General features: G+C 42.1%; 2 protein-coding genes across 3 annotated transcripts in view; both read right to left on the reverse strand.

Moving 5' to 3' along the window:
- Positions 1–2,490: 2,490 nt before the first annotated feature.
- Positions 2,491–45,372, reverse strand: CLPX (caseinolytic mitochondrial matrix peptidase chaperone subunit X). 2 transcript variants are annotated; one of them, XM_054450194.2, is made up of 14 exons: positions 44,580–45,372; positions 39,298–39,458; positions 38,186–38,303; positions 25,451–25,605; positions 22,858–23,017; positions 20,941–20,982; positions 16,866–17,042; positions 16,037–16,201; positions 15,135–15,223; positions 13,979–14,143; positions 8,999–9,298; positions 7,758–7,850; positions 6,468–6,574; positions 2,491–4,961 (listed from the first exon to the last, which is right to left on the reverse strand). In XM_054450194.2, exons 1-14 carry the CDS (start codon positions 44,656–44,658, stop codon positions 4,871–4,873), a joined length of 1,902 nt encoding a protein of 633 aa, XP_054306169.1. In that variant the 5' UTR covers positions 44,659–45,372; the 3' UTR covers positions 2,491–4,870. The 2 variants fall into 2 exon arrangements, with proteins under 2 accessions (XP_054306169.1, XP_054306170.1); XM_054450195.2 differs by lacking the exon at positions 20,941–20,982 and having other exon boundaries at positions 44,580–45,371.
- Positions 45,373–63,658: 18,286 nt separating this feature from the next.
- CILP (cartilage intermediate layer protein) overlaps positions 63,659–72,089 on the reverse strand; it is a 16,913-nt gene continuing 8,482 nt past the window's right edge. The window contains exons 8-9 of the mRNA XM_054450196.2: positions 70,757–70,914; positions 63,659–67,977 (exon numbers count right to left, since the gene is read on the reverse strand). Of these exons, the coding sequence (XP_054306171.1) occupies positions 65,648–67,977; positions 70,757–70,914 (2,488 nt within the window). The 3' untranslated portion in view covers positions 63,659–65,647. The remainder of the gene's footprint in view (positions 67,978–70,756; positions 70,915–72,089) is intronic.

A 72,089-nucleotide genomic window follows, 5' to 3' on the forward strand; every position in this document is an offset into this window, starting at 1 on the left:
TATATATTATTTATAAAATAATTTATAATTTTATTATTTATAATTTATAAAAAGTATATATTACTTGCCGGGCATGGTGGCTCACGCCTGTAATCCCAATACTTTGGGAGGCCGAGGTGGGTGGATCACGAGGTCAGGAGATCAAGACCATCCTGGCTAACATGGTGAAACCCCGTCTCTACTAAAAATACAAAAAAAAAAATTATACGGATGTGGTGGCAGGTGCCTGTAGTCCCAGCTACTCAGGAGGCTGAGGCAGGAGAATGGTGTGAACCCGGGAGGTGGAGCTTGCAGTGAGCTGAGATCGCGCCACTGCACTCCAGCCTGGGCAACAGAGCAAGACTCTGTCTCAAAAAAAAAAAAAAAAAAAAAAAAAAATATATATATATATATATATATAAAAAACATAAAATATTGGCATTTTATTGGACTATTAAATTTAGAAATTTAAGGATAGTAGACATTTTTATAATAATGAGTTTCCCCACAGAACACAGGATAACACTTTTAATCAGATTTGCAAAAATACCTACCCATTCACTTCTTCCACTTCCACTACTTTAGCCCAAGCCATCATCTTTTCCTTGTCCTCTTAGTCTGTTCTCTCACACTGTAACCAAGTATCACTTCTTTGTGCAAAACCTTCTGACAGCTTCTCATTTATGAGTCAAAGCCTGGAGCCAGGTACGGTGGCTCATGCCTGTAATCCCAACACTTTGGGAGGCCAATGTGGGAGGATGGCTTGAGCCCAGGAGTTTGAGCATGTTGTGATCCATGATAGTGCCAACTGCACTCCAGCCTGTGCGAGAGTGAGACCACACCCTCCCCCCTCCCATCTCTTAAAAAGAAGAGTCAAATCCCGGAAGGGAATTGGAAAAATCCAAGACCAACTTTTAGTTGTGCTGCAGAAGAGAAGCAGCTGGGCAACAGGTGGAGAGGATGTGGGTTCAAGGAAGTTGTTTTGTTTGTATGCTGATGAGAACTAACCTGAAAAACTGGAGGAAATCGTTGAACTAGGAGATAGAAGGGCAAGTGCTGGAGAAATGTTTTTAAGTAGGCCTCCAGTCACGTTTCCTTCCATTCATTTTCCTGAGCCTGCCCCCAACAATTTAAAACGCACATCTGATCATGTTCAACTCCCCTGCTAAAACTTTCAATAACCCCCCACTACCTCCTGTAAAAACTTACAATTTAACCTGGCATACAAGACATTCCATTCTTTTTTGTTTTTTTGAAACAGAGTCTCGCTCTTGTCACCCAGGCTGGAGTGCAGTAGCGTGATCTCAGCTCACTGCAACCTCCACCTCCCAGACTCAAGTGATCCTCTGTCCTCAGCTTCCTGAGTAGCTAGGATTACAGGTGCCCCCCACCATGCCCGGCTAATTTTTGTACTTTTAGTAGAGACGGGGTTTCATCACATTTGGCCAGGCTGGTCTCGAACTCCTGACCTCAGGTGATCCACCCGCCTCGTCCTCCCAAAGTGCTGGGATTACAGGAATGAGCCACCATGCCTGGCCATTCCATTATTTCTTTAAAAATGTATGGGGTACCAGAGGTATGTAGCACTATGGTAGGTGCTGGTTATAGTTAACAAAACAGGCTGGGTCACCATCTTTGTGGAACTTAACGGTGTAGTTGGAAAGATACGTGAATAAGCTTGGGAGATTTGCTATAGGACAGGAGATACTAAGCAGTGTTTGGATGCCACTGGGAATAATTCAGAAGGAAGGATACAGATTCTATAGTAGAGACATGATCAAAAGAATTAAAGGCCTTGAGAAATGAGAGGGAATGATGAGACCCAGAGCATGTGTGGAGTGACTGAGTTTTGTAGAAGGGATACTTCAGTTGTAACTAGAGAGAAAGGTTGAGTGATGGAGTAGATAGATTTATAGATGGTGGGATGATGAATTCCATCAATGGTTTTTCAATGAAATGTGAAGCAAGGTCCTTAGCTAGATGGAGAGGAGAATATTAAATGGTCATTTCAGAGTATTAACAAGAAGTTACAGTTGTTGCTTATTTCTTACCTCCTACAGCTTCCTAGCTGTTTTACACTTCTGAGATTTTGATTTAGTTCTCATTATTCTTTTCTGGCAAATTTCTACTTGTTCTTCCAGACTTATCTGAGCCATCACTTTCTATGTCACCACACCTGGTACCTATCTCACTTCCACTATTAAAATACACTTTAGTTTGTATTTGTTTCGCCTACAAGACTAGTAAGATTCCTGAAAAGCTTGGTCTGTGTCCCTAGTGTCAAGCAGGACATTTAAGAAAGGATTTTTGATAAATGTTTAACAGACATTGTCTGTGGAATCCACAGCTAGAATTTATCTGATATGGAAGTGCCAAGGATTAACCAATCCCTAGAATGAAGCAGCTCATATGATATCTGTGCCCTTTTAAAAATGGCACTGTTTGGCTGTGCTTGTTGTCAATGCAGAGTGATCCTGCACCATTGCAGTATGGACACACCACCACGTTGGCTTTCATTTAGTCTTTTTGTTTTATTCAAATGTCAAAATGTAAGTTCCAAGATACAAATTATGTTTGATTTAAAAACATCAATTATGCTTTGTTAACAACTTCCAAAGCCAAATGTAAGTTGTTGTGACTAAAATGCCTCCCAGTCCATTTCTGGAGGATTACCCTTAATATGTTTAGCAGCTAGTCTGATTTCCACTCTACAAAAAGGAAAATGATGCTATAAGGGAAAGATAATGAACAAAGTTATAATATGTAAGACTTCCTGGGGAGAACCTGAACCATTACTAGGGAGACCAAGGAGAGGTGTTTCTGTTCCATACTATAGCAACCAGCCTTAACACTCTGTATACAAAGTGCATTTCTGATCCTACCCAGCCATAAATACCATACATCCCTTTTATTAATTATATCATAGAAAGCCCAACTCTTCATCAACAAGATTTAGAATTTCCTAATAGCTTCAGTTTTTCCCTAAAAAAAACTGTGTAAAAGGAAAGCTCAAGAGTCTATAAACCAAAAAAAAAGAACAAATATTTACATATGCTCTGATTTAAACAATTTCAAATGAGATTAAACTGAATGAATATAGAACTTGTACCACCATTATAGAAGGAAAGAAAAAAAAGCTTAAAAGTTACCCAAATATTTTAATATTTATGGAATTAAATGATACAATTTTCATTAAGACCCCAAATAGCCCACCACTTTTTAGCTTTGCTGTATAATGAAGGTTAGTAACTTATATGTTAGTGTGAACACATTTACTTTGGCTGACAGCAAAACATAGATTTTTCTTTAATGTTCTAAGAAGCCAAAGAATTAGACCAAAATGTTCAGCATCAAAAAACAAAAAAACTAGCTCAATACTTCAGGTTAAATACACAATATCAAGAAATTTTATTTAGGTAGCACATGGCTGTTACTATGACTGATACTGCATGCTATTTCTAGAATTAGATATGTATCTTTCTGGCTGGATGCGGCGGCTCATGCCTGTAATCTTAGCACTTTCAGAGGCCAAGGTGGCCGGATTGCCTGAGCTCAGGAGAGACCCAGCCTGGGCAACATGGCGAAACCCCGTCTCTACTAAAAATACAAAAAATTAGCCAGGTGTGGTGGTGCACGCCTGTAGTCCCAGCTACTCAGGAGGCTGAGGCATGAGAATCGCTTGAACCCGGGAGTCAGAGGTTGCAGTGAGCCAAGATTGTGCCACTGCACTCCAGCCTGGGTGACACAGCAAGACTCTGTCTCAAAAAAATAAAATAAAATAGATATATAACTTTCTGAAGATTTAAGCTAGACTTCAATTCCATGTACTCACCCATAGTAATAAAATGGATTAAAGATGGTAAATAAGGCCGGGTGTGGTGGCTTACGCCTGCAATCCCAGCACTTTGAGAGGCCGAGGCCAGCAGATCACAAGGTCAGGAGTTAGAGACTAGCCTGGCCAACAGGGTGAAACCCTGTCTCTACTAAAAATACAAAAATTAGCCAGGTGTGGTGGTGCGTGCCTATAATCCCAGCTACTCAGAAGGCTGAGGCAGGAAAATTGCTTGAACCTGGGAGGCGCAGGTTGCAGTGAGCCAAGATCGTACCACTGCACTCCAGCTTGGGACAGCATGAGACACCGCTCAAAAAAAAAAAAAAAAAAAGATTCGCCCAGGCGGGAGTGCAGTGGCACGATCTCAGCTCACTGTAACCTTTGCCCTCCGAGTTCAAGCGATTCTCCTGCCTCAGCCTCCCGAGTAGCTGGGATTACAGGTGCCTGTCACAGCGCCCAGCTAATTTTTCATATTTTTAGTAGAGCTGGGGTTTCACCATCTTGGCCAGGCTGGTCTTGAACTCCTGACCTCGTGATCCACCCGCCTCGGCCTCCCAAAGTGCTGGGATTACAGGCGTGAGCCACCATGCCCGGCCTACCTGGTCCAATTTTTAAGATGAATAAAATTCCAATATTTTCAGAAACATATGTGGGTAAAAAAGGTAACACTAAAGAATGGTATCTCAATATTCAATTTTAAAGAATTTATTTTCCCATTTGTAGAGTAACATTATTGTAAAATCTACGTTATCGCAATACCTGCATTGCTTAAAAGAATTCCTAAGAATTTTGTTAAAGCATATTTTTTTTTAAAACTGAACCAAAATAATGTACATTTTATCTCTAAACATTGTGTCATTTAAAGTCCATATAACATCCTCTGTAAAATCAATGTGATGTTACAATAATATACATGATCTGATTCTTATCCTAAAGGCTTCTCTGACCATGTATGATATCCAAGATAGATCCAATGCCTTTAATATCAGACTGTAGAGACAATTATGATCCTAAACAAAAGAAGGAAAAGCTGTATATACAGGACAGCAATATGACAGTTTAGCTGTTTGCAGCATCTGCTTGGCGGGGCCATCCTTCTTCTTCAACTCCAGAGTCATACTCCTCTTCAGAGGATTCTTTTGTTGGAGCTCTACAATGAAAAGCCATGTTTGTTTTTTTAAAATAAAAAATGGAGGTAAACATGATCTTTAAAATCAAAACAGCAAAGTAACCTCCCCTAGCTAAGAAAGCCACGATAATAGAAAATATTAGGAGCACTTTTAATATTAAGACTGCTTAGGCCAGACACAGTGGCTCACATCTGTAATCCCAGCACTTTGGAAGGCCGAGGAGGGCTGATCACTTGAGGTCAGGAGTTCAAGACCTGCCTGGCCAACATGTTGAAACCCCATCTCTACTAAAAATACAAAAATTAGCCGGGTGTGGTGGCACACGCCTGTAGTCCCAGCTACTCAGGAGGCTGAGGCAAGGGAATCGCTTGAACCCAGGAGGTGGAGGTTGCAGTAAGCCGAAATCATACCACTGCACTCCAGCCTGGGCGACAGAGCGAGACTTCGTCTCAAAAAAAAAAAAAAAAAAAAAAAGGAATTGCTTAGTAATATGGGAAACAGACTATACAACCAAGAGTTGCAAATAAACTTCCCAGCATTTTCCCTGACAAATTTATTACTGGGGGGGAGAAAAAAAAAGGACAATATGGCTTCAATTGTGAAGGCTTAAAAAATCCTCTTCTCCAAGAAAGTATCATCTGTTATTTCAACTCAAATGCTGGAATTTAGCATATGTATATGGTAAAGAAGCTATTTCTGATCAAATCCGTCTTGTCTCAAACTAGTAAAAATGATAATTCAGATCACCACAATTCCTTTAAAAGTCATACATCAACGTCATTAAACAATAAAAATAAAAGATTATATCTCTCTGGATAACTAAGGTTGTTCAAAACAAATCAACTGCTTCTAAAGTTATCTTGGAACATAAGCAAACATAAAACATAACATACCTTATGATTGAGTTAAACAGAAACCTAGCTTTTGTGTAGGTAACATTAATGTCAAGCATTGCATAGTAAACATTTATTGAATAAATCAGGGGTTAGGAAACTATAGCTTGCTAGCCAAATCCAGCCCATTGCCTTTTTTTATATATTTTTTGAGACCGAGTCTCACTTTGTCACCCAGGCTGGAGTGCAGTGGTGCGATCTTGGCTCATTGCAACCTCTACCTCCCAGGTTCAAGTGATTCTCCTGCCTCAGCCTCCCGAGTAGCTGGGACTACAGACACACACCACCACGCACAGCTAATTTTTGTATTTTTAGTAGAGACAGAGTTTCACCATGTTGGCCAGGATGGTCTCTATCTCTTGACCTCGTGATCCGCCCACCTCGGCCTCCTGAAGTGCTGGGATTACAGGTGTGAGCCACCACACCCGGCCTGAAGATCAACTTTCAAAGACTCACAAAATACTATTATTTTATAATACCCAAATTAGATTTTTCTACATAAAACTTGAGATTACTGCTTCCCTTAGAAATATAATAATTTTTATGTAATTTTAAAATGACAAACCAATAAACATAGCAATGAGGAGCTCATCTTAAATTTTCTATCTGTTCTGGCTTGAAAATACATTTTACCGGATGTATCCTGGTTCCTTTTTTCCTTCTACTACTTCTTTGTCAACCTCCACACATACGATATCAGAATTAGGGACTTCAAACATTGGTTCTAGTAACAGCTTTTCCTAAAGAAATAAAAAGTAATGAATCACATTGAAAACAGATTACATACAAGTGCTTTTATTCTATAAATCACAAATTGGTGGGGGGAGGGGAGAGGAATAGCATTAGGAGATATACCTAATGCTAAATGGCGAATTAATGGGTGCAGCACACCAGCATGGCACATGTATACATATGTAACTAACCTGCACATTGTGCACATGTACCCTAAAACTTAAAGTATAATAATAAAAAAAAAAAAATCACAAATTGGAATCCATTCACTCAAGGAAAAAGAAACAAACAAAACAAATATATATATTTGGGATTATATAAATAAACATATGTGTGTGTGTGTGTGTGTGTATATATATATATTTGGGATTATAGCTGTGATTACAGGCATAAGCCACCACATCTGGCCAATTTTTTGTATTTTTAGTAAAGATGGGGTTTTGCCATGTTGTCCAGGCTGGTCTTGAACTCCTGAGCTCAGGCAATCCATACCTGCCTCAGCCTCCCAAAGTGCTAGGATTATGGGCATAAGCCACCATGCCCGGCCTCTTCTTTTTTTTTTATTTTTTGTTTGTTTTGAGAGATGAGGGTCTATGTTGCCCAGGCTGGTCTCAACCTCCTGGGCTCAAGCAATCCTCCTCCCTTGGCCTTCCAAAGTGTTGGGATTTATAGGTGTGAGTTACCAGACCCAATCTCGATTTTCTGTGTCATTAATCATATTATGTCTATGTCCTTTGTTGCAAACACCTTGAAGTTCCTTTTTGAGAAAAAGCAAAATATAATCTACTGTGATTAAAAAAAAAAAAAATTCAGGCCAGGCGTGGTGGCTCACGCCTGTAATCCCAGCACTTTGGGAGGCTGAGGCAAGCAGATCACCTGAGGTCAGGAGTTTGAGACCAGACTGGCCAACATGGTGAAACCCCGTCTCCACTAAAAATACAAAAATTAGCCAGGTGTGGTGGTTCTTGCCTATAGTTCCAGCTACTTGGGAGGCTAAGGTGGGAAGACTGCTTGAGCCTCAGCCTGGGAGATGGAGATTGCAGTGAGCCAAGATCGCACCACTGCACTCCTTTATTTGAGACTCTGTCTCAAAATATATATATATATTTTCCAAAAGGAAAACAGGGAAGCTTAATATACTCAAAACTCAGACTAAGAAATAATTGTTTTTATAGAATAATGCCAACTCACCATTATGGACCGAAGGCCTCGTGCACCTGTTTTTCGTTCTAGTGCCAATCTGGCTATAGCTTTCAAAGCATCCTCAGTAACATTCAGTTCACACTACAAATACATTAAAAATAAATTGTAACTTTTATTGTTAATTTCTACCTCTAGAAAATGTACCATTAAGTAAGGGCACAATTTCTCATGGTGTTTTGGAACCTTGCCTTCAAGAAGCAATTGCTTCTATCAATTAATCCATGACAGTATCAGTATTATGAATTGCAAGTTTGTTCTGAAGCTTGAAGATGTTTTCTAGATTAACATGGACTCCCTAGGATTTTTTTCAACATTTACTAAACCTCTGTGTGTTACATACTAGGGATTTAATGATGAACAGACATCATCTTTGCCAAGCAACTTACAGTCTATTGTGTGATGACAGATGACAGATTAGCAAACTAGCATTTATAGTCCAGTGTATGTACATGGAGCTAAGGGAGCAGCAAAGCGGGAGACATCTAAATAAGACTAGGGAACCACTGGAGGATTTTAAGCAAGGGAGTAAAAACATTAGCCTTATCTTTAATCATTCAATAAATATTTAAGAACTTAGTATCCATTTGTTGGGCACTGTTCTCAATGATCCATTCCAGAAGTAAAGAGGAAGATAATGATATTTTGGTGGTGATAGTCACAGACAGACATGAGACAGGCAGACCAATTAAGAACTAAATGCATGGGTCAAGGTGAATAATATCAAAGGGGCTTGACTTGAGGCAGTGGCAATGGAGAAGAAGAGACTGATATTTAGAGACACAAAGTTCACAAAACCCAAACCATTTGTTATCCAATTGGGTATGTGGGCTAGGTGTTTGGCTACAGAGATGTATATGTGGGATTAATAAAACTATTTTGGCAAAATAATATAAAAATATACACAGTATGTCACAACAAAAGCATTTAGAATATCAAGACTGAAAGGACAATCCTGTACGCCTGGCTTGGAGGTGTTGAGGTAGGCTAATGGCATTATTTTTCTTGGGCTTTAGGCTATAATGATGGTTTTAATTCAGAAAAAATAAAGACAACTCCTAAATTCTAACATAATACAATTATGCCTTCCTTGATTCCTAGATCCATATTTAGTAAGGAATAGGCTGGTATTCTAGATGAGCAGAATTTGTTTTTGTTGTTAGGTTAATTTATATAGAATTTCAATAGCAAGAAAATAAAAAATAACTAAGTAAAAAAAATAAAAATCTAACCTTATCCATGCTGAATAAGGCCTGGTACTGAGGAATAACAGCATTTCGTGGCTCAGTTAGTATTTGTACAAGTGTTTTCTCATCTAGACTATGCAATGGAACCACCACAGGCAACCGTCCCACAAACTCAGGAATCATGCCAAACTCAATCAGATCTCTGGCTTCCACATGACGCAATAACCGATCTTTTTCTTCAATGTCTTGGTGAGTATTTGATTCCCCACTTCGATTAGCAAGGTCTGCAGCAGCTGCAGCCCTTCTGCCTTTTCCCAGATTAGATGGTGTTCCAAATCCAAGATACTGCCAAAGAAATGATGCATATTTATAATTAGTAGAATCAAATGATAGTGTATTAAGTACTTTTCATACATATTTCATATGATCTTTGTAACAACTCTATGAAGAAGGTTTTATTATCATTTACATTTTACAAAGAAAAAAAACAGGCTTAGAGAGTTTAATATCTTGACCAAAATCTTATTGCTGTAAGTGGCAAAGCCAGAATTTGAACTCAGGTCTGTCTGCCTTCAGAATTGAGAACCTAACCACTATGTAATAACCAACACACAAAGAATGAATTCTAATAAAAGCCGGTAAGAACTACAAAGGGAGTTCCTTGGAACTCAGATAATAAGGTTGCAGGGTTTATTCAAAACTTCTAGATGAGTGTGGTTTCCAAAAGGTAAAAAACTATAAATACGGAGCTACAAGCAGCCTAACGAGAAAATTATCTGTTAGTGTCTTAAGTCATGATTCTTCTAAAATCATGATTTTGGTCTGCATACAGTTAGAATAATTTAGATTTTATAAAAACCATGTAAGAATGACATCAAACAAGAATGTTAACTCTTGCAAAGCTAGAGTCCTCAAAAACATAAAAAAATAAAACGAATGCTAACTTTGCTGAACAAGGTTGGGTGTATAAAGGCATATGGATCTTGCTTCAGTCAACATAAATGAACTGTACTCCAGGCAATTCCCAAAAAGTTTAATTTTGACATGTCATATAGCTTTTGTCAAAAGAACAAGAGAAGTACATGATAATGTGCAAACATAGCCTAAGCTAAAAATCTGTTTGCAGGCTGGACCTGGTGGCTCATGCCTGTAATCTCAGCACTTTGGGAGGCTGAGGCGGGTGAATCAGTTGAGGTTAGGAGTTCGACACCAGCCTGGCCAACATGGTGAAACCCTGTCTCTACTAAAAATACAAAAAGTAGCTGGGCATGGTGGTGTGCACCTATAATCCCAGCTGCTCGGGAGGCCAAGGCAGGAGGATTGCTTGAACCTCAGAGTCGCGGAGGTTGCAGGGAGCTGAGATCATGCCACTGCACTCCAGCCTGGGCGACAAAGCAAGACTGTCTCAAAAAATCTGTCTGCAATGGACTGAATATTTAAGTGTCCCCAAATTTGTATATTGAAATCCTAACCCTGTATTATTAGGAGGTGGGGCCAGGTAATAAGAACTAGAGCATATGGAAGGCATATAGAGCTTGCTTCAGTCAAGGTTAATAAGAACTAGAGCCCATGATTGCTCCCCTAATTTTCATTAATAAAGTTCACAGCTAAATGGAGTGACCTAATTCTCAACAAATCAGAATAACAACTGAAACCTTCCTTCTGTGTACTTCTGATTCCTTTTCTGACATTACTTTCAAATCTTCTGTCCTACATGTTTCTAGCTTCAAATCCTTTTTGGAAGTATGAAGTATTAATTATAAATAAATATTAGAACATGGTCTTTGCTTTTAGTTACAGAGTTTCAAATACGAGGTTCTCTCTCTCACACACACACCCCCAAAGAAATAATTTCTTCTTTCTAATTTGTTAGGCTAATTTATGCAGTATTTCAATGACACAAAAAACAAATTTTCATATTAAGTTATGTTTTGGCTGCTATTGAAATTTTGCATAAATTAGCAGAAAAATAAAAATCTAACCATATCCATGCTGAATAAGGCCTGGTACTGAGGAATAACAATAATTACATGACACGGTTAGTATTTTTAAAAGTGTTTCCTCACCTAGGTCAGGCAAAGGAACTACCATGGACAACCACATCATTATGTGGTTATTATTATGATTATTATTTTTTACTACTATTAAACTATTACTTAAACTAGTACACTCAAGACCAAGAAGACTTAACAGCAAGCAATATAGCACACAGCTGATCTATGACATAAAGATTTCAAATAGAATGTTATGTAATATAAAAGTGATCACTCGTGGCTATTATGCAAACTACAAAACCATGGAAAATACAGGTGTTTTCTGGGCTTCCTGCCGCTATGCTGACATTACATTTTGTTGTACTCAATCAAAAAATAAGTACTGGGCATGTACTATGAGGATATGAAGAAACAAGTCCCAGTCCCAATTAAAAGCAGGGGTTATAAGAAGAAACACCTATAAAACTAGGTGGGACCACAACCCTTCCCGGATCTGCCAAAATGCTCCCCTCCATTGGTGAATGTCAGCAGTGATCTATGGCAGACTCTATGAGCAAGGGCAATGGAGATAAACTTTATTGGGCACCAGTAAATTGGGCAGGAGGAATGAATAGAAATTGTACTGATGCAGCAACTACCTCCAATAATGAACTCCCTAGATAAAATATTAAGTTGAACTCATCAAGTTACACTTTTAAAATGCCCATAGAGGCCGGGCGCGGTGGCTCATGCCTGTAATCCCAGAATTTTGAGAGGCCGAGGTGGGCGGATCACGAGGTCAGGAGATCAAGACCATCCTGGCCAACATGGTGAAACCGCGTCTCTACTAAAAATACAAAAATTAGCTGGGTGTGGTGGCGCGTGCCTGTAATCCCAGCTACTCACGAAGCGGAGGCACAAGAATCACTTGAACCCAGGAGACGGAGGTTGCAGTAAGCCTAGATCGCTCCACTGCACTCCAACCTGGTGACAGAGCAAGACTCCATCTCCAAAAAAATAAAATAAAAGCCCATGTATGGATGATATTTAGAAATCTTTCAATTTACTACTCTGAAGTTGGCTTTTGTTTTTTTTGTTTTTTGTGGGGAAAAGCGAGATCAGATTGTTACTATGTCTGTGTAGAAAGAAGTAGACATAAGAGACTCCATTTTGTTCTGTACTAAGAAAAATTCTTCTGCCTCGAGATGCGGTTAATCTGTGACCTTACCCCCAACCCCGTGCTCTCTGAAACATGTGCTGTGTCAAACTCAGGGTTAAATGGATTAAGGGTTGTGCAAGATGTGCTTTGTTAAACAAATGCTTGAAGGCAGTATGCTCCTTAAGAGTCATCACCACTCCCTAATTTCAAGTACCCAGGGACACAAAACACTGCGGAAGGCCGCAGGGACCTCTGCCTAGGAAAGCCAGGTATTGTCCAAGGTTTCTCCCCATGTGATAGTCTGAAATATGGCCTCGTGGGAAGGGAAAGACCTGACCGTCCCCCAGCCCGACACCCGTAAAGGGTCTGTGCTGAGGAGGATTAGTATAAGAGGAAGGCATGCCTCTTGCAGTTGAGACAAGAGGAAGGCATCTGTCTCCTGCCCGTCCCTGGGCAACGGAATGTCTCGGTATAAAACCCCATTGTACATTCCATCTACTGAGATAGGGAAAAACCGCCTTAGGGCTGGAGGTGAGACATGCGGGCAGCAATACTGCTTAGCAAAGCATTGAGATGTTTATGTGTATGCATATCTAAAGCACAGCACTTGATTCTTTACCTTGTCTATGATGCAAAGACCTTTGTTCACGTGTTTGTCTGCTGACCCTCTCCCCACTATTGTCTTGTGACCATGACACATCCCCCTCTCTGAGAAACACCGACAAATAATCAATAAATACTAAGGGAACTCAGAAGCCAGAGGGATCCTCCATATGCTGAACGCTGGTCCCCTGGGTCCCCTTATTTCTTTCTCTATACTTTGTCTCTGTGTCTTTTTCTTTTCCAAGTCTCTCGTTCCACCTAACGAGAAACACCCACAGGTTTGGAGGGGCGACCCACCCCTTCGGGTTTTTTTTGTTTTTTTTTAAAACAGAGTCTTGCTCTGTTGCCCAGGCTGGAGTGCAGTGGCTCAGTGGCGCAATCTCGGCTCACTGTAACCTCCACCTCCTGGGTTCAAGGGAGTCCCCTGCCTCAGCCTCCCAAGTAGCTGGGATTACAGGTGCCTGCCACCACGCCCGGCTAATTAGTGGAGACGGAGTTCCACCATATTAGCCAGGATGGTCTGGATCTCCTGATCTCATGATCTGCCCACCTCGGCCTCACAAAGTGCTAGGATTACAGGTGTGAGCCACCGCGCCCAGCCTACTCTGAAGTTTAAAAAAAAAAACAAATACAGCAAGTCCTCACTTAACATTGTTGATGGGTTCTTGGAAACTGCAACTTTAAATGAAACAACATACAACATGTCCTCCAATAATGTCATTTTGTTCAACATAATTTCCTTATGAAACTGATGAGGAAAAATTAGTTTGTTAAGTGTCATTTCGCTTAAAGTTGCAGTTTCCAAGAATCTATGGGATGACGTTAAGTGAGGACTTACTGTATATTTCTTTGTTTTTTTATTTTTTGAGACGGAGTCTCACTCTATCGCCCAGGTTGGAGTGCAGTGGCGCAATCTTGGCTCACTGCAACCTCCGCCTCCCATGTTCAAGCGATTCTCCTGCCTCAGCCTCCCAAGTAGCTGGGATTACAGGCACCCACCACCACTCCTGGCTAATTTTTTGTATTTTTAGTAGAGACAGGGTTTCATGTTGGCCAGGCTGGTCCTGAACTCCTGAGCTCAGGCAATCTGCCCGCCTTGGCCTCCCAAAGAACTGGGATTATAGGCATTGAGTCACCGCACCCTTCCCTGTATATTTCTGATATGCTCTAAGAAAACCCAACTCTTATAATTAAAACTATGACTGGTAGCCCGCAGATATGAGAATGGAAACTGAGTGTACATCCTTTAAATGCTCTCTATCCTTCTAGTAACCCCTCAGAAAAACTTACCTTTTCATTTTTCCTCCTGCTGATGATTCTGTCTAAACCATTGAAAGCACCAGATGCCACAAACAGGATGTTTGTTGTATCAACTTGAACTGTTTCTCCACGGAGCTTTCGGGAATTCTTTTCTGGAACATTGACTATTGTGCCTTCTAGTAGTTTTAATAAGCCCTAAATAAAGAACAAATGATTTATAGCATCACCATATAAGTACATTATTTATTATACTTTAGACAATGGGATTAAATGGGGAAAACAATATGTGATTATGGTCAATGCACATACCTAACGAAACTCCCACATTCCTATAACTAACAAGAAAATCTAATGCATTTATCACATTAATAATTAATACATTTATTTGAAATGGTTACAGAACTTGATGCATTGTAATTCAGGAAAACAGTCAACCTGAGAGGTTGTTTTTGATAGTAAAGACATAATTCTGACATAAACACAGAATTATGACTGTATAAAATGGTGTTCAAACATGGTGGGAACATTCAAAATTAGAAAACAGTTGAAGATATGTCTTTCACATAAATTAAAATTCTATTCCACTTACAGTATTAAACTTTGAGACTACCTATATTTGGAGATGCTTTTATAAAAAAAAATTTCCAGCACATAAGTGTGATTATACCTCTCTATGTCTCTGTCAAAAAGTGAAACAATTTTCCTCACCCTTTAATAGTTTATGTCATAATTAGTTATCATTAAAAGGTCAAGTTGGCCAACAGATCATTGTGACTTCAAGTATGGCTCTGCAAGGAATTAAACATTATTTTATACCTATCTTCTAAATAAGTGGAAGGAATAAGAAGCATGTACATAGTTCATTCATGTCTAGTTAGAATCATAACTTTCTTCAAAAGTATTCTAGAAATGTTTAACTGGGCCTTTGAGAAAAAAAAAAGATTAAATTTCATTTTTTCTGTTCTTCAAAATATTTTAAATTTCCTAACAAGGTAATTTGTTATTTCAAATTGTCAACAACTTTCTTTTAGGATCTAAACTACTTCAAAATGATATGTGGAGTTTGGGGGCGGAAGAAATAAACAAAACAGAATCTAATTGAATGTGAAACCAAACGTACAATATTTGGGAGGTTGATGTATTCCCTTCCTTTTAGTGGGCTTGAACAAAATATTCAACTGCTTACTTGCTGAACGCCTTCTCCACCTACATCCCGTAACTGATGAATGCCTGGCACACTGCCAATCTTATCTACTTCATCCAGAAAGACAATTCCTATAATTTAAGGAGGATTCTATTTATAATACGAAAAAGATATACACAAGATAGCCTCAGCTTTAAAATACTTAGGTAGCTAGAGAGCAAAGTTATTTGATCTTTCATACTTAACATATGCAATAGCTTGACATTATAAAAATGCACTTTTATTTCTCCCATCCATCATTTTGTACAACTGCTTTGTAATCTGCTCTACAGAGTAACATTTACGTATGGTAACAAAATCTCCTTGACAACAGTGATTTGCCCCACTAACGTATATGAATTCTTTATAGTATGGAAGCAGGAGGTATCTGCAGTGCTAGTATTAACAAAACTTTAGCTTACTCTTTCCCGCCTATATTCTTGTCTTAAAGAAATTTGAACAGGAAGCTGTCATGCTCTTCACGTGAACAAGAACAGATGATAAATGAAGGAGCAACGCAGCATCCATGACATCCTGTAGGTCAACAGGCTAAACTGTTTCTAGAGTCATCTGGTACCCTCCTCCTTTGCCCCTGCCCTGTCCTGTCTTAATCTAAGCAGTGGAAGTCTTGAGGGGAGTTAAAACAAGAAAAGCAATGATAGTATTAAGGATCTAATGGGACAGTAATTTGGCTTGTTTTTAATCCTACCAGCCAGCTTAGTGACAATAAGGCAAAGCAAACTATGTGGCCCTTAATCAGTATGCTAGAAATTATGTAACAAAGGTACTTTTATATAATTACAGAATTTTAGTCCTTGAATCAAAACAAGAATTATATTGTCTCTTAATATTAGACTGATTCCCCAATATACTAAACCTGGGGACAGACCATGCTGAAAACATACCTTGTTGTGCTTTTTCCACGTTATAATTGGCGTCTTGGAGTAGTTTGGCAATCACAGATTCAATATCTTCGCCTACATATCCAGCCTGAGTCAAAGTTGTACAGTCACAGATAGCAAAAGGGACATCAAGGCATTTAGCTAGGGTTTGTGCCAGCAGAGTTTTACCTACAAATAGAAACAGTCACTAAAAGTTTACTGAAAATATATTGGCACACAATTTTTCAATAAAAATGCAAAATAAATTTTAGTAGTATATAATAAAAAGTTGTCAATTGCTACATCCTTCCTCTGCTATTATTTTTTTTAGAGACAGGGTCTTGCTCTGTCACCCAGGCTAGAGTGCAGCCTGTGATCATGGCTCACTCCAGCCTCAATCTCCTGGGCTTAAGTGATCCTCCTGCCTCAGCCTCAGGACTACAGGCACGTGCTACCACACCCAACTAATACTTTATTTTTTATAGAGATAGAGTCTTGCTATGTTGCCTAGGCTGGTCTCAAACTCTTGGCCTCAAGTGATCCTCCCACCTTTGTCTCCCAAAATGCTGGGATTACAGGTGTGAGCCACTACATCCGATCTATTATTATTTAAATATAGCTGTTTTTTATTTTATTATTCCTGTTAAGATGTTAGGGATTGGCCTGAAGGGCAACACCAATGCCTCAAATTCAGTTTGTATTCTATGCAGGAATACTGATAGTGTATCTAGATGACTGGCCTTAGATTTTCTTCTCAAGAGCCATAATACTTCAATCACAAGATACAGGTTATAGAATCATTTATATTCTGATTTTTAAAATGAGTAGTAAATTTTCTCAGCAAGTTATTTACCTGACCCAGTTGGTCCAAGCAGCAAAATATTACTTTTTTCAAGTTTTATGTCATCATGAGAAGAATCCAATACTTCACCTCCTCGTTTTTCCTGAGGTATTTGTTGATTTACCTGTTGCTGCATTGATGCTCCTAAAGCATTACCATGTGGGCTAATTCCAGCAATCTGAAGCAATTCTGAAAAAAATGCCAAAGGAATTACTTGAGCTTCATTTGAATTTACTTGAAGAAAATGTCCCATAAAAACTTTTATCTAAAACTAAATATCTACATAGAAAAATTTAAATATTTTGACATTCTGTCTTACCTACAAAGGAGAAAAATCTCAAATTATCTAGTGACAAACATATAGCACACAATGATTATATAAAGAACCTCAAGCAAAGGAAATTGATTTTTTTTCACTGTTCTTATTTATATAAATATTTAAGAATACTCCTTTACCCAAGGGAAGGCAATACAATAGAAGAGCAGAGCCAGGAGTTAGAAAGCTTTAGCTCTGGACCTTCCTTTGTCTCTAAGTAGAAGCTACATGATCTAGGGCAAGTCATATAAACTTTATGTTCCTGTTTCCTAATCAATAAAATCTACTAGAAAAACCAAATATGATACACACCTCACTATCTCTGGCCCTATCTAAATCTCTAATTTTATTGGACCTGTACTGGATCTTTCTAGTTCCTTTATTAGAGACATAACACTTAACTAGATGTGACTGACATTGCTAATGACTAGATGGGACTGACATTGCTAGTGAAGTATCAGTTTATCAGCCAGATTCCTACAAAAATAAATCTTTAGGCTAGCCATGGTGGCTCACGCCTATAATCCCAGCACTTTGGGAGGCCAAGGCCAGTGTATCACCTGAGGTCAGGAGTTTCAGAACAGCCTGGCCAACACGGTGAAACCCCATCTCTACTAAAAATAAAAAATTAGCCAGATGTGGTGGCACGCGCCTATAGTCCCAGCTACTTGGGAGGCCGAGGCAGGAGAATTGCTTGAACCCGGAAGGCGGGGGTTGCAGTGAGCCAAGATCACGCCACTGCACTCCAGCCTGGGCAACAGAGTAAGACTCTGTCTCAAAAAAATAAAATTAAAATAAAATAAAACAAAACAAAATAAAAATAAAATAAATAAATCTTTATTCTCACTTTCTCTTGGCTGAAGGAAAGATTATCCAGATTTGTAAATATTCAGATTGTTCTTGGTTCTTAGCATTTGAGTACCTGTCATCATAACATACTTGTTTATATTTTCTGAATTTATTTTTACATTTTCTTTTCCTTTTTTTTTTTGAGACAGAGTCTGTCTCTGTTGTCCAGGCTGGAGTGCAGTGATGCAATCTCAGCTCACTGCAACCTCCGCCTCCTGGGTTCAAGTGATTCTCCTGCCTCAGTCTCCTGAGTAGTTGGGATTACAGGCACACGCCACCATGCCTGGCTAATTTTTGTATTATTAGTAGAGACGGGGTTTTGCCATGTTGCCCAGGCTGTTCTTGAACTGCTGACTTCAGGTAATCCACCCACCTCAGCCTCCCCAAGTACTGGGATTACAGGCATGAGACACCGCACCTGGCCTAAATTTTATTTTCTAAGAAATTGATTCAGAAAATCAGACTTTCCAATGATTATTTTAATTAAACTGATAGAATAATAGTTCAGCAGACATATCTATTATCATGGTCCTATTCCATTTGGCTGTCACTTTCAAACTGTCTTCATACTTAAGGTAAAGGGTTATTCTATTCATCAAAAACAATAAGCATTCCATAAACATCTGGATTAAATTGTGCTACCTTTGAGGGTTAATAATTAGTGAATAATTCACAATGTTGTGCCTCATTATAATCCACATCAGCCAAGAAAACTCAGTCTGCTGTATGAGGTTAGTTAAATTGTCACTAGCAAAGTACTTTTTAAAATTTCAGCAAAATCTGGTTAGGGATTGTGATAACATAGGAAGGGGCTTGGGTTAAGTTTAGCTCTGCTCAAAGGGAAAAAATGATTTAGATGTAGCTTCAGATAAGCAAGGCCAGCAGGTGCTTGTCATTCACTCATTCTCTCTCTCTCTCTCTCACACACACACACACACACACACACACACACACAGACACAGACACACACACAAGATTTAGATGAATAAATGAACAAAATTGCAAGAGGCATATTAATTACAGTGGAACCACATAATCTATGTATTTAACTTATTTAATGATTTAAGTTTAAAAAAGAAACAATTTAAATGATACAGATGATATCTATCATCCCATTTTATGAGTATATGCCTTAGAACAAACTCGAGACAACTCTCCGATTCTTTCAGTTAGTCCTTGTTTGTGCATCTCTCACTGTGTAAGCACAGCTCTCTAAAATGAGGACCATGAGCAAGCAGGCTAGTGTAGTAGTTAGCTGCACAGAGCTCACCAGCTGTGTGGCCATGGACAAATTACTTAAAATTTCTGTGTTTCAGTTTTCTTATTTCCAAAATGGAGATAAAAATAATAGTTTCTGTCTCATGGGTTTAGGGGAGATTAAATGAATATATGCAAAACACTTAGAACAATACCTGGCAGATCGTTTTATAAGTGTTACAGAAGAATCTGCTATTATTATTACCATTTCCCTAGTGTTTAATTATTCACACAACACAGCCCTTAAACGCAAACAAAGTATTTCATCTGGTGCTCAACTTAAAAAACAACATTATATTCCAAAGATGGAGAAAAAAAGCCAATTGCGTCAGTCCTCCTAAAAGCTGTATGTTGGTCTCTAAAATTTGACTTCCAAAGGGACTTACAAGAATTAATCTTATTGTATATGATTTTGGTCTAAAACCCTAGACCAGTGTTAGGGTCTAACACCCCTGGCCAGTGTTAGTTAACAACCTAACTTTAGAACTTAAAATCCCACATAAAACACAACAAAACAGCACATGACAATAAATTTAAGCTTTTGAAATATTTGTTTCTAAGTCAATAAATCTTTTACATAAGTTCTTAAATACTGTTACTTGTTAACATTTAAATAACATTAAATCACTACATATATTACATGACATGTCTTTCAAAATATGCACTACAGACTTTCTTTACTAATTTAGTATAGTTTAACTAGCTGTCAACACAATTTATGAGTATGGTATTGACTGCATATCTGAATATATTTTTTCATTATGAAATATAAATTACATATATACGTAAAGGTTATTATTTAGATCTTACATTCTTATATACAATTTAATTCTATTGCATTTACTGTATTTCTTAATTTTACCACGCACGGTATAATCAGTATTTCCATAAATTTAAAAATAACTGGGGATAATGTAATTTTATTACATGTGATAAATGTCATGCCCAAGTTGGTACACCAGTTATATTCTCATGGCTCATCCTATATATAGTACACTTCAAATAGTGGATATATAATACTACTTGGTTCAAAGGCAAATGTAAAAACATCAAACTTAGCTAATTTTCTTTATTTCAATTACTAAAACAAAAGGCCATGTGAATCTTTCTATGACACCCCTGGAACCTCCACCCTCAATGCAGCAACTAACTATATCCATCCCAAAGGAATAGGTGGAACACAACAGAAGGGCCACTGTCCTTGGTCTATCAAGTCCTTCCACACCCTCCATCGGACCATCTGATGCTTGTAGGGGCAATCTGGGGCTGGAAACAGTGAATTAAGGCTTACTCATAATTTGTAAGACTGTAAGTTTCATAAACACACACACACACACAAAAGTGTGGTTTCTGGCAAAGAGTAGCTAGAAAATAATCTGCCTCCCCCAAATTCCTGTGACCCACAAGAAGCAGGCCAACTCTAATTGTAGTTTGATAGAAAAAATAAAAAATAACCCAACATATGGAAACGACACAAATTAGCTATGAAAAACTATTCCAAAGTTATCTATACCATGTATGATAAACACATTTAGATAATACGTATCTTTCTTGGTAATACACAAGCAAATACATACATGTCTATCACTGTTACTGCTGAAACACTTCACTGAAATAAATGTCAAAAGGAAGAATGATTACAGAGGAGGACCTGAAGTCACTTACTTGTAAATCTGTACTCATCCTCCCGTCTTCTTATTTCTAACTCTAAGAAAGAGGATGAAAATATTACATATTTGTTTACCTTGGGGGAACAAACAATGAGTATCCCACCTCCTGTCCTCTTTCAAATATATTTAAAAGATGTGTTCGCTAACATTTTTCAGCTTTTCATATATGCTGTATCTTTTCTATATTAAAACAAAACCATGCATAAAGATGGCTGTCCGGTTGCTAATATTCACATTTGTCAAATCTATAATTGATATCTATTGTAAGGGTATAATAACATGTCTTTAATAAGAGTTTAAGCCCCTCATGCTATAAATATTATAACCATTTGCTCCTCCAGCACTTAGAATAGCTTAAATATTTATTTATTACCGAAGAAAACAAAAAAGTTTTGCTCCATAACTATCACTGCTATTTGGACCTTATAAAAATGAAGATTTCAGGCCAGGTGCAAGAGTTCACGCCTATTAATCCCAGCACTTTGGGAGGCTGAGTCAGGTGGATTGCTTGGGAGACTGAGGTGGGAGGATCATTGGAGCCTGGGAAGTTGAGGCTGCAGTGAGTCGCAATCCAGCCTGGGTGACAGAGCGAGACCTTGTCTTGAAAAAAAAAAAAAAAAAAGGTTCCAAGTCTTCCATTAGTTATGACTTATACTTTCTAAAAATAACTGATACCATCACATAACTATTTTGCAGTTATATGATGTAAGTTCAGCAAGTGAACGAGTGTCTTCATTGAAATAAATTATGCATTTAGTTGCCACTAAAGGCAATCAAAGATAATGTAGACTTATAAATTTAAGTACTTAGCAGAACTCCTTCACACTGTACAGTGATAACTAAAAGAATCTAAAATGATGGAATATAGGCCTAAATCAGAAATTGGGGCTGTCTGGCCAACAAAACAAAAAATTAAATATTCATATTTACTCTATTCATAATTGTTTTTAATAAATCATTCTATTAATATAATATACATTATTGTCCATAGTAAATTGAGATTATACAGTATACTGGTATATTAGAATCTATCCTTAATAGAAATTGTACTTTGAATCACTTACAAATTTGCCTTCACACTCTGTAGCTAGGGCCCAAAGAAAGCCGAGTGCTGGATATATTAAGTTATTATCTCCACATATCTCTGACACAGGCAAATGAAATTCTGTATCCTGAACCCAAGAGAACTGAGTCATACAGAGCACTGCCAAGATCCATTCATGGGGAACTAGTTGTGGTGAAATCTGTAATTCAAAAATGATGTCTCAATCTCTACCCCAGTGGCTTTCAAACATTTTTTACCAAGACCCTCAATAAGTAGTATATTTTTCTTTGTGACTCAGAACCCATGCACATATAACTGAAAACGTAAGTTGTTTTTTTTTGTGGTTTTTTTTTTTTTGGAGATGGAGTCTTGCCGCCCAGGCTGGAGTGTGGTGACGTGATCTCGGCTCACTGCAACCTCTGCCTCCCAGGTTCAAGCGATTCTCCTGCCTCAGCCTCCCAAGTAGCTGGGACTACAGCCATGTACCACCCCACATGGCTAATTTTTGTATTTTTAGTAGAGACGGGGTTTCACCATGCTGGCCAGGCAGGTCTCGAACTCCTGACCTCAAGTGATCCCCCCGCCTCGGCCTCCAAACGTGCTGGGATTACCGGCGTAAGCTACCATGCCAGGCCTAAGAAATAATATTTACCTTAACTATAAGTTAATGTATTCTGATATTTTCTATTTACATCTATCAAATTTTTTAAAAATGCTGTTGGCAAATGATTTCATGACACACTAATGGGGAATAACCTGCACTTTGAAAAATGCCACATTATATAAAAAACATTTTAAGAAGAAAGTGAGGAATTACAAATAAAGATTACTTTTAAGCATATTTAGGTCAATTATCAAAAACGCTACCTCTTGGTGTTAATGATGTCTGCTTCTCAACCTCTGCTTGCTGTCTCAGATTAGCTGGGATATTATTATATATTCTCTTATAATGATTGTACACAGCAACTGAAAGCACCTTCTTAGCAAATGACTGGCCAACAACATACTTGTCGAGGTAGTTATAAATCTGAAAAATGATTAGGTATGAATAATTTAATATGAGCTATTATAAGAGCACACACATTAAAAAGTTATATACTAAGCATATTTGCTTACAGTTTTAAATCTGAACAAAGATTCTCATTAAAAACAAAATGACAATACATTATATAGCAATGATTCAGAGGCCCTGAACACTAAATGAACAAAAACACAATTCATTTGTTCTCTAGCTTAACAAAGTATCACTGTACTCTACTAGTGTTATGCTAATTTCTATTCTATAAACAATGCTATCAATCTTTATTTTTTGATAACAAATTAAATTTAAAGTAACTTAGAATATATACACATGCCACCATGGTCTAAAAGTATCAACATTAATGTAAATCATTAAAATAAATCTATACCTGTCAATCAAATGAATAATATTCTTCACAAAGATAACATATTATAAAACTACTCTTTTCAGAAACAGGCATTATATAATCAAAAGCCATTATACTATCAGTATCTATGTGTTTTAATACATTTAGTTTTTTCTCAGATATTAACTTTAAAGCTACTCATTTATCTGAGACTCTAAAAACTGTATTCTTATTATTTTTTTATTTTCTAAAAATATATTTTTTTCTTTTTTTGATACAGGGTCTCACTGTGTCGCCCAGGCTGGTCTTGAACTCCTCGGGCTCAAGCAATCTTCTTGCCTTGGCTTCCCAAAGTGCTGGGATTACAGGCATGAGCCACCAGGCTCAGCCCTAAAAACTTTATTCTTAATAGTAGCTAAAGCTCTATTCTACAGTTGGTTATTGCCAACAGCTTGGAACCTAGGTTAAATTTTTTAAGTTTTTAGTGAATAGAAATGAAATGGTTGGTGGATTAATATTCACCAACTCCTGCCGGGCATGGTGGCTCACGGCTGTAATCCCTGCACTTTGGGAGGCTGAGGCGGGTGGATCACTTGAGCCCAGGAGGTGCAGACCAGCCTGGACAACATGGCAAAACTCTGTCTCTACAGAAACTAGCTGGGCATGGTGGCACACACCTGCAGTCCCAGCAACTGTGGAGGCTGAAGTGGGAGGATCACTTGAGCCCAGGGAGGTTAAGGCTGCAGTGAACCATGAGTGTGCCACTGCACTCCAGCCTGGGCAACAGAGTGAAACCCTGATTAAAAAATAAATAATTCAAAAACTCCTGAAAATAGTTAAACCGCCTGGAATTTTTTTTTTTTTTTAGACGGAGTCTTGCTCTTTCACCCAAGCTGGAGTGCAGTGGCGTGATCTCGGCTCACTGCAAGCTCCGCCTCCCGGGTTCACGCCATTCTCCTGCCTCAGCCTCCTGAGTAGCCGGGACTACAGGCGCCCGCCACCATGCCAGGCTAATTTTTTGTATTTTTTTTAAGTAGAGATGGGGTTTCACCATGTTAGGATGGTCTCGATCTCCTGACCTCGTGATCCGCCCGCCTCGGCCTCCCAAAGTGCTGGGATTACAGGCGTGAACCACCGCACCTGGCCAAACTGCCTGGAATTTTAACTCACATGTCTAAAGTCTACACAAATTCGTATAGAATATAAAGCCCAATATATTTTCCATTTTTTAATGACAAATTCTTTAATTGTTGACCATACACATTTTATTATAGTTTTAAACATCTTTATTCCTTACAAATTATACCAATGACATTAAATCTGTCACAGCACATTTGGAAGTAGAGACAAATGCACTGATATCTAAACACAGTAGAAGAAAGATACACTGAGGCAGTGAGAAATAATCTAAGTGTGCAAACATCTGAGACACAGCCAGAACAGAAGGCACATAGCCAGGGTACAAGGGTTCCCAGTTCTCAAAAAGCACGCACCAAGTACCCAATGGAGCTGGTGGTACATTCTGTTACGTCTCACAGGACCAAATCATACTCGGCCTGAGACTTCTAAAAAGAGTCCACACTACCAAAGCCACAGTGCTATACAGAGCAGCCCCAGCACACTGGCTATGAAAAAACTACTCACCTATATTATTAGACTGAAGGCTGTTTTACCATAAAATAGACCAATTTAAGGGAGATAATTACAGACCTTTTTTTTTTTAAGGCTAGTCAAGTGGACCAGCCTAGGCTGGTGTTATTGGAGGGTCTATATGAACAAAAATAAATCAAAAGTTGCTTGCTCTATTGTAGATATTATTTCAGATTAACTTGGTATTAACAAGTTAACATTTTAATAATTATCTAGCTATATTTCACTGCTACTGAATACAGTAATCATAACATGGGAAAAAGCAACAGACCCCATATTTAAATTCCAAAAGGCAATAACAATTTAGCCACACATGGTCCATATTATGAACCTATAATACTTGTTTAGATACTAGTATTAGGATTCAATGTAAACTTGGGAGAGGGAAGCAATGGAACATTTTCAAGATAAAATACTTGTAAGACTGAGCTTAAGACTTATACCTTCTTAGGGGGAGGTGGTGGTTTCTGTTGGAATGCCAATTTTACAGCTTCTGCTGCTGATTCAGGTTCTTTAATTATGCTTTTCTTTGAGTCTGCTTCAGATAGCACAACAAAAAAATGATGACACTTTTCACACTTGACAAAACGGGTGGATGCTGTAAAAGAAAACAGACATAAGTAGAGGGAAATAAAAAATAATTCCAATAGTGTTTAACCTTAAAGACTCCAGTGTAAATGAAAGCTATGCACCTGACAAAAAGTAGACTTGCTGTTCAATCTACTTGCCACACAAAAAGCCTCATTTATATGCCAAGTATACTACAAAGATAGATCAGTCAACTACCTTTTGCTCATTTCTATTAGGTCCCTTCATTTTGTGATATACTTCTTTAAAAGAAAAGATTGGGTGAAATTTTTCCAACTTTCCATTCACTAAAAAAGATTTTTTTTTTTTTCTTTTGGAGACGGAGTCTCGCTCTGTTGCCAGGCTGGAGTGCAGTGGTGTGATCTCGGCTTGCTGCAACCTCTGCCTCCTGGGTTCACGCAATTCTCCTGCCTCAGCCTCCCGAGTAGCTGGGATTACAGGGGTGCACCACCATGCCCAGCTAATTTTTGTATTTTTAGAAGAGACAGGATTTCACTATATTGGGCAGGATGGTCTTGATCTCTTCACCTTGTTATCTGCCCGTCTCCACCTCCCAAAGTGCTGGGATTTACAGGCGTGAGCCACCGCACCCGGCCCACTAAAAAAGATTTTAAAACCTCTTTGAGAATATGGAGTAATCATCTATTTTATTGAAATACTTGAATGAACAAACTAAAAAAGTAAAATACAAGATTCATATATTTTTCCAATATTATAGAAAATGTCAAACATGTACAAAAGTTGAAAGAGATAAATCTATTTTAATTCCTAAAAATGTAAAAAATGTATATTCTTTACATTCTCTTAAATCCATGAGCATTTTTCAGGTGTGGTGGCTCACGCCTGTAATCCCAGCACTTTGGGAGACTGAGGCAGGTGGATCACCTGAGGTCAGGAGTTAGAAACCAGCCTGGCCAACATGATGAAACCCCGTCTCTACTAAAAACAAACAAACAAACAAACAAACAAAAACAAAAATTAGCTGGGCCTGGTGGCAGACACCTCTAATCCCAGCTACTCGGGAGGCTGAGGCAGGAGAATCGCTTGAACCCAAGAGGTGGAGGTTGCAGTGAGCTGAGATTGCGCCATTGCACTCCAGCCTGGGAGATAGAGCAAGACTCCATCTCAGAAAAATATATATATATAAAATTATTTCATATCTTTCTTATTTTATCTTTACTCCACTAGTTCCTATTTCTCTGATCAAAAAACCACTAAGAAACTAACAAAATACTGCTTTCTCAGTCATACTGATTTGATTTAAAGAGAATCATGCAGACTTTGAAAGCAATACAAAGTTAGTTTAAAGTGAGGATAAAAAGAGTCCCTTTTTTCTTTTAAAAATTTTTGGCCAGGCACAGTGGCTCATGCCTGTAATCTCAGCACTTTGGGAGGCCGAGGCGGACGGATCACGAGGTCAGGAGATCGAGACCTGGCTAACACAGTAAAACCCTGTCTCTACTAAAAATACAAAAATTAGCTGGGTGTGGTGGTGGGCGCCTGTAGTCCCAGCTGCTCAGGAGGCTGAGGCAGGAGAATGGTATGAACCCAGGAGGTGGAGCTTGCAGTGAGCTGAGATTGCACCACTGCACTCCAGCCTGGGTGACAAAGTGAGACTCCGTCTCAAAAAAAAAAAAAAAAAAAAAAAAATTTGTGGATACAAGTGATGAGTTCATGTCCTTTGTAGGGACGTGGATGAAGCTAGAAACCATCATTCTAAGCAAACTATAGCAAGGACAGAAAACCAAACACTGCATGTTCTCACTCATAGATGGGAACTGAACAATGAGAACACTTGGACACAGGGTGGGGAACATCACACACCAGGGCCTGTCATGGGGTGGGGGGAGGGGGGAGGGATAGCATTAGGAGATATACCTAATGTAAATGATGAGTTAACGAGTACAGCACACCAACATGGCACATGTATACCTATGTAACAAACCTGCATGTTGTGCATGTGTACCCTAGAACTTGAAGTATAATAAAAAAAAAAACTTTGTGGATACACAGTGGATGAATACATTTATAAGGATTTCTCAATTCCAATGGATCAGCTACAGAATATCCTATGTTAAAGATGACTTATTTTTCTTTTCTCTTTTTTTTTTTTTGAGACAGGGTATCGCTCTGTTGCCCAGGCTGAAGTGCAGTGGCGTGATCACTACTCACTGCAGTCTTGACCTCCTAAGCTCAAGCAATCCTCTCCCCTCAGCCTCCTTGAGTATCCAGGACTACAGGCACGCGCCACCACGCCTGCCTACTTTTTTTTTTTTTTTTTTTTTTTTGAGACGGAGTCTTGCTCTGTCGCCCAGGCTGGAGTGCAGTGGTGCGATCTCGGCTCACTGCAAGCTCCACCTCCCAGGTTCACGCCATTCTCCTGCCTTAGCCTCCCGAGTAGCTGGGACTACAGGCGCCTCTCGATCTCCTGACCTCATGATCTGCCCGCCTTGGCCTCCCAAAGTGCTGGGATTACAGGCGTGAGCCACTGCGCCCGGCCGATGCCTGCCTACTTTTAAAAATCTTCTGTAGAGACAGGGTCTCATGATGTTGCCCAGGTGGGTCTCAAACTCCTGGACTCGAGTAACCCTCCTACCTTGGCCTCCCAAAGTGCTTGGGATTACAGGCGTGACCCACTGAGGCCAGCCTACTCTTTCTTTTCAAAACATGGTTATAGGATGTTGGCGGGGCATAGTGGCTCACACCTGTAATCCCAGCACTTTGGGAGGCCAAGACAGGTGGATCACTTGAGCTTAGGAGTTCAAGACCAGCCTGGCCAACATGGTGAAACCCTGTCTCTACTAAAAATACAAAAACTAGCCGGGCATGATAAGTACCTGTAAACCCAGCTACTCGGCAGGCTGAGGCAGGAGAACTGCTTGAACCTGGGAGCCAGAGGTTGCAGTGAGCCGAGATGGTGCCCATTGTGCCCTCTTATTATAAACAAAACAAATAAACATTAAAAAAAAACAAATGGTTATAGGATGTAGATATGTGGATATATACTTTTTTTTTTTTCAGACAGAGTTTCGCTCTTGTTGCCCAGGCTAGTGTGCAATGGTGCGATCTCGGCTCACTGCAACCTTCGCCTCGCCTCCAGGGTTCAAGCAATTCTCTTGCCTCAGCCTCCCAAGTAGCTGGGATTACAGGCATGTGCCACCACGCCCGGCTAATTTTGTATTTTTTAGTAGAGATGGGGTTTGACCATGTTGGTCAGGCTGGTCTCAAATTCCTGACCTCAGGTGATCCACCTGCCTCAGCCTCCCAAAGTGCTGGGATTACAGGCATGAGCCACCACACCCAGCGACTTTTTTTTTTAAGAGCTGATGTCTTGCTATGTTGTCCAGGCTAGCCTCAAACTTCTGTTCTCAAGGGATCCTCCCACCTCCCAAGTAGCTGGGTTTGGACATACATGCTTAACTCAGCCTAACCCTACTAATGGTAACCAGGGACCTCAGAAAGCAATTTGGTAGAGAATCTCTTATAGATATAGGTGTCAAATACAAAGCTAGTATGTCTAAGTAATACATTTTTGTGTAACCCAATTAGAAAGAGAGAACTGCAGAGAAAAAAAAATTTCATGGGATTTTTTTTCCTTTGGGAAAATTTTAAATATAAATATCTATCCACAGATTATAAGGAACACTGCACTAGCAAGCACACCTACGTCTTTACAAACTAATCTAAATGAAAAAAGTAGACAACTCCACATTAAAAAAACAACTTTAGGCTGGGCGTGGTGGCTCAGGCCTGTAATCCCAGCACTTTGGGAGGCCGAGGCGGGTGGATCACCTGAGGTCAGGAGTTCGAGACCACCCTGGCCAACATGGCGAAACCCTGTCTCTACTAAAAATACAAAAATTAGCCAGGTGTGGTGGTGGGTGCCTGTAATCCCAGCTACCTGGGAGACTGAGGCAGGAGAATCCCTTGAGGGTTACCCAGGAGGTGGAGGTTGCAGTGAGCCGAGACCACGTCACTATACTCCAGCCTAGGCAACAGAACTCTGTCTCAAAAACAAACAAAACCACTTCATTATCAATTCAATCAATTATTGTGTTTCTGTTCTTCTTTTTTTTTTTTTGAGACAGTCTCATTCTGTCACCCAGCTGGAGTGCAGTGGCACGATATGGGCTCACTGCAACCTCCGCCTCCTGGGTCCAAGCAATTCTCCTGCCTCAGCCTCTGGAGTAGCTGGGACTACAGGTGCACGCCACCACACCCAGCTAATTTTTGTACTTTTAGTAGAGATGGGGTTTCACCATGTTGGCCAGGATGGTCTCGATCTTCTGACCTCGTGAAACACCCACCTCAGCCTCCCAAAGTGCTGGGGTTACAGGCGTGAGCCACGGTGCCTGGCCATGTTTCTGTACTTAAACACAACACTAATTAAAAACACATTCTGGGCTGGCCAAGGTGGCTAATGCCTGTAATCCTAGCACTTTGGGAGGCTGAGACAGGTGGATCACTTAAGGTCAGGAGTTCAAGACCAGCCTGGCCAACATAGTGAAACCCTGTCGTTACTAAAAATATACAAATTAGCCGGGCATGTTGTCTTGTGCCTGTAATCCTAGCAACTAGGCAGGCTGAGGCACGAGAATTGCTTGAACCTGGGAAGTGGAGGTTGTAGTGAGCTGGGATCGCACCACTGCACTTCAGCCTGGGCAATAGAGCGAGACTCAGTCTCAAAAAAAAAAAAAAACATTTCGGATAAATTCTAATAGCAAATTTTAAGGAATAAGAGGTTTCATCCATGTTTCCTATTTACTGATCACGTATAAATGCTTACCTAAAGATCAAGCTATTTGAAGCCCCTGTGACTAACACAAGCCTAAGTAAATAATCACCACTTCCCATCAGTGGGAAAGACAGTCACTGCCTTTATAATGACGAGGCACTAGTTTACAATTGTTACTGATGGTAAACAGGGCAAGGATTAAAGGGCAGAGAATCCGCTGATCTAGTTTAGGCAGTGTGACAGGAAAATCTAGCCTGAGAGCACAAGTACAAAATATTTCTCTAAGGAAATTAGGTCAAAAGGAAAACGATTAAGCACCAACAAATCACATCCTTCTTTGCTTACTATTGAAAGGTTGCTTAAATTTGACTTGAATATTTGCAACACAATTTTACACTGACATATTTTCAACATATCCCTAAATTCAAGGATTCAATGTTATTTATCAAAATGCTATTTTGGGGAAAAAAAAAAACACAAGCATTGCAATGCACTTTTTTTTTTTTTTTTTTTTTTTTTGAGACGGAGTTTCGCTCTTGTTGCCCAGGCTGGAGTGCAATGGCGTGATCTCAGCTCACCGCAACCTCCGCCTCCCAGGTTCAAGTGATTCTCCTGCCTCAGTCTCCCAAGTAGCTGGGATTACAGGCATGCGCCACCACGCCCAGCTAATTTTGTATTTTTAGTAGAGACGGGGTTTCTCCATGTTGGTCAGGCTGGTCTCAAACTCCCGACCTCAGGTGATCCACCCGCCTCGGCCTTCCAAACTGCTGGGATTACAGGCATGAACCACCATGCCTGGCCAATGTATTTTTACTCCAAAAACAAGGGGCAAAAATCTAATTTTGTTAAGTTACCAGGAGATAAATTCTTTCCTTTAAATAGCTACTACAGGTATCCTATATTTCTTTATATGAAATTTTGTTGGTTTGGGAGGCTGAGGTGGGAGGATCACAAGGTCAGGAGTTCAAGACCAGCTTGGCCAAGATGGTGAAACCCCATCTCTACTAAAAATACAAAAAAATTAGCCGGGTGTGGTGGCGGGCACCTGTAATCCCAGCTACTCAGGAGCCTGAGGCTGAGAACTGCTTGAACCCGAGAGGTGGAGGTTGCAGTGAGCCGCGATCATGCCACTGCACTCCACTCTGGGCAATAAGAGCGAAATTCTGTCTGGGGGGGAGAAAAAAAGAAAGACAAAGGATTTAAATAGACACTTCTCCAAAGAAGACAGACAAATGGCCAATAAACATAAGAAAAGATTAACATCATTAGTCATTAGGGAAATGCAAATCAAAACCACAGTGAGTCCCATGAGGTAGCACAAAAATCCCAGCACTTTGGGAAGCCAAGGCAGGAGGATCACTTGAGCCCAGGAGTTCGGGACCAGCCTGGGCAACATAAATGAGACCCTGTCTCTAGGGTGGCATTTGCCTGTAGTCTCAGCTATTCAGGATGCTGAGGTGGGAGGACAACTTGAACCCAGGAAGGTGAGGCTACTGTCAGCTATGATTGCGCCACTGCATTGTAGCCTGGGCGACAGAGTAAGACCCTGTTTCTAAAAACAAAATAAAACCAAAAGAAGCCCATGATGAGATACCACTTCATATCCACTATGAATAAAGAAAGACAGGCTGGGCGCAGTGGCTCATGCCTGTAATTCCAGCATTCTGGGAGCCTGACGCAGGAGGATCACCTGAGGTCAGGAGTTCGAGATCAGCCTGACCAACATAGTGAAATCCTGTCTCTACTGAAAATACAAAAATTAGCTGGGTGTGGTGGTGGGCACCTATAATCCCAGCTACTTGGGAGGCTGAGACAGGAGAATTGCTTGAATCTGGGAGGTGGAGGTTGCAGTGAGCTGAGATAGTGCCACTGCACTCCAACCTGGTGACAGAGCGAGACTCTGTCTCAAAAAAAAAAAAAAAGAAAAAGACAAGTGGTAAAAAGGATGTGGAGAAACTGGAACCCTCATATTGCTGGTCAGATTGTAAAATGGTACAGCTGCTACGGAAAACAGTTTAGCAATTCTGTGGAAACTAAACAGAGCTACCACATGACCCAGCAATTCCACTCCTAAACATATACCCAAGAGAATTAGAAACATATGTCCACACAAAAACTTGTACACAGATGTTCACGGGAGCATTATTCAGAACAGGCAACAAGTAGAAACAACGTAAATGTCCATCACCTGATGAATGTCTAAACAATGAAATATTATTCAGCCATAAAAAGCAATGAAATACTGATATATGCTGCAAACTGGATAAACTTTAAAAACATGCTAAAGAAAGTAAGGCTGGTATGAAATGCCACATATCGTATAATTCCATTGTATGAGATACCCAGAGTAGAAAATCCATTGATAGAGAAAGTAGTTAATAGTTAACAGGGCTAGGAGGGGAGGAGGGTGGAGAGTGACTAAGGGCTGTGGAGTTTCTTTCTGGGGTGATGAAAAATGTTCTGGAATTACATAGTGGAGATGATCATTCAACTTGATAAATACCTTTTTTTTCTTTTAAGATGAGACAAAGTCTCGCTCTGTCGCCCAGGCTGGAGTGCAGTGGTGCGATCTCGGCTCACTGCAGCCTCCGCCTCCTGGGTTCAAGAGATTCTCCTGCCTCAGCCTCCTGGGTAGTTGGGACTACAGGTGTGCCCCACCACACAGGCGAATTTTTTGTATTTTTATTAGAGACGGGGTTTCACCGTGTTAGCCAGGATGGTCTCCATCTCCTGACCTCGTGATCCACCCACCTTGGCCTCCCAAAGTGCTGGGATTACAGGCGTGAGCCACCATGCTTGGCCTCCTTTTTTTTGAGATGAAGTCTCGCTCTGTCACCCAGGCTGGAGTGCAGTGGCGTGATCTCGGCTCACTGCAACCTCCGCCTCCCGGGTTCAAGCAATTCTCCTGTCTCAGCCTCCCAAGTAGCTGGGATTACAGGTGCGTGCCACCAAGCCCGGCTAATTTTTGTATTTTTAGTAGAGATGGGGTTTCACCATGTTGGTCACGCTGGTCTCAAACTCCTGACCTCATGATCTGCCCGCCTCGGCCTCCCAAAGTGCTGGGATTACAGGCATAAGCCACCGTGCCGGGCCACAACTTAGTAAATATTTTAAAACCACTGAAGATGAATTGCATGGTATATGAATGATGATATCTCAAATAAATTTTTAAAAGGAAGGATTAGGCCCACATGTACAGCTGTCCCTTGGCACACATAGGAGACTAGTTCTAGGACCACCCACATATAACCAAATCCATGCATACTCAAGTCCTGCAGTTGGCCCTGTGGAACCCACACATATGAAAAGTTAGCTCCTCATATATGCTGGCCATTATGTGTTTGGTTGAATAAAAGCTAGGTATAAGTGGGCCTGAGCAATTCAAACCCACTGTTCAGGAGTCAACTGCATTAACATACACAGCTCTCAAAACATTGCGTACTGAAAACAAGCAATTTGCAAAAATATGAATATGCTATTTATACTTTAAAAAAAGTCACATGTTCAATGAAGATATGTTATAGAACTTTAGCTTCATCTATCAGGGTCTATTCTTTTCTCATAAAGGAGGATCTATATATGCATTCCTCAAGTAATTAAAAATAATTAAAATTACAAAAAAGTAGACAATTACTTAAACAGGCCATTCACAAAAGAATTACAACTGACCAAAAAGCATATAAAAAGATGTTTACAAACTAGTATCCAAATAAACGCAGACTTAAAATGCAGGCCAGGCATGGTGCCTCACGCCTGTAATGCCAGCACTTTGGGAGGCCGAGGCAGGTGAATCACCTGAGGTCAGGAATTCGAGACCAGCCTGGCCAACAAGGTGAAACTCCATCTCTACTAAAAATACAAAAATTAGCCTGGCATGGTGGCAGGCACCTGTAATCCCAGCTACTTAGGAGGCTGCGGCTGAGGCACCTGAGGCTGGCACTTGAATCCAGGTGGTGGAAGTTGCAGTGAGCTCAGATCACGCCACTGCACTCCAGCCTGGGTGAGAACAGTGAAACTCTGCCTCAAAAAAAAAAAAAAAAAGAAACAAAAAACAAACAAACAAAAAAGCAGGCTGAGTTATCCCTTAACCAAAATGCATGGGACCAGAAGTGTTTCAGAGTTCAAATGTTTTCAGGTTTTGGAATATTCACAGAAATACACTGGTTAAGCACCCCTACATGAAATATGAAATCTGAAATGCTCCAATGGAGCATTTCCTTTAAGCATCATGACACACTCAAAAGGATTTCGGAGCATTTTGAATTCCAGATTTTCAGACTATGGATGCTCAACCTGTTAGTAACCTGAGATCAAATAAAACTCTCTTTAGGACTATGAAGACCCAACTTTTAATGATCAGACACAGAAGGATTCAAAAGGACGCATTCTGAAAATACTTTTATTATGGGTACACAAAACTAAGGGAGGAGGGGCTCACTGTACTGCTAGGGCCTACAAATAGTTACAGAGGACAGGGACAGTGTCATGATCATCTACATATTTTCTGGGCCTAGCGAAGAAAATTCAGGCCCAGGTCTGAATCAACACATTTGCTATTAATTTTGCACATAAGTGTGTGCTTTTTTTCATTCTTTCCTTCTACATTTTCTACTCCCATATCACCACCCACAATTAGAATTCTCAAAGCAAACAGTACTCAGCCTTGAATTGATTACACTAAAGTAGTGTTTCCACACTTGGTCTAACTAATAATATACAGATACTACTAACATACAAATTCTAGGACCCCATCCCACATCTACAGAGTCTTAATCTCCAGGGAAGGAGTTTGGGAATCTCTAAGTTTAACAGTCACCTTTAGTGACTAATACAACCTGGCAAGTTTTGGAAAGAATGCACAGAAGGAAAATAAATTTAATCTCAAGAGGAGCTAGTTTACTCCTAAAGAATCTCCAGCTGGTAGAAATGTATGATATAGGAATTTCTGAATAGCAAATCCTCACTGCTATGTGACCTTGAATGAGTTACTTAAACTTGCTAAATCTCAGTTTGTTCATTTATAAAAAGGAGAATACTCTTTGTTCTGGCAAAATTAAGGGTGCAAGAATAAAACTATATATGTTGGCATTTATTAAATATTAGTTTCTTTCCTTTTCTACTCTAAGAAATTATTATTATTATTATTATTTTTGGAGACAGAGTTTCACTCATTTCCCAGGCTAGAGTGCAGTGGTGTGATCTCAGCTCACTGCAGCCTCCGCCTCCTGGGTTCAAGCAATTCTCCTGCCTCAGCTTCCCAAGTAGCTGGGATTACAGGTGCCCGCGACCACCACGCCAAGCAAATTTTTGTATTTTTAGTAGAGATGGGGTTTCACCACGTTGGCCAGGCTGGTCTTGAATGCCTCACCTCAGGTGATCCGCCTACCTCAGCCTCCCAAAGTGCTGGGATTACAGGCGTAAGCCACCGCGCCTGGCAACAAATTATTCTTTAGGTCTGTAAAGGTTGAAATGTTTCTTTGAAGAAAAAAAAGGAGGAAAATTTCTTGATTAAAATATAAGACACTGACCTTATAAACTGAACAATTTTCAGCCTCTGTATAATTTTATTATACCACATCAAATTTGTTTAGAAGGTTTTATCATCCAGTTCTATCTTTTTTTTTTTTGAGATGGAGTCTCACTCTGTCACCCAGGCTGGAGAAGTGCAGTGGTGTGATTTTGGCTCACCATGACCTCCACCTCCCAGGTTCAAGCCATTCTCCTGTCTCAGCCTCCCAAACAGCTGGGACTTCAGATGCATGCCACCACGCCCGGCTAATTTTTTATTTTTAGTAGAGATGGGGTTTCACCATGTTGAGCAGGCTGGTCTCAAACTCCTGACCTCAAGTGATCAGCCTGCCTCGGCCTCCCAAAGTCCTGTGATTACTGGTGTGAGCCATAGCGCCCGGCCCACTTTTCATTTTATGTTTTGATCCAAATTAAATTTTGTTCAGAACCCCTAATATTCCAGCTATGGGATAGAGCTACTTTAAGTCTTTCCAGCACATAAAAACACACTACGTCTAGTACCTTTTCATATGGTGGCCAATTACGGTTAATGGTAAGTGTGAAATTGTAACCAAAGTCTCAATATTAGGGTTAGGGGATAGAGAATACTCTATAGCCAACCATCAGTCACTGAAGTCTTACAATCTTGAAGCCTTCTTCAATTGGATTGTATAGGAAGGTTGACATGGTGGTACAATTCATTACCAATAACTCTAAATTATGTAAGTAATGAGTTTTTTGATTATTTGATTCATTAATGAAAATATCTGTAGTAGAATCTTTGCATTTCGGACAGTTACTGACACTAACAGCAAAAGTAGGATAGCTGATTTTTTTTCCTTCTTTTTTCTTTTTTTGAGACAGGGTGTTGCTTTGTCGCCGAGGCTGGAATTCAATGGCTGGCTGGCTGCAGCCTCACCTGCCAGGCTCAAGTGATCCTCCTACCTCAGTCTCTAAGTAGCTGGAACTATAGCCATGCACCACCATACCTAGCTAATTTTATTTTTTTATACATATGGGGTTTTGCCATGTTGCTCAGGCTGGTTTTGAACTTCTGGGCTCAAGCACTCTGCCTACCTCAGCCTCCGAAAGTGCTGGGATTACAGGTGTGAGTCACTGTGCCCAGCCCTGATTTCTTCCTTCTCTGAGTGTCTGAATCATTAATAATTATCAGATGCTTCCCAGAATTGAGGGCTTACCTCCTTTGGTAAGTACTAAGGGAAATTACCTTAATATATGAATGACTGGCCTTCCCAGTCATGTGAGATACTCAGAATGTATTTGAAGAACATAGTAATAAATACAGAATAAATAAGTCTTGGTTCTCCTATAGCCTAATGATCACATCCAGAAATTCACAAAATCTAATTTGCAATAAACACAAGTAAGCAAAATAAAGAAGCAAATGTTTTTCTTAAATTATCTCTTACACAACCATGCAAAGTATTACCAGTCCTGAGGATTTTCTAGTATATGGTGAATGTAAGAGAGAATCAGGTAAGCTCATACAATTTACATATAATTTATATAACATACAAAGTCACATATATTATCTATTTCATATAATCCATATTTCTACACATTTAATACAATTTATATATTATATATACATATATGTATTATATATACATATATTATATATTATATATGTATATATAATATATATGTATATATAATATAACATATGTATATATAATATATATGTATATATAAAATAATATAATATATATTATATATACATGTATTATATATTATACATGTATATTATATATACACGTATTATATATTATACATTATATATACATGTATAATATATATTATATATACATGTATTATATATTATATATTATATATACATGTATTTTATATATTATATTATACATGTATAATATATATTATATATTATATTATACATGTATATTATATATTATATATTATATTATATATAATATATATTATATTATATATTATATATATTTTATATATATATATATATTTTTTTGAGACAGGGTCTCTGTCACCCAGGATGGGGTACAGTGGCATGACCATGGCTCACTGCAGCCTCAACCTTCTTAAAAGAAGTAGCTAGGACCACAGGTATGCACCACCATACCTGGCTTTTTTTTTTTGTAAAGACAAGTGTCTCAACATGTTGCCCAGGCAGGTCTTGAACTCCTAGGCTCAAGGGATCCTCCCATCTCCTCCTTCCAAAGTGCTGGGATTATAGGCATAAGCCATTTGTGCCTGCCCTATATTTATACATTTTACATAATTTACATATTTTTATACATTTAGTAATTTATAGAAAATGCAGGGAAAAAAGAACAATAGAAGATGTAATACTTACATACAAAGGTCTCTACATGTGTGCACAAGTCGCCACATTTAGGACAGCGCAGCTGGTTTCCACCTTTCCCAGAATTCCCAGAGCCTGATTTCTTACTACTTCCCTCACTTGCTGATTTCTAACGTTTATGAAGGAGAAAAAAGGAAGAGTGTCAATTATTAGTTTCAGGCAACCAACTTAAATGTAAACAATACTGTTTGTAATTAATTTTATAATTTTCTATATTTCTAGGATGAAATTATTAGTATATTTTATAATTCTATTACTGATGTCAGAAGATCTATTACTTCAAAAATCAAATCAGTTCTAGTAAATACATGTATATCTGTAGTCCTCCTTTGTATAACATATGCCAACATATATAATAAATAGCTTTCATTCAATGACTCAGGCACTAGAAAATTTACTAAGGGTAAAAAACTACATTTCAATGAAATTTAATCAGGAGTTATGATCATGGTAGGTAGTGACTCTGACTATTCTTAGATCTAACTTTTCTCATCTCTAAAATGGGAATAATTTTACTCATATCAGAGTCACTGTTAAGTATGGATATGTAAGTGTCTCACATTTTGTCTAACATATAAAATTAACTCAAGTGTTAGTCAAATTCACATAATGAAAAAAACTGGTGAGTCACTGACTCAATACAACTACCAACATAAGTTATACTAGCTACAACATAAAGTTATACCAGAAATATGAAATTTTTAGGCTACCAGAGTAGCCCAACATTAAGTTATACCACAAATCTGAAATTTTTAGGTAGAGGATAAAGTGAGGTTTATACTGTCACGAGTTATAAGAGTTATATGAAAGCAGGAAATGATGGCTATTCCTAATTCAATCCTACTGACTAACTGTATTTAATGACACTTCTTTACTACTTTGGGGTGTAAGAAATTTTAATTACTCCTTACTATGTGCAATGCTTATAAAAGTATTTTAAGGTTCAAAATGAAACATCTAATTACATAAAATTATTCAGATCATTTTAGCTATCTCATATTTCCTACAGAAAACATATAAGCCAGTAAAAGACAGTACTATTATATTTTTTTAAAGGAGCGAACTCACAATGTGTACAGGTGCCAATAAGATAAAATAATTACCTTATTTCCATCTCCGGAACCATCTTTACTTATCCCATCTTTTGAGGCAAAGTATGCTGGTGTTTCTGTAAACGATCTAAGAGGAGCTCTTCGCAGAATCTGAGTTTCGAATGTCCCAAGCCTTCCTAAAACTGACATATGAATGCGACCACCAGAAATACCTGAAAATAAGAGGAAATCTACATCAAATATAGACATGCCTCAATAAATCCCCTGGAAACAAAAATTCCTTGAGCATAAAGGAGGTTGGAGAAAAGCTATCATTTTCACAGCAGTAGTATAAACTGAGAGAAAAAAATGACACCAACAGAGGCAAAGTCCTTTCAAAAACAGGCCAGCAGGTCTGGGCCTCTGAAAGATTCTAAATAAATAAAGGTGTTTCTTTCTGTATGTGTCCTTTGGAAGTAAGGCAAGATCACCCACGTCATAACTTTTTCAAAGTTTGAATGGACTTCAACATCTGCCTCACCTGTAAGATTTTGAAAAAGGCCATTTATGCCCTATATTTTTATTATTTCTACCAATGAGAATAAACATCTGACAGCAACTCGTCTGTTATTATATAAGAATACTATCTGGGCCGGGTGTGGTGGCCTGGGTGGGCCAGGCTCACCCCTGTAATCCTAGCATTTTGGGAGGCCGAGGCGGGCGGATCACTTGAGGTCAGGAGTTCAAAACCAGCCTGGCCAACATGGTGAAACCCCGTCTCTACCAAAAATTTAAAAAAATTAGCCAGGCATGGTGGTGGGCGCCTTTAATCCCAGCTACTCGGGAGGCTGAGGCAGGAAAATCGCTTGAACCCGGGAGGCGAAGTTTGCAGCAAACTGAAGTCATGCCACCACACTCCAGCCTAGGTGACAGATTGAGACTCCATCTCAAAAAAAAAAAAAAAAAAAAAAATCTGTAACAATGGAAACAAACTTCAAATGTTCTTTAAGGCCAGGCATGGTGGCTCATGCCTGGAATCCCAGAGTTAGAGACCAGCCTGGCCAACATGATGAAACCCTGTCTCTACTTAAAATACAAAAATTAGCTGGATGTGCCGGCAGGCGTCTGTAATCCCAGCTACTCAGGAGGCTGAGGCAGGCGAATTCTTGAACCCAGGAGGCAGAGGTTGCAGTGAGCTAAGATCATGCCACTGCACTCCAGCCTGGGCAACAGAGGGAGACCCTGTCACACACAAAAAAAAGTTCTTTAAAAAATTGTGTTATTCTACTTATATGTGGTACTTAGAAGGCAAAATCATAGAGTCAGCGAGTAGAATGGCAGTTCCTGGGGGCTGGGGAAAATGGAGAGTTATTGTTGTAATGGGTACAGAGCTTCAGTTTTACAAGATGATGGCAATGGTTGCACAGTATCAATGTACTTAATACTACCGAACTATACACTAAAAGTAGTTAAGTCTTGTAAATCTTATATCTTTTTTTTTTTTGAGACAGTCTCGCTCTGTCGCCCAGGCTGGAGTACAGTGGCGCAATCTCAGCTCACGGCAAGCTCCGCCTCCTGGGTTCACGCCATTCTCCTGCCTCAGCCTCCCAAGTAGCTGGGACTACAGGCGCCCGCCACCACGCCCGGCTAATTTTTTGTATTTTTTAGTAGAGACGGGGTTTCGCCGTGTTAGCCAGGATGGTCTCGATCTCCTGACCTTGTGATCCGCCCACCTCAGCCTCCCAAAGTGCTGGGATTACAGGCGTGAGCCACCGAGCCTGGCCAATCTTATATGTATCTTACCACAATAAAAAAATTGAATGAGCCAGGTGTGATGGCTCACGCCTGTAATCCCAGCACTTTGGGAGGTTGAGGTGGGTGGATCACTTGAGGTCAGGAGTTTAAGACCAGCCTGGCCAACATGGTGAAACCCTGTCTCTACTAAAGAAACAAAAGTAGCCGGGCGTGGTGACAGGTGCCTGTAATCCCAGCTACTCGGGAAGCTGAGGCAGGGAAATCGCTTGAACGAGGCAGAGGTTGCAGTGAGCCGAGATTGCGCCACTGTACTCCAGCCTGTGCAACAGAGCAGGGATCTGTCTCAAAATAAATAAATACATAAAGATAGTATCAATCTCAAAAGTAGGCTTAGAAAAAGCAATTGAGGGGCCGGGTGCAGTGACTCATGCCAGTAATCCCAGCACTTTGGGAGGCCCAGGGGGGCAGATCACGAGGTCAGGAGATCGAGACCATCCTGGCTAATACAGTGCAACCCATCTCTACTAAAAATACAAAAAATTAGCTGGGCGTGGTGACACGCGCCTGTAGTCTCAGCTACCCAGGATGCTGAGGCAGGAGAATCGCTTGAACCCAGGAAGCAGAGGTTGCAGTGAGCCGAGATGGCACCACTGCACTCCAGCTTGAGCAACAGAGTCTCCGTCACAAAAAAAAAAAAAAAAAAAAAAGAAGAAAGAAAAGGAAAAAGTAATTGAGGGAGAGTGACAGATGCAGTCAAAATGACCATTCACCAATCATAAAATCCTCATAAAAATGATAAAGCTCTGTAGCAAACTAATTGGGGTTTCTAACACTTTTTGTGCCATGAACCCCTTGAGCAGTCTGGTGAAGCCTCTGAATAGATCTCTTCTCAGAATACTATTTTTAAATGTATAAAATAAAATACATAACAAAGGAAACAAATTATAATGAAGTAGTTATCAAAAAATTTTAAAAATATGCCTTTATTAACAAGCAAAATTAAATAAGATCTAACAGCTTTTTAAATAATTACTATGATTTCAAAGTAGCAAAAAGTATGAACAATATTCTGAAATATCAGCAACTATAATGTGATATGAAAATATTTCTGATTTTGATTGATGACAAATCCACAGACACTTCTAAGACTACTGTGGATGTGTTGCCTACATTCATAGGCCAAGGAAACGTTGTTTCAGTTAGAGCTTAGTGAAAATAAAGTTCACAGAATCTCTGAATTCTATCCAAGGACCCTTTGGAGGCCTGTAAACCTCAGGTGAAGAAGCTCTGAAAGCCAAAAGAGAGAAGTATTTCTGTAAAGTGTATTTCACCAGATTACCTGGCAGCAACCAGAAAAGACAATTTAAGTTTCACTATTTACAGAACTTTATCATACAGACAAAGCTTTCTAAATTTCAGAACAACTGTTTTTAAAAAGAAATACTAGTCCGGGTGTGGTGACTCACGCCTGTAATCCCAGCACTTTGGGAGGCCAAGGTGGGTGATCTCCTGGGGTCCAGGAGTTGGAGTCCAGCCTGACGAACATGGCAAAATCCCGTCTCTACTAAAAATATAAAAATTAGTCGGGTGTGGTGGCTTGCGCCTGTAATCCCAGCTTACTCAGGAGGCTGAGGCAGAAGAATTGCTTGAACCCAGGAGACGGAGGTTGCAGTGAGCCAACATCGCGCTACTGCACTCCAGCCTGGGCAACTTAGCAGATTCCATCAAGAAAGACACACAGAAAGAGGCCAGGCGCGGTGGCTCACGCCTGTAATCCCAGCACTTTGGGAGGCCGAGGCGGACGGATCACAAGATCAGGAGACTGAGACCATCCTGGCTAACACGGTGAAACCCTGTCTGTACTAAAAATACAAAAATTGGCCAGGCGTGGTGGCGGGCGCCTGCAGTCCCAGCTACTCGGGAGGCTGAGGCAGGAGAATGGCGTGAACCCGGGAGGCGGAGCTTGCAGTAAACTGAGATCTCGCCACTGCACTCCAGCCTGGGCGACAGAGCGAGACTCTGTCTCAAAAAAAAGAAGAGAAGACAGACAGAAAGAAGATGGAAAGAAAGACAGAAAGGAAAGACAGGACGGAAGGAAAGGAAGGAGAAAAGAAAAAGAGAAAGAAAACAGTCGTTTCGAAACAAAAAAAAAAGTAACTGCCTATCTCCTATGATTCAAAAATGTTCACGGACTCTTGGCTAGAACAGATCAGTAACACTTTCAAAGAAGCCGTCCCTGAGCAAAGAGAACACACACATACTTCATCCACCCACAGGAAACTGTATTATTCTTTGCCTACTCCACTAGATTTAAACAAGAGGGTGAGGACTTATTCACCACTCTACCTCCAGCACTAAAAGAAGGCCTGACACACAGTGGGCCCTCGACAAATGTTAATATATGTCAGATAAATGGATTAAAAATATGTCACTTTAAAGTGTTTGCAAATCGAATTCCTGGAATCGGGACAGCTACTGGTTGAGGCTTAACATCGATTTAGGATTAAATTCACTCCCTTACATTTATGAATCATTTTACAAAATGCTTCTGCCCACATTACCTCATTCAATCCCTCCTTCTGTAGTAAAGAAATTGGAAGATATATTTAGTAAACAATAAGGATTTTATAATTGGCTTAAAAGTTAGATAAAAGGGGCCTTTTAAAAAATCCATCCAAGGGTCATAAACCGATAAGCCAAAATAAAACGAATTTGTCTAGAAGTCAGTCATTGTAACAGGATCTAGCCTCGTGGTCTGACATCCATAGATTTGAGGAAGAGAAAAAAAGTTTATTTTCCAGACTCTCTTGGCTGGGGCGCCATTCTTTCACAGCTTCAGATAAACAGAAAGAAAAGGTAAACAACATGCGCCACTCTTAGGAAACTACCTCCCGGTCAAGTTGGGAAAGCCAGCAAAGGACTGCTGAAACACCCAAGTACTTCCGAACCAACTCCTGCGGGACCTCTCCCCATCTCTCCCGCCGCTGTCCTGCGGGCCCCGGGGCTTGCCTGACACCGGGAAGTACTGTGAACCTTGTTTATGTCCCAGTGTCTGGGCCGCACAGTGATAGTAACATATCGGGTACCGCGCGGCTTGCGTCCGGGATGGCCAGCTGGGTGCCCCGAGTCCTGGGGGACTCTAGTAGGGACAGATCCTCACCCGAGCCCCTCCTGGGGCCCCCAACGGGCCCGAAGGGGATCCCGGCCAGGCTGCGGAAGAAGAGCCGCAGCCGTGGCAGGCGGCGGTCCCCGGCAGGGCTGAGTGGGATCTGGAGACATTTTTTAATAAGAGGAACATTTTGTGCCTCTTTCAGGGTTTCTACGAAGTGGGCCGCATTCCGGCCCCAAAGTCAGCAGGCCTGAAAGCGCGCAGGCAGGCGCGTGGGAAGGAGTTTACTTCCAATTTGAGCAACGGCTGCTCCAGAGGTTGGCAGAGCCCCATTCCACGGGGAAACTGGTGGGTGCCGGGCGAAGCGCCGCGCATTCCCTCACACTCCCCGGGTGCAGCAGGCCTCGTGCCCTCCCCGGGGCCCCCAACCATTGGCCAGTCCACCCCCTCCCCCAAGGCTGAGGGCTCAGGAGTGGCACTATTTCGTTACCTCTCTGCGCGGAGGCGAGTGAAGAGGTGATGAGCCGGGCGGCAGCCGCGCCGCAAGTACAAGCACCGCAGCTGGGCATCTCCGCGGGGCCTAGGCCGGGGTTTCGCCCCCAGAGGACCTCCGGGTCACAGCGGCGTGTATCCTGCTCGCAAGGCGCGCTGACTCGGTTCCGAACCCTTCCGCGGGCCCTAGACCCTGTGCAGAGTTCACCTGCCCGGCAGCCAGGCCTTCACGTTTCTGTGCCCCACAGCCGTCTATTCACCAGAGTAGACACCCAACCCTCCCCTCCCTTCCCCTCCTTCTCCTTCTCCCCCCACCCCCAGCCTACTGGGCCGGGGAGCTTGCGCGCGCCTGCGCCCTAGGCCCGGGGAGGGGGCGGAGGGCGTAGGCACGCGCCCTGTATGCGTGCGGGTGAAGCAACGTGAGGCGAAGGCAAGGGGGTGGTGCCCTGGGCGCCAATGAGTGCCCTACGGCAAGCGTCTAGCCCCAACTGGGGCGACTACAGTTCCCGACGCTCAAGGTTGCCAAAAGCCCTTTTATCCTAAAGTTGAAAGGTTTTGCGATAGACGCGGAGAGATGCATGCCGGGACTTGTAGTCCCGAGTCGTCATAGTCGAGCTCTTCTTCCGGTCACTTTTAGTGGGCGGCAGGGAAGGTCAAGGTGAGGCTGGTGGCTTAACCCTCCATGGGGGAAGTCTCTAAAGTGCCTTGGTAGCCTCTAGATGCTTCAGATTCACTAAATTTCTTCCCCCGGGATTCCACATCCTGTGTTCCTTATCTTCTCATTCTCCTTAGTTTCATCACTTGTAACATGGAGATGGTATTGTCAGTTAGTTACCTGAGCAACAACTGTTAGTTGGTAACAGCTCCCTCTCCTTGTTCTTTCAGGCCTCGTGGTGATAAAGCTTCGAGCTGTTGCTAGTCCGTGGGTGCTTTAAAGTCTTGAGGGTTTTCTTTTCTTTCTTTCTTTCTTTCTTTTTTTTTAATTTAGTAAAGATGAGGTCTCCCCATGTTGCCCAGGCTGGTCTCGAACTCCTGGGCTCAAGTGATCCTCTTGCCTCGCCCTCCCAAAGTGCTGGGATTACAGGCGTTAGCCACCACGCCCGGCTGGTTTTCTTAAACCTGATCACACCCTAGTAAATACTCCCCTCATTAAACCCTTTTCTGTTAGGCTTTGTTCGAGCCCTCTTGCAGGGCTTGCTTCTGCACAGCTAAACAGATGGACCAGCTGCACAAGATGGAGGATGGTGACAAGTGTGTCACGCCCTTGTCTCATCTGAGTTAGTGCTAGACTGAGTATTTACGTTGTGTATGAGATTCTGATTAACTCTGAACCCCAGAGAAACTGCCAAGTGAGCTTAGGTGCCTTTATTTCTGAGCTTGCCGGGTGCGGATGGGGAGGCAGCAAAGGGAGAGGCAAGACCAGGTCACACGAGTCAGTGAGCCCTCATCAATCTCCATCCAGTCCAGAGAAATATGGCTTCTAGCTCCCTGTGTCTAGCTGTGAGAAGGGCCACTGGCCTTGGCCCAGGCCACAATTTTTTCTCTCTTTGGAGAGGTGACTCCTGGTGCTCCCTCAGCAAAAAGTGGCAGAGACCAGAAGAGAGCCCACGTCTTCCCTCACCAAGACCTTGGCCTTCCTCCCCTGAGTCCATTAATAGAATTTTGAGAGGGGAGAGTCTCCAATGTTCCCTCAATCCAGTGTTTCAAACTATGTTCCCAGAATTTCTCAGAAGCTATAGCTTTGTAGTAGAGGTGAAGGAACCAAGTAGATGGACCTTCCCTGCCAACTCCGCCATGCCATCCCAAAATCAACCAGAGAAGCTCTGCCTTGAACTATTTCATTACTGGGGTTTTGTTTGAAAATAGTTCTGCATTAAGACAATGTATGAAATTCATTGAGTCAAGGACAAACCTTTCCTTTTATAAATGAACTGAGGTCCTCTAACACCCAATTTAAATTCTTTTCATCCCACCCCCACCTTCTTTTTCAATTGTGTCACATTTTCTTCTCATTAAAAAATAAAGAAGAGATTATTCGCCAAAACCTATAGATTGCTGTAAGCAAGCTGAGTAAGAGTGTTGCTAAATCAAGTCTCAGGCTAGAGGAACCACTCCAATAAGACTTCCTTTTCCCTGTCTATTCTAGGGAATTGATTTCACATTCATTCAGTCAACAAATATTTATTAACCGCTAGTTACATGCCAGACATTGGAGAAATAGTGCTGAATTTTTTAAAATTTTCCTCCTCTCGTGGAGCTTCCATTCTAGTGGAGAAAGATAAGACAGTAAGTAAGTAAAATATACCAGTAGTATGATGACATGGGAATATCCTTATATTGTTGTGTAGCATATCCTTATATTATTTCCAGAATCATTGAATATTTAATTTTACAGGTTGATGTGTGTTTAGCCTTGTATTCCCAATTAGACTATGAGCTCTTTGACGCAGGTACTTAATTATATACTTGGGGCCGGGCGCAGTGGCTCACGCCTGTAATCCCAGCACTTTGGGAGGCCGAGGGGTAGATCACTTGAGGTCAGGAGTTTGAGACCAGCCTGGCCAACATGATGAAACCCTGCCTCTACTAAAAATACAAAAATTAGCTGGGCATGGTGGCGGGTGCCTGTAATCCCAGCTACTCGGGAGGCTGAGGCAGGAGAATCACTTGAACCTGGGAGGCAGAGGTTGCAATGATCCGAGATTGCGCCATTGCACTCCAGCCTGGGCGACAGAGGGAGACGCTGTCTCAAAAAAAAAAAAAAAATATATATATATATATATATAATACACACACACACACACACACACACACACAGGCAGAATCCATAGTAGAAATTCAGTAAATACTTAAGTATTTATCATCCAGCAATACGTTTGCTTAGCAGAATCATGGGATGGTGTCTTCATGAAATACAACACATGGCCGGGTGTGGTGGCTCATGCCTGTAATCCCAGCACTTTCGGAGGCTGAGGTGGGGAGTAATCTGAGGTCAGGAGTTCGAGACCAGCCTGGCCAACATTGTGAAACTCCATCTCTACTAAAAATACAAAAATTAGCAGAGCGTGGTGGTGCGTGCCTGTAATCCCAACTACTCTGGAGGCTGAAGCAGGAGAATTGCTTGAACCTGGGAGGCAGAGGTTGCAGTGAGCTGAGACCACACCACTGTACTCCAGACTGGGTGACTGAGACTGTCTCAGAAAAATAAATAAAATAAAATAAAATCCAACACATAAGCAAGCAAATTACAATGGACAAAGAGGTGAGTGTTAATACACATAAGTTCTACAAACGTAAACAATGATTAATCCAACTTTTTGAGTTTCCAAAAGGAATTTCCAGAGGTTGCCTGATTAGCAGAGTATTGACTTTGCCCTAGAAAGTACAAAACAGAGGGAGCTGTACACAACTTAGTTTAACTTTTTCTCAGCAATGTGAACAAAGGTCATGTAGCTTTGGTATGAGGCTGGTGATGGTTTTATCACACAGGCTGCAGAAATTTGGTAGTTTCAATGCATTCCTCTAAAACTATGCTCTGCAGGTCAGAATTTACCGATAGACTATTGGGATCAGCACCCAATAAGCATGGACTGGGACACTAACTTTGTGGTAGGCTCTTTGATGTTATAAGTCTTGTAGTGGTATTTAGACCAGAGAACTTGTACCACGGGGATAACCAAGACTTCCCAAGTGGTATTTGAGCATAGGTGGGGGTCAAATTTAAATAAAATAACATCCATGTTAGAAATGGTTCAGATGTTAAAGATCATTCTTTAGGAACCACTTGGCTGTTTGGCAAAGGAGCATGTTCTGTTTTACAAGTGTATGTTCTCTGACCTGAATTTCACAGGTTGGAAGAGTGTCCTTGCTGCATGGTGTGTGGCAGAGTAGCCATGAGATGGAGCAGAACTTGGGGTCTGAGCAAAGGGTACTGGGGCTCCAGAGGCTCACTGGACTTCTCTTTCACTTGGCACTGCATAGATAACCTCTGGTCAAGTTCCTATCAGGCCATTCTCTCAAGTTATGGATTCAAAAGCACAGAGCCGGCTGGGCATGGTGGCTCACACCTGTAATCCCAGCACTTTGGGAGGCCGAGGCAGGTGGATCACGAGGTCAGGAGTTTGAGACCAGCCTGACCAACATGGTGAAACCCCATCTCTACTAAAAATACAAAAATTAGCTGGGTGTGGTGGCGTACTCCTGTAATCCCAGCTACTCAGGAGGCTGAGGTGGGAGAATTGCCTGAAGCCAGGAGGCGAAGGTTGCAGTGAGCCAATATTGCGCCATTGCACTCCAGCCTGGGCGACAGAGTGAGACTCCATCTCAAAAAAACAAACAAACAAACAAACAAAAAAAACCCCAGAGCCATCTGAGATTATCCCTGTGAGAAAATGGATCCTCCACCAGCAAAGTGATGGCAAATACTTATGGTCACATCAGCCCTTCCACATCCACACCTACTTTCAGCTGTTTTCTGACAGATTAATGACGCTTTAAAAAGAAAGTCAAGTGCAGCTTTCCAGCTCAAATAGTTTACACTGGAGGAGTTAACTCCTTGAGTTATTTACTTTTTGCGAATTACATAGCTGAAGGCATATAACTTTTTTTTTGAGACAGAGTCTCCCTCTGTCACCCAGGCTGAAGTGCAGTGGCACCATCTCAGCTCACTGCAACCTCTGCCTCCCGGGTTCAAGTGATTCTCCTGCCTCAGCCTCCTGAGTAGCTGGGATTACAGGCACATGCCACCATGCCAGGTTAATTTTTGTATTTTTAGTAGAGGCGGGGTTTCACTATGTTGGCCGTGCTAGTTTCAAACCCCTGACCTCAAGTGGTCCGCCTGCCTCAGCCTCCCAAAGTGCTGGGATTACAGGCATGAGCCATTGCGCCCAGTCAGGCACATAACTTTTTATGTCTTCATTTTATGTAAAACTCTTTTTCTTTTTCTTTTTTCTTTTTCTTTTTTTTTTTTTTGAGATGGAGTCTCACTCTGTGGCCAGGCTGGAGTGCAGTGGCACGATCCTGGCTCACTGCAACCTCTGCCTCCTTGGTTCAAGCGATTCTCCTGCCTCAGCCTCCTGAGTAGCTGGGACTATAGGCGCGCGCCACCACGCCCAGCTAGTTTTTGTATTTTTAGTAGAGACGGGGTTTCACCATGTTGGCCAGGATGGTTTTGATCTATTGACCTCATGATCTGCCCGCCTTGGCCTCCCAAAGTGCTGGGATTACAGGTGTGAGCCACCATGCCTGGCCCTCTTTTTCTTTTATACTTGATTTTACCTCCCAGCATTATGAGTTGCTACAAGAAATATTTTAACAAATTAGAGTCCATGAGTCTTAACTCACTCAATATTAGCCCTGAATTTTTTAGATGAGGAAACAGGCCTATTAAAAAGGCAGAGACTTGACCACGGTCACATAACAAGTCAAAAACAGAGAGAATAGAACTGGAGTCTTCTGGCTTTAAAACTATATTTCTCAAGCTTTTCTTTTTTAACCCAAGACTCCTTTTGATAAACATAAAAATCTCACTTCTCGGCCAGGCACGGTTTCTCATGCCTGTAATGTCAGCACTTTGGGAGGCCAAGGCAGGTGGATCACCTGAGGTCAGGAGTTCCAGACTGGCCTGGCCAACATGGTGAAACCCTGTCTCTACTAAAAATAAAAAAATTAGCCGGGTGTGGTGGCACACTCCTGTGATCCCAGCTACTCGGGAGGCTGAGGCAGGAGAATCACTTGAACCCGGGAGGCAGAGGTTGCAGTGAGCTGACATTGTGACAATGCACTCCAGCCTGGGTGACAGAGCGAGTCTCCATCTCAACAACAACAACAACAACAACAACAACAAAATCTTGCTTCTCCTCTCCTCCACCAGAAATTCTGGCACATCCTCTCAGAGAGTCATCATTCTTTTGGGAATCTTTGTATCCTCTGAATAAAGACATTTTTTTTTCATGGCCAAACACTGCTCCTTCATATCAGCAGACATTGATTATCCCTAGAAGGATATAAATATAAATACTGAGGAACTCAATATTTTAAAACTTAAGGACCTGCATCTGTAGGTGGTGCAAACTCAAGATAATATTAACACATCGTATTGAACTTTATAACTTACAAAGGGTTTTCACATCCACTTTCTCATTTGATTATTACAACAACCAAATGAGATATTGTTATTATCAGCATTCCAGTTTTGCAGCTGAGAAAATCAAGACACAGAGGGTTTAAGTGACTTGCCCAAGGTCACAGCAGAACCAAGACTTAAATCCAAATCACCATATGGGTTTCCATTACTTCTCTATATCTTCTTCCAAAAGCTGATGAGATTTTAGGGGTCTGCAGAATCTCTATCCCCTACCCAGGAACATCTCACATCAAGGAATAAAAATCTGCCCTCCTAGTAAGGAAGTGACCCACCATCCTTCCTTTTCTTAAGAATTACTTTGGTTGTAGCCAGGCGCGGTGGCTCAGGCCTGTAATCCCAGCACTTTGGAGGCTGAGGCTGGCAGATCACGAGGTCAGGAGTTCAAGACCAGCCTGGCCAACCTGGTGAACCCCGTATCTAAAAATACAAAAATTAGCTGGGGGCAGTGATGCGTGCCTGTAGTCCCAGCTACTCAGGAAGCTGAGGCAGGAGAATCACTTGAACCTGGGAAGCGGAGGTTGCAGTGAGCCGAGATCACGCCACTGCACTCCAGCCTGGGCAGCAAAGTGAGACTCTGGCTCAAAAAAAAAAAAAAAAAAAATTGGTTGTTTGTTAAAATACATTAGGCCCCTCTCCTAAAGGTTTTGACAAAATAGTCTGGAGGAGGGCTCAGGAATCTATTTTTATTGCTGGATGCTAGAATTAGGAGATGCTAAGGTTTATTTGCAGAAATGATATGTTTCCACTGTGCTGATAGAAGTCTGGGCCTTTTTTTCTCAAGGTCTCTTTTAGGCTCCTTCCAACTGCTACTACTTTCTTCTTCAGGGAGTCACTGCCCAACCTTGGTATTGTAGGGTGACCAAGAGGACTACAGCGAGGTGCTCATCATCTTCCTGGGCCTGTCCTTGGGGGCTGGAGGTAACCTTAGATAGCATGAGGTCCCCCTTGTCCTCAATTAGACTCCCTCTTGTTCCTCATCCTGATGTTCAGGGAGATGGTCAGTAGATGGTGCTAATTTACCACCCTTCCCTCTTTGAATCCTGTGGGGGCATTCTTAAAATTAATCCAGTGGAACTTCCAGTGTATCAAATCTTGAAGACAGTGCTCGGGAATTCTTGATTGTATTTACTAAAGGGCACAGATGTCAGGAGTAGAAGGATTGGTGTGTGAATCCCAGCTGAGTTCCTTAACAGCCATGTGACCTCTGGTAAGTAAGTTAATTCCATAAGCCTGTTTTTCAACTATAAATTGGGGTGCTCTTGACCTCCTAGAATTAATGTGAGGAATAAATGATCCCTTGGCACTTGCTATAGTGAGTAGGTGCTTACTAAGTAATAAAGATATTTTCCTGTGCAATGTTGTGAATTACGGCTTTCCCTTTATGCCTTTAAAAATTTCTTTAAATAAAAAATCAAAAATATAAATAATGAGTTGCATACAAAATAAATTAAAAAATCAAAAAAATAAAATTAAAAAATTACTTTTTTGGTCATGCTTCTTAGCCAGCTAGTTGAGGATCTTACTCTATTCACAATACTTTAGCATTGTGAGGAACTTGCTTGATTTCAAATGAAACACTTAAAAAGAGATGAAAGAGAGAATATGAACTCTTGGCTTATAAGTCCTTTCCAATTTCCAATTTCCAATTCATGTGCATTAACCATAATATTAGATAATAAAAGTGATTAACAATTATAATCACCCACTGGCTAGGGCCGGGCGCGGTGGCTAACGCCTGTAATCCCAGCACTTTGGGAGGCCGAGGCGGGCAGATCACAAGGTCAGGAGATCGAGACCATCCTGGCTAACACAGTGAAACCTGTCTCTACTAAAAATACAAAAAATTAGCCAGTCATTGTGGTGGGCGCCTGTAGTCCCAGCTACTCGGAAGGCTGAGGCAGGAGAATGGCATGAACCTGGGAGGCGGAGCTTGCAGTGAGCCGAGATCACGCCACTGCACTCCAGCCTGGGTGACAGAGCAAGACTCCGTCTCAAAAACAAACAAACAAAAAAACAACCAATTATAATCATGTATTACCTGTAAGCAATTGTTAAATATATAGAAGCATCCACTGGCTATGTATGTAAAGTAGTACTCGTGGGTAAATTAATCAATAACAAGGTTATGAAGAGAAAAGGCTTCTGAGTCATCAAAGTAGATATTACAAAGTTGGCATATCAAAGTTCATGTACTTTACTCATACCTAGGCCTTCAGAATTTCATTCTGTAAGTCTCTTTACTCATTTTAAATACTAATTTGGTCATATGGATCCCCATTGCATGAGTGAGTGAGTAAATTAGAAAGGGGGAATAGGTGCTAGAACCACAGCCAAAGGGTTGTCTAATAGACTGACAAAAAAGGAAACACAAAAACAGATGTGCAGATTGTGAACTCAACAAGAAGGGTATATAGTCTGGCATCATTTGGGATTAGATAAAATTATTTATATATCATATCAGCCCTGGTTGCTATTTTGTTAGTATTATACTTCCACAATAATGGTATTCATAATACATCAAGAAAAGATTGAATTATGTTATTTCTGTTTTTATAAAAGTAGACTAAATAAAGTTTTGGAGGCCTGGTGCAGTAGCTCATTTTTGTAATCTGAGCACTTTGAGAGGCCAGGGCAGAAGGATTGCTTGAATTCAGGAGTTTGAAATCAGCCTGGGCAAAACAGTGAGACTCAGTCTCTACAAAAAATAAAATTTAGCCTGGTGTGGTGGCTCGTGCCTAGCTCCTTGGGAGGCCAAGTTGGAAGGATTGCTTGAACCTGGGAGATCAAGGCTGCAGTGAGCTGTGATAGTGCCATTGCACTTCAGCCTGGGGAACAAAAATGCTGTCTCAAAAAAAAAAAAAAAAAAGTCTTAAATAAAGAGGAAAAGTTTGAATTTTCTGGAAAACTGCTGTTGTAAAACAACTCAATTTCCTATTGTGCTACAGAAATGAAACATCACCTTGTTAAATCTACAAAATTTTCAATCTCTTCCATTTCTAGCAGTGTGGGATACAGCAAATTCTTTTTTTTGATGAGGGGACAGGGTCTCACTCTGTCGCCCAGACTGGAGTACAGTAGCATAATCACAGCTCACTGCAGCCTCTACCTCCCAGGCTCAAGCGCTCCTCGCACCTCAGCCTCCCGAGTAGCTGGGACTACAGGTGTGTGCCACCATGCCTGGCTAATTTTTGTATTTTTTTAGAGATAGGGTTTCACCATGTTGCCCAGGATGGTCTTGAACTCCTGGGCTCAAGTGATCCACCTCCCTCAGCCTCCTAAAGTGCTGGGATTACAGGCGTGAGCCACCACACCCAGCCAGCAAACTCTTTTTTTTTTTTTTTTTTTTGAGACGGAGTCTCGCTCCGTCGCCCAGGCTGGAGTGCAGTGGCACAATCTTGCCTCACTGCAACCTCCACCTCCTGGGTTCATGCCATTCTCCTGTCTCAGCCTCCTGAGTAGCTGGGGCTACAGGCATCCGCCACCATGCCTGGCTAATTTTTTGTATTTTTAATAGAGACGGGGTTTCACCATGTTAGCCAGGATGGTCTCGATTTCCCGACCTCGTGATCCGCCAGCCTTGGCCTCCCAAAGTGCTGGGATTACAGGTGTGAGCCACCGCGCCGGCCCCAGCCAGCAAATTCTTATATCATGGTTACTATGTACCAGTAACTAATATATACTATACTCATGTTCAACTGATCCTCATAATAGCCTCATGAGGTACATTTTAAGTCTATATAGTTGAGGAAACAGAAGCATATAAAAGTTAAATAACTTATCCAATATTTCACTGTCAGTAAGTAAAAGAACCAGGTGGTGAGGTTCTAGAGTCATGCATTTAACTACTGTACTATACTCTGTAGGACTCACTATTAGATCCTCCTGGATGAAACACACTTTTTATTGCATTGTTGGGCCCACAAAAAGTAATAAAATTCTCCAAGAACATGCATGCAAACTCTTATGTTACTACATAGAATTAACATTTATCATGTAAGTGTTTTAAACAATCAAAAGTAAACTCAGGAATTGAGGTTTGTTGTTATTTTTTCGGAGATGGAGTCTCTCTGTGTCGCCCAGGCTGGAGTGCAGTGGCGTGATCTTGGCTCATTGCAACCTCTTCCTCCCAGATTTAAGCTATTCTCCTGCCTCAGCCTCCTGAGTAGCTGGAATTACAGGCACGCACCATCACACCTGACTAATCTTTGTATTTTTAGTAGAGACAGGGTTTCGCCATGTTGGCCAGGCTGGTCTGGAACTCCTGACCTCAGGTGATCCACCTGTCTTGGCCTCCCAAAGTGCTGGGATTACAGGTGTGAGCCACCCCTGGAATTTTTTTTTTGTTTCATTATGGTTTTTTTTGTTTTGTTATTTTGTTTTTTTTGTTGTTGTTGTTGTTGTTTGTTTGATACGGAGTCTTGCTTTGTCACCCAGGCTGGAGTGCAGTGGCCTGATCTCGGCTCACTGCAACCTCCGCCTCCCGGGTTCAAGCGATTCTCTTGCCTCAGCCTCCCAAGTAGCTAGGACTACAGGCGCACGCCATCACGCCCGGCTAATTTTTGTTTTTTTGGGGTTGGTTTGTTTGTTTGTTTTTGAGACAGAGTCTCGCTCTGTCGCCCAGGCTGGAGCGCAGTGGTGCATCTCCACTCGCTGCAAGCTCCGCCTCCCGGGTTCACGCCATTCTGCCTCAGCCTCCCGCGCAGCTGGGGCTACAGGCGCCCGCCACCATGCTCGGCTAATTTTTTGTATTTTTTTAGTAGAGACGGGGTTTCACCGTGTTAGCCAGGATGGTCTGGATCTCCTGTTCGTGATCCGCCTGTCTCGGCCTCCCAAAGTGCTGGGATTACAAGTGTGAGCCACCACGCCCGGCAGGAATTGGTTTTACATGAGCAAGCAATTAAGCAATTAGAGACTATCAAAAGTGACCAGATAGGCTGGGTGTGGTGGCTCACACGTGTAATCCCAGCACTTTGGGAGGCCAAGGCAGGCAGATTGCTTGAGACCAACCCGAGCAACATAGTGAGACCCCGTCCAAAAAAAAAAAAAAAAAAAGTTAGCCAGGTATGGTGGTGCACGCCTGTGGTCCCAGCTGTTTGAAAGGCTGAGGTGGAAGGATTGCTTGAGCCCAAGAGGTCGAGGCGGCAGTAAGCTGTGATCACGCCACTGCATTCCAGCGTGGGTGTCAGAGCAAGATTCTGTCTCAAAAAAAAAAAAAAAGTGACAAGATGATTTTAAAAAATAATCATCTTCCCCACCTAAAAAAAACAACTGAAAATGAAGAACCTAATTGTTACAATTACATGGATACATTTAATTAGTATTTTACCCAGCTGAAAAGAGAGTTCATGGATTAAACAACAGATCTAAAGACATTATCCAGAAACAAGGAGATGGAGTATATGAAATTATAAAAGTTGTGGAGAATAGAATGAAAAAGTCTAAGATATGCCTAATTATAGTTCCTGAGAGAAGAGCAGAGAAAGTAAGAGAACAGGCAATATTTAAAGAGTCTAAGAATTTTCCAGAACTGATGAAAGACATATATCTACTTGTAATATGTGAATTCATAATACAGAAAGTACAATGTTTATCAAGCAAAATAATTAAAATGAAATAAATATAGTCAGATTTATCTCACAATACCAAAGACAAAATATCTTTAAAAACTGTCAAAAGAATAAAAGAGGGCACTTACAGGGAAATGACAAATGGACAGCGAAGTGGATGTAATGTTACTTAACACTAACAGTCAACCTAGAGCTGTGTAGTGGCAAAACTATTTTCAAGCATGAAGACAAAATAAAGGACATTTTCAGATAACTAAAAGCAGAACAAAGTTGGAGGACTCACATGTCCTAATTTCAACTTACTACAAAGCTACAGTAATCAAAACAGAGTGGTACTTCATAAGAATAGACATATAGAGCAAGAGAAAATAATTGAGAGTCCAGAAATAAACCCTCACATTTACAGTCAATTGCTTTTTATCAGAAGTGCCAAGATTATTCAGTGGGAAAAGAAGAGTCTTTTCACTAAACTGTGGCAGGTCAACTGGGTATCCATATGCGAAAGAATGAAGCTGGATCCTTTACCTCATACCATATATAAAAATTAACTCAGAATGGATCAAAGACTAAATGTAAGAGCTAAAACTCTTAGAAGAAAATATAGGGCTAAATCTTCATGATCTTAGATTAAGCAACAAGTTTCTTAGACACTACAAGTATAAACAACCAAATAAAAAATATATTAGACTTCATCAAAGTTAGAAATTTTCGTGCTTCAAAGAAAACTATCAAGAAAGTTAAAAGGCAACTCACAGAATTAGGGCGGGGACGGGAACTCTGCAAATCATGTATTGATAAAGTCCTAGTATTCAAAATATATAAAGAACTCTTACAACTCAACAATAAAAAGACAACCCAATTTTTAAAATGGGCAAAGGATTTGAATACACATTTCTCCAAAGAAGATTTACACATGATCAATGAGCATATGAAAAAGTGCTCAAGGTCAGGCACGGTGGCTCACACCTGTAATCCCAGCACTTTGGGAAGCTGAGGTGGTTGGATTACCTGAGGTCAGGAGTTCAAGACCAGCCTGGTCAACATGGTGAAACCCTATCTCTACTAAAAATACAAAAAAAAAAAAAAAAGAATTAGCCAGGCGTGGTGGTGGGCGCCTGTAATGCCAGCTACTTGGGAGGCTGAGGCAGGAGAATCTCTTGAGCCTGGGAAGTGGAGGTCACAGTGAGCCAAGATCCTGCCATTGCACTCCAGCCTGGGCGACAGAGACTCTGTCTCAAAAAAAAAAAAAGAGAAGAGGTGCTCAAGATCACTAACCATTAGGAAAATGCAAATCAAAACCACAATGAGACACCACTTCACAATCATTAGGATAGCTATAATTTTTTAAAAAGCAGAAGTTACCAAATGTGGGCAAGGATGTGGAGAAATTAGAACCCTATTATTACATTGCTGCCGGGAATGTAAAATGGTGCAGCTGCTGTAGAAAACAATTTGGCAGTTCCTCAGAAGTTAAACAGAATTACTATATGACCCAGGAATTCCACTCCTGCATATATACCTAAGATAATTGAAAACGTGCGTTCAAACAAAAATGTGTGCATGAATGTTCATACCAGCATTATTCATAATAAGCAAAAGGTGAATACAACTCACGTATTCAACTAGTTAGTAGATTAAATGTGGAATGGTCATACTCTGGAATATTATTCAGCCATAAAAAGGAATGGAGTAGTGATACATAACTCCAACATGGATGAACCTTGAAAGCATGCTAAGTGAAAGAAGCCAAACATAAAAGACTACATATTATATGATTCCATTTATATGAAATATCCAGAACAGGCAAGTCTATAAAGAAAGTAGCTGGCAGGGCCTGGGGGCAAGAGGGATAGGGGGTGACTGCTAATGGGTACCTGGTTTCTTTCTGGGATGAAAATATCTGGAATTAGGAAGTGATGATGGTTGCACAACCTTGTGAATATACTGAAAACTACTGAACTGTACATTTTAAAATGGTGAATTATGGCTGAGTGCAGTGGCTCACACCTATAATCCCAGCACTTTGGGAGGCCAAGGTTGGAAGATCGCTTGAGGCCAGGAGTTCAAGACCAGCCTGGGCAACATAGCAAGACTGTATCTTTAAAAAAAAAAAAAAAAAAAAAAAAATTAGGTGTAGTGGTGAAACCACTTTTGCAAAATTATGACTGAGACAGTGAAAGAGATCTAACTTAACTGACTTAAACTTTCCTTGCTCATTCCTGTGCATAGGCTGAACTAACTTGGAGAGAAACTTAGTATATAGTTTATAGTTTAAAACAAAGATGGTAACAGCCCTGTCCCAAAGCAGACCTCCTTCTTGCCTGGGGGCTAGATTGCCTCTGTAGGAATGACATTAGCCACAAGAGTAGAAATTATGGTTTAGGAGTCATGCAGCTGGAGGCTACAAGATTCTGACCCTCCCTAAACTGCTCCTAAGATCAGTGCTTGAGATATTTTGCAGACCCTGCGCTTGAGGGATCCAGCTGGTACCAGCCAGATAATTAACTGCCTCATCTGATCTTGTGACCCCCCACCCAGGAACTGACTCAGTGCAAGAAGACAGCTTCAACTCCCTATGATTTCATCCCTGACCAGTCAGCACTCCTGGCTCACTGGCTTCCCTCCCCCCTACCAAGTTGTCCTTAAAAACTCTGATCCCTGAATGCTTGGGGAGACTGATTTGAGTAACAATAAAACTCTGGTCTCCCCACACACAGCTGGCTCTGCGTAAATTACTCTTTCTCTATTGCAGTTCCCCTGTCCTGATGAATTGGCTCTGTCTAGGCAGTGGACAAGGTGAACCCCTTGGGTGGTTACCGTGATGCACACCTGTAGTCCTAGCTACTCAGGAGGCTGAGGTGGGAGACTAGCTTGAGCCCAGGAGTTCAAGGCTGCAAGTGAGCTACAAGGTGCCACTGCACTCCATCCTGCATGACAGAGCAAGACCCCACCTATAAATACATATAATAAGTAAATAAATTGTGAGTATTATGTGATGTGAATTATATCTCAGTTTAAAAAACCTGATGGTTCTACCAACAACAGACTTTCACTAAAATAATTTCTAAATGATATTCTGAGGGAGCCGGGCATGGAGGCTCACGCCTGTAATCCCAGCACTTTCGGAGGCTGAGGCGGGTGAATTGCCTGAGGTCAAGAGTTTAAGACCAGCCTGGCTAACATGGTGAATCCCCTTCTCTACTGAAAAAAAAAAAAAAAAAAAAAATTAGTCCAGCATGATGGCGCACACCTGTAGTCCCAGCTACTTGGGAGGCTGAGGCAGGAGAATCACTTCAACATGGGAGATGGAGGCTGCAGTGAGCTGAGATCACGCCACTGCACTCTAGCATGGGCGACAGAGGGAGACTCCATCAAAAAAAAAAAAAAAGATATTCTGAGGGGAGAAGAAAAATGACCTTCAAAGCAAGATCTGAGATGATAAATATATAAAATCTAAACAAATATTGTATAAAATAATAAATTTACTTTGAAGAGTGAAAAAACATAAAATAGTGTTGAGTTAAAAATGCTGTTATGTATAATAATTCAAGAGAAAGCACTAAAAGAATAGAAATAATGTAAAACTTTTAATTTGATAGACCAAAGAAAACCGGAATAAGAAAAATATTAATCCAAAAGCTGACAGGAAAAGAGAAAAAGTGGCCAGGCGTGGTGGCTCATGCTGAGAATGCCAGCACTTTGGGAGGCCAAGGTGGGTGGATCACCTGAAGTCAGGAATTCGAGACCAGCCTGGTCAACATGGTGAAACCCCATCTCTACTAAAAATACAAAAACTAGCCAGGTGTGATGGTGTACGTCTGTAGTCCCAGCTACTCAGGAGGCTGAGGCATGAGAATCCCTTGAACCTGGGAGGCAGAGGTTGCAGTGAACTGAGATTGTGTCACTGCACTCCAGCCTGGGCAACAGAGTGAAACTCAGTCTCAAAAAAAAAAAAAAAGGGATAAAAATAGAAAACACCAATTAAGATGGTAAAAACAAGTCCAAATATATCTGTAATCGCCATATGAATTTACTAAATTCAGTAGTTAAAAGATTGTCAGTTTGGATAAAATAAACTAAAATCCAGCCATAATGCTGTTTACAAGAAATAGATCTTTGAAAAGACACAAGATTAAAAGTAAAAAGGTGTACTTGGCCAAATACTAAAATAAAGTTAGAAGCTATGTAATTAGACAAAATAGGCTTTCAGACAAAGCATTATAGGAACAAAGAACATAACCATATAATGTTGATTAAACTCACAAGAAGGTATGAAAAATTAGTACTAAATATGCACTCATTACAATAACCTCTAAATGTATAAAACCCAAACTGAGGACTCATAGGGAAAAATTGCCAAGTAGAAGATTTCAACAAACTATATATTTACTGAACAGAACAATTAAGCTTGAGTTAATGGCCTTATGTGGAGCATTGCACCCCAGTGATTAAAGAATAGACACTTTTCTTTTCTCTTTTCTTTTTTTGAGACGGAGTCTCGCTCTGTCGCCCAAGCTGGAGTGCAGTGGCCCGATCTTGGTTCACTGCAACCTCCGCCTCACAGGTTCAATCAATTCTTCTGCCTCAGCCTCCCAAGTAGTTGGGATTACAGGCATGTACCACCATGCCTGGCTAATTTTTGTATTTTTAGCCATGTTAGCCAGGCTGGTCTTGAACTCCTGACCTCAGGTGATCTGCTAGCCTCCGTCTCCCAAAGCTCTGGAATTGTAGGTGAGAGCCAGGGCGCAAGGCCTTAGGACTGCCCTTTGTGCCACACCCCCACCATGGCCACAGTTGATTGGACTAGAGGCTAACTGCAGCTGGGCCAAACAGATTGTCTCTCCAAGGAATTTGATTGGATAGCAGGATTGCCCTCTATTTCCCACCCCTGCCATAGCCACGGTTGATTGGACTAGAGGTGGAGCCCCAATTCAAACTGGGCCAATCAAATTCGGTCTTCAAGACAGGGCTATTCATTGACTTGAGATGTAAATAGGGTGGCCACCTTCTTCTGTGAGCCCAGAGGAACAGAGAAAGCATATCTGCAAGCAGAAGCAAGGGTTCCTGCAGAGAGGAAAGACCACACAGTGAGAGAGAGAGACTGCAAGGTAGACTGAACAGACAGAGGGGCTAAGAAGAGAGAGAAATTGGCCGGGTGCGGTGGCTCACGCCTGTAATCCCAGCACTTTGGGAGGCCGAGGCGGATGGATCACAAGGTCAGGAGATCGAGACCATCCTGGTTAACAGGGTGAAACCCCGTCTCTACTAAAAATACAAAAATTTAGCCAGGCGTGGTGGCACCTGCCTGTAATCCCAGCTACTCGGGAGACTGAGGCAGGAGAATCGGTTGAATGTGGGAAGTGGAGATCGCGCCACTGCACTCCAGCCTGGACAACAGAGCGAGACTCCACCTCAAAAAACAAAAAACAAAACAAAACAAAAATAGCCTGGCATGGTGGCAGGCGCCTTTAATCTCAGCTACTCAGGAGGCTGAGGCAGGAGAATTGCTTGAATCCGGGAGTCGGAGGTTGTAGTGAGCCAAGATCGTGCCATTGCACTCCAGCCTGGGCAACAAGAGCACAGCTCCGTCTCAAAAAACAAACAAACAAAAACAGAAATAAAGTCAGAGAGACAGTCTGAAAAACAGAGCATTGTAGGCCAGGTGCGGTGGCTCACGCCTGTAATCCCAGCACTTTGGGAGGCTGAGGCGGGAGGATCACCAGGTCAGGAGATCAAGACCATCCTGGCTAACACGGTGAAACCCCGCCTCTACTAAAAATACAAAAAAAAAAGTTAGCCGGGCGTGGTGGCGGGCACCTGTAGTCCCAGCTACTCCGGAGGTTGAGGCAGGAGAATGGCGTGGACCCGGGAGGTGGAGCTTGCAGTGAGCCGAGATCACACCACTGCATTCCAGCCTGGACAACAAAGCAAGACTCTGTCTCAAAAAGAAAAAAAAAAAAGAAAAACAGAGCATGTAACCCAAAATTGAATTAGAAATTGAGAGAGCCAAAGCCACCGAGCATGAGAGAAGACAAGATAACTGAAACCAGAGAGAGTGATTACCTGGATTCTGATGGCTCTGCAGTTGTTGGTTCCTGAGGTTACCTGGCACCCCTGTTACTTGTAATCAAAAGACTGCCAATGCACAGGTCCCACCTCTATTCTTTGGCTCTAGCCAACACCTTTACCTGAAACCCCATCTACCTCTAATTTTGCATAAGTCCTCTCAATCCTTCCAGACTCTGTTCTTGTCCCAACATCTTGGTGACATTTTTCTCTTATCACCCCAGCTGCTAGAACTCTTTGAACTTGAGAGAACATTGTTTGAAAAATCCCTTGTTTGTAAGCAGAAACAACCTGATCTGCCCATCTACCTGCTTGTTCCCCTCCTCCATGCCATATGGTACCCACCTTCATAGAATTCGCACTCAGTAACTGGGTGATCAGTAGGCTGAGACTGAAACGCTAGGGCTTTCCTGAGATGCGCATTTTGTCCATCCAGTGTGCAGTCTCCACAGGGGAACAACCGATGAATCAGCAGTGGTTTGATGAACTGAAAGCATCCTGGGAATGGTGCTATTAGCCTCACTGAAAATCATGAAAAGGGCTTTAGAAATCCTTCATTTATAGGTGAGTAAATTGAAGTCCAGGGGAAAGTTACGCAGCTGGCAAGGAGCACGTTTGATTTTGGAGGCAAGACTCTTAGGAATTAAGTATCATGAGTTCAACTCAAGAATGCTGGCTAGGCTGGGCAGCGGTTCACACCTGTAATCCCAGCACTTTGGGAGGCTGAGGTGGGTGGATCACCTGAGGTCAGGGGTTCAAGACCAGCCTGGCCAACATGGTGAAACCCCGTCTCTACTAAAAATACAAAAATTAGCTGGGCATGGAGGTGCGCACCTGTAATCCCAGCTACTCGGGAGGCTGAGGCAGGAGAATCGCTTGAACCCCGGGGGCAGAGGTTGCAGCGAGCCAAGATCGCACCACTGCACTCCAGCCTAGGCGAAAGAGTGAAACTGCGTCTCAAAAAAAAAAAAAAAAAAAAAAAGTGTTTCCTTGTCTGAAAGAGAGGTATCTGCCTGCAAGCCCCACCCAGCCTGCAGTCCCTGGTTTTGCACATCTGTTTCTGCTTGTGCCTCTTGTTCCTGACAGCCACACCATTAGCAGGCCACCTCCTAGCTATCATTCAGACCTCAAATTAGATGTCACCTTTTCTAAGAAGCCTTCTCTGACCACGACTTCCTCAAGGTCTGATGCCACAATATGTAGTATATTTTGTACTATCTCATAAAAGCTTGTCTACTTGCATACATGGTTTGGCACTCAATGTTTGGCGAGTGAAGGAAAAAGTCAGGCATCAGATGCTGTGTGCTGGAGTCCATTTATTCAGGCCCTCAACTGAGAACAGCAAGGAAAGTGCCCTAGAGTGGGGAACCAGTCAGCCCACCTTCCCCAGCACCCTCCACCCGTGAGTTTGAAGGGAACTGGTGGTCAGGTTGAAGCAGCAGGCACTCTGGCTCCTGAAGTGGATGGGGCGATGGTGCTGCAGATAGCTGTAGACTGACAACAGGGGCAGTCAAGCCTCCCCAAGCAGTCAGTGAGAGCTGCTTCCTGGGAGCAGTGAGACAGATGTGGAGTCTGGAAGCGGGTCAAGTTGCAATCACAAGGTCACTAGTCCTCACTCCTGCAGATGCTTGCTTTTTCTGTGGTTATTGTGATGTGCTCAGCTAGAGAAATTTCTAATTGATCACAAACCAAATTCCCAGGAGCCGGGCAGATGGTGATCCTAGAGTACAAATCCAGCCCAGGCCAGAGATGGGTAAAGGAGCTGCACTAGGCTGGTCAGGGCATCAGGGAAAGCTTTTTGTCCTGATTGTAAACAGTGTCCTCTCTTCTCCCAAACCCTTTGGCCTCTTGCCTGACAGATTCTGGAGGGGTTGGGATAGGGGCAGTGAGTGCATCCTATCCAACCCCACACCCCACTACCCTGACTGTAATGCCGCTAAGATTGCTCTGGCACCACCTACGGGCCTCTGATTTACTATTTTAAACCAAGTACCTTTTCCAAAACCAAAACTCTGCCCGTTTGGGCCAGTTGTTTTGCTCCAGGGACAGGGTCTGTAACACACAACAGAGATCTGGTGTCTGGAAAAGCTGAACATCTTTAGAAGAGCATAAAGAAAAAAGTAAAAGCCCATCATTTCTGAGTGAGGCCGGCCAGCCCAGCTGGAGAAGGCAACAGGCTGTGGGGGAAGCCAAAGGACCACTTGGCCAGCTTGTCAGACCCTGGGCCAAGCCATTGTATAAGCTCCAAAGTATTGGAAAGAAGGAAAGAAAAAAATCGGGACATGTTTTTAGTCTTGCTCAGGAGCCCAGAACATGCTCACAACTCCAGGAATCTGCTCTTTTCTGCAAACGGAAAATGTGATCCATGAGAACAAACTTGACTGCTGGAGTGTGTGCCTATGTTGCCCTGCCCTGTAACTTAGGGGGCCAGGACTTACACCACCTGTGACTGCTTTCCAGAGTCCCCTGTACTCCTCTGAGCAGCTGGCTCACTTTAATAGTTAAAAGACAGGACAGTGGCCTCAGAATCAAAATACAGAATATGCATTTATTGACATCTGTCCTGGGCTACACTGGGTTTCTAGCAAGAACAAAAGCAAATGCAAAGGGAAACGTACAAATACAATTAGCAACCTGGTGTAATTGTGGATACCAGGAGATGTTCTTTCCAGACTTGGTAGAGGAGCTATGATTACCCTATAGTTAATAGCTTAACTTTGAATGTGCACTAGAATTCCAAATTTACCAAAGAAATAAATAAGTTATTTACATTTCAAGTAAAAGTATTGTATTTTATTTCTTTATTTCACCACCATTTATATGTATGAACTATGATCAAGGCTTGCTTACGTCCTATGGAGCAAGGCCAAGAAATATGCTTTATATTGGTTATTTGATCTTCAGCATCAGATTATCACTATTGCAGAGGTAGGCAAAACCATGCAAAAAGAGGAAGTATATTTGCATTAATGGCATTAAATGAAGTACAGTTGAAGCTGCAGAGTTTTACCAGTGGCCAATTTCTTGTGTTTCATTTAAAGAACAGTTTCACAAAGGGGCTTTATTGTGCCATTTTGGGGACCACGTGCCAATCAGTATCATGGGACAAAGTAAGTAAAGGCATGAGAAACAAACAAGCAAATTGCACGAAAACAGATGTGCTTAAATTAACCAAGTGACAGTTTGTGCGTCAGTCTCACAATGGCTGTCACATGAAATGAGGGGAGAAGAGGGTGAAGTACCACAAAACTTAGTTGATCAGGGGCTGTTGAGCAACTCTAGGAAATCTCAGAGAGGCCACCACTCCACGCTGGCGCTGGCCACCCCGCTCGCTCGCTGCTGCCTCCTTGAGGGCACTCTTCCTTGGACAGTGCCTGCAGCAGGGGACTGGGCTGGGGTGCTTTGGAGGTACTGGAAGGCACTCTGGCGGCCTACTTGCCTCTCTACACAGTTGAAGGTGAGGGCTACTCCCACATTGCTCTTCATGATTCTGGAGGAGCCATCGGATGTGCCATCAAAGCACCGGCCGAGCGCAATCTCCTTGGCCGTGCGAGGGTCCTGGTCAGTGACAGTGTAGATACCATAGTTGTGGCCCAGTGGGTCCAAGGGTGCCAGCATGGTGTACTCACTGGTGTTGTTGTTGACTGCAAGTGGCAAGTGGTTGACCAGGTACTCATGCAGCATGGGGTTCACACTGGCTCGACGGCAGCTGCCCTGGGGGATGACCTTCACCAGGGTGCGGTCCACACGGTCCTGATCATAGAGCATCCCACTGCACTTGAACTCCAGACAGGCAGCTGAGACATTGGGCTGGTCCCTGTCCCGAGTGCTCCTCACATCTCGGATTCCATACAGCTTCCCCACTGTCCGCCGATGAGTGCCCCCCATGTTGCGGGATCGCACATTCACTTCCAGTGGCCCCACAATCTTCACCTTGATATAGCAGGCCCTGAATTCCATCGGCTTTGGCCACCATGCCAGATAGTCTTCAGTCCAGCTCATAGGGTCATATTCGTTGAAGGGGACTGTGTTGTAGTCATATCGATCCCCCTCAATCTGGTAGAACCGGAAGTGGGCTGCACTGGGCGGTGCCTCTTCACATGCCCGGAGGTTCTCAAAGGCATAGATGGGCCCATTGCTCTCCTCAGCTGAGTTGGGCCTTGGCTTGGCCATGCTAATCTGGAAAGCTGTCTTTTTAACCCGTGGATCCTCATGGTCCGTCCGACGGTAGTTGAGCTTGTTGAGATAGGGCTGAGGGACGCCAATTGCATTTGGGTTGAATTTAGGAGAAGACTCCACTGCTTGCAGTTCCTCCCCAGCCAGGCTTGCCAAGACATAGGCAGAGTAGGCATCAGGGGACTGGTCATCACAGAAGGCAGGCACACAGGCCCCATTGGGGCCTGTGATGACACTGTCAAAGCGGCCCCAGGCCCTAGGGTTGGACAAGAAGCCAGTTCTCGGCTCCAGGTTAATCACGGAGATCACAACCCCCTGGATCTGCTCACTAGGCAAGAACCTCTCACTCCGGTAGGCCCTCACCTTAACAAAGCACCGCCTGCTTTCAGGAACATCCAGGTTAAAGAGCCTCCTCTCACGAATCTCCATGTTGCCCACCAGGAAGGTTCTGTCTTCTCTTTTGTTCCTCTTTTGATTTTCAAATTTGAAATCAGCTTCCTCCTCCCACAGCCCTGTGTCTGGATTGAGTGACCAGAGTTTCACTGTGGATATGTGCTCTGGCATCTTGACCTGGGTCGAGTCGAGGTGGACCTTCACTTTGCCAGCATTAAGTGGCTCTGAGGTGACCTCATCTCTGAAGTCCACAGAGAACATGCCATACGTCCGAAGGGGGAAAGTGTCTCCTTCGTCATTGATGAAGTTCAGGTCACTCTGGGCAGCTGTGGCTGTGGAAATATTCCGGGGATCCAGGAAGGTCACACTGGCCTTCACTTTTCCTGTGTAGGGCTCCCCATTCTGCCTGTAGAAACTCCTGGATGGAATTTCCAGTTCAGCCATGGGGTCTTCACCAACCACTTCCCCCAGGGGGATGATGTTGGTCTCCATGGCTTCCAAAGTGATGGGCTCTTTCCGACGAAGCATCTTGATTTCATGGAACACGGCACTCCCCTTCCTGTTGAAAGGTAGCACTTTGGTGGTGTTGACGAACTTCTGCAGCCTGTCCACAAATGTGAGCACCAGCCTCTCAGTTTCCTGGGGGACATGGAGGGTGAAAGTGCCCTTGTAGCCAGTCATGCTTACACGGCTGTTCCCCATGTACACATGGCCAAAGCGCATGGGCTCCCCATTGTCAGCAGCACTGACACGGCCCCGCACGATGCTCCGAGTTTCCGTACACCGCTGGCAGCTGCACTCCTTGGCCACCTTGGTGGGTAGCGTGTAGCCACTGCACTGGATCTCCCTCTCCTCTGTCTTGGAGATGCCACAGCAGTTCTGCACAGCATCACGGCACCTGATCCCATTATCCTGCTGCCCTGCACAGGTCTTGACAGGGCAGTGTCCCACGTCATAGTAGAAGGAGTTGGTGGCATTCTGAAAGCAATCATGAGGCAGCCGGATAAGATAGCTCTCAGGAACTGGGTTGCAAGGAGTCTCATCAGGTGCTGTGCAGGGAAATGGTGTGGAAATTAAGATGTAAGTTTACATCCTACACAAAGAGTACCTCAACCTCACCTCTTTACAGTATTCTATGGTTTTCAAAGGACTTGTATATCCATGACTGTCATTCTCACAGAACTCTCTGAGGGAGATGGAACAGCTATTACTGATCCCATTTTATATACCGGGAAACAGAGTTGGTTGATGAGACCACTATAGTGGCAGTTTGTCTCAATGGAGGGGTCTCAAAAATTTATGAAGGTGTTTTGGGTTATCACCAAAATTGGGGATGCTACTGGCATATTGTGGGTAGAGGCCATTGATGTTCTATGTCCTGCAATGCCTGGCACTGCTCTGCATAAAGAATCTCTGTGTTCTGAACAACCTTCACATATCCCATCAGACCTTCATGTAGGTAGAAAACCTGTTTAAAGTGATCAGAGCTTTGGCCGGATGCAGTGGCTCACACCTGTTATCCCAACAATTTGGGAGGCCAAGGTGGGTGGGTTGCTTGAGCCTAGGAATTCGAGACCAGCCAGGGCAACATGATGAAACCCTGTCTCTACAAAAAATACAAAAATCAGCTGGGCGTGGTGGCACATGCCTGTAGTCCCAGCTACTTGGGAGGCTGAGGTGGGAGGATTGCTTGAGCCTGGAAGGTCAATGATGCAGTTAGCCGTGAGTGTGCCACTACCCTCCAGCCTGGGGGACAGAGCAAGACCTTGTCTAAAACAAATTAAAAGATCAGAGCCTAGTATCTTTTACATGTCTTTAACCATATACTGAATTTTTCAAGAATGCAACTACCATATAAATTGAGCTAAGATTATACTTTGTTTAGCTCAGAACAATACCAAGAATTGTTCCTCATCTCAGGAAAATCACGTTTCTACAACACCATTACCTAAGGACTGTGAATGCCAGAATGATACCTCTGTATCCATCAGCATTTGTAGTGGTCATGTTTATGGTGACCCCGGATTTAAGTGCAAGTGGTTAACTTCTTGGTTTGTCTTCTCATGTCAATGTGCCAAAACATTTAGATATGGGAATACACACTATTTTGTATTAAAATTTTAAAAATGTATCCTTTGTTTTATAGTTAGGACCATGCACATATACATTTGGAAATTATAGGCAGTTATCTGTAAATGTAACTTCAGAATAATAAAGTAGTATTAAAAATTACTGTAGCAAACAGGGAGCCTTGGTGTGATGGGTTGGGACCACTGCTGAGGGCTCCATATCTTTGCCAACGTCCAGGGTACTCTGTGTCTTGTCTGCCCTGAGGTCTGTTGCTCAACTTTTTAAGAGTCTGAAGTAGTCCAGGATCCTTCCAATACATTCTATCCTTCTCTGCGTTTTGTTTTGTTTAGGCCAATTACCAAGCTATCTTCCTTCCTACTCATTTTCCAAAGACAGGCCCCTGATTGGTCTTTGGCCTCTAATCTCTCCCCATCCAGTTCTCTTCTTGAAGCCAGCTCTAGATCACCCTTTCTTATAAAGCCCCCTCAGTTCCCACTTCTATATCTTTACCCATGCTGGCCCCTCAATCTGGAACACCCTCACCTCCACACACACAATCCCTGCCCATTCTTTAAGACCAGGGGTTCTAACCTTGGTTGCAAATTGGAATCACATGGGGAGGTTTTAAACTATGCATGCCCAGGCCACATCTCAGACCAATTAAGTCAGACTCTCTGGAGGTAAGACTGAAGCATCAGTATTTTTTAAAACCCAATCAGGTCATACCAATGGGCAGCCAAAGCTGAGAACCATTATTTAAGCCCCAGCTGGGAAGCTGCTCCCTCAAGTAGCCATCCATGGTCACTCCCACCTGGGGTATCTACTATCTGTTAGAGTCCACAGCCCCTTATCTCCTATTTTAGCTGCACTTTTCTTTTCTTCTTCTTTTTTTTGAGACAGTCTTGCTCTGTTTCCCAGGCTGGAGTGCAGTGGCGTGAACTCGGCTCACCGCAACCTCTGCCTCCTGGGTTCAAGCGATTCTACTACCTCAGCCTCCTGAGTAGCTGGGATTACAGGTGCACGCCACCATGCCTGGCTAATTTTTGTATTTTTAGTAGACACAGGGTTTCATCATGTTGTCCAGGCTGGTCTCGAACTCCAAACCTCAGGTGATCCATCCACCTTGGCCTCCCAAAGTGCTGGGATTACAGGTGTGAGCCGCCACACCCGGCCTTAGCTGCATTTTTCTATCTTGTTTATCTCTTATTTACATGCCTTCACCCCTCCTCAAATGATGGCTCCAAGGTGGTAGGATTCAGATCTGTACCATCGTTATGTCCTAGAGGTCCTGGCACTGTGCACAGTGCAGAAAAGCCTGAGCTTGGCCAGGCACGGTGGTTCATGCATGTAATCCCAGCACTTTGGGAGGACGAAAGGGGTGGATCACTGGAGGTCAGGAGTTCAAGACCAGCCTGGCCAACATGGCAAAACACCATCTCTACTAAAAATATAAAAATTAGCCAGACATGGTGGTGCACGCCTGTAATCCCAGCTATTCAGGAGGCTGAGGCAGGAGAATCACTTGAACCTGGGAGGCAGAGGTTGCAGTGAGCTGAGATGGTGCCACTGCACTCCAGCCTGGGTGACAGAGTGAGACTCCATCTCAAAAAAAAAAAAAAAAAAAAAAAAAAAAAAAAGAAAGAAAGAAAAGAAAAGAAAAAAGAAAAGCCTTAGCTTTTACTGTGTAGTTATGCACACTGGGGTGCTCAGCCAGCCCTGTTGCAGACCCAGGGGCCCCAGGGACCCAGACAGGCTTACCTATGACAATCAGCTGGGCAACCTTGGACTTCACAGCCCCGGCATCACTCTGGGCCTTGCAAAAGTACTCCCCAGCCTGGTGCTGCTGCAGTTTCCTCAGCACCAGCTTGCTCTCATGCTTGTAGAGGGAAGGATCCAGCAATGTGTCATTATGATACCTGCAAGGGATGGAGAGGTGGAACCTGAATGGGCAGTGGGAGGGCAGGTATTCCTAGAAAAGTGCCGGGAGCAAGCAGCCAAGGAGACAGATGATGAATGGGTTCCCACAAATGTCAATATCACCTTTGACTTGGCTCATCCAAGAGCACTAATTTGCCTGGGAAACAAGGAGCTTGGTTCTCAGTCCCAGCCCTACCACGTACCTGGCTGGGGATGCTTGGACAACCTCCCCCGCCCCATCTCACCAATCTGTGCTTCAGCTTTCTGGTCTATAAAATGTCAGCAATGACTTCTAGCTGACTTCACAGGATTGTTGGATGGGTCAAATAAGAGAGTGGCTATAAAATGTTTGTGAAGGATAAAGGACTCACAGCCATAAGGGATTCTGCCCTTGTTTGCATTTTTTTTTTTTTTTTTTTGAGATGGAGTCTTGCTCTGTCGCCTAGGCTAGAGTACAGCGGCATGCTCTTGACTCACTGCAACCTCCGCCTCCCAGGTTCAAGCGATTCTCCTGCCTTAGCCTCCCGAGTAGCTGGGATCACAGGCATGTGCCACCACTCCCAGCTAATTTTTGTATTTTTAGTAGATATGGGGTTTCACCATGTTGGCCAGGCTGGTCTCGAACTCCTGACCTCAAGTGACCCACCCTCCTCGGCCTCCCAAAGTGCTGGAATTACAGGCATGAGCCACCGTGCCTGGCCCCTTGTTTGCTTTTATTAGGAAAAGCAGGACCTAGGAACTTTGTTCTGTGTCCTGATGATAGACAAGTCTGGACCCCAAGACCAGAGATGCTCTAGGGGACCACAGCTTTTTTTTTTTTTTTTTTTGAGACAAGGTCACACACTGTCACTCAGGCCGGAGTGCAGTGGCGTGATCACAGCTCACTGCAACCTCTGCCTCCTGGACTCAAGAGATCCTCCTATCTCATCCTCCCGAGTAGCTGGTACTAGAAACACAAGCCTGCACACCTGGCTAATTTTTTACATCTTTTATAGAGACAGGGCTTTACTATGTTGTCCAGGCTGGTCTCGAGCTCCTGGGCTCAAGCAATCCACCTGCCACAGCCTCCCGAAGTGCTGGGATTACAGGCGTGAGCCACTGTGCCCGGCCAAAGGGTTCCCCCAGCTTTGAGGGTACAATGAGAGAGCTCGCTGGTTGTCTGGCTTCCAACCCC

Source organism: Pongo pygmaeus, chromosome 16 (assembly GCF_028885625.2).
Source record: "Pongo pygmaeus isolate AG05252 chromosome 16, NHGRI_mPonPyg2-v2.0_pri, whole genome shotgun sequence".
In the NCBI taxonomy this organism is placed as follows: domain Eukaryota; kingdom Metazoa; phylum Chordata; class Mammalia; order Primates; family Hominidae; genus Pongo; species Pongo pygmaeus.

What these genes read in the sequence shown, in the direction of transcription:
- CLPX (XM_054450194.2), bottom strand. Translation starts at nt 44,658, where the DNA reads ATGCCCAGCTGCGGTGCTTGTACTTGCGGCGCGGCTGCCGCCCGGCTC. An exon ending in GCAGGAGGAAAAATGAAAAG is followed by an intron (nt 9,299 to 13,978) that starts GTAAGTTTTTCT and finishes TTTCTTTGGCAG; the next exon opens with TATCTTGGATTTGGAACACC. An exon ending in GAGGCCTTCGGTCCATAATG is followed by an intron (nt 6,575 to 7,757) that starts GTGAGTTGGCAT and finishes TTATTTCTTTAG; the next exon opens with GAAAAGCTGTTACTAGAACC.